Below are 72,089 nucleotides of genomic sequence, written 5' to 3'. Positions count from 1 at the left end.
TGATGGGTCTCACACACCTGGCAGGAATCCAGATAGGACCTGTAGGGGTAACAACAGCAGCATATGCTCTCCCCCATATAATTAAAGGTGCAGCTTCCCCCCATATCGGATCTTTACATAACTCGTACTTTACATAAATCTTTGGTAGTGGTTCCTTAGGGGTAAAATGTCTGTCCAAGGCACAGGACCAGCGACATGTATCATCTTCATATTGTACATTAAATTCACTAACTGAACAAGGCAATATTGAGAGCATTACTAACATGAGCAAGTCTAGGTTCCCTTTTCTGCTTTTGTTTTAAAAGCACACTTAAGCATGCAATGTGCACATTCAACTTAGGCCTGTCTAGTTCGATTATGAGGAATTCCTTGGGTTAGAATTATATTCCATTGATTATGAAACTGAGTAAGAGCACTATAACTGTAAGCAGGGACACTGTCATTTTTTAAACAATGAGCTTTACCCATGGTGATGATGCAAAGGAGCACATGAGAGATACAGGCTGAGACCTTCTCTGAATTATGTGCACTGGCCCATATAAAGCCTGAGGATGTATCTATGGTAACATGTAAAAAAGAACAGAGGTGGAAGGGAGAAAAATGAATTACATCCATCTGCCAATGGGCATTAGAAGGTAAACCTAGAGGGTTTAGAGTTTCCCAAGTAGGGGAATGAAAGGGAGATGAGAGCAATTATTAACAATGGAAGGACCTGTTGAGAAATTAAAGAGCAAGAATTTTGATGAAAACATTGTGTGATTCCACAGCATCTGAAAAGAGGATAAAGTGATTTTGCAGCAACTTCAGCATAAGCATTTACTTCAGTGAGTGGTGCAGGAATTTTAGTGTGGCTACATGTGTAAGCAAAAAATTCAGGAGCTATATGATTGAAGAGTGATAAACAAGGATATCAAATTAGAGTCCAAAGGAGGTGACAAAATTGCAGAGGAAATATGAGGCACCTTTTGGACTATACACTGGGAATCTGTTGTGATGTTTAAGGCAGTGGGAAATATACAAAGAGTCAAAATAATTATAGCTAATTCTGCTCACTGAGGACAAGCTTGAGGTGATGTCTAATAATCAGTTCACTTTTCTTTCAGGGCATATAGATGCCATAATCCATTGTTTCCCTTCATCAGTTTAGACATTAATGCCATTGGAAAATGAAATGGAGGATATAATAGAAGAATAGACATTGAGAGACTAGACACGTAAGGAAAGGCATTCATCCACAGTTGCATGGAAAGAATTAGGAGCTGAAAAATCAGTTAAGACAGCATGAAAATATGAAGAAAATTCTAAATACTTTCAATGTGAGGTATTTTCATAACTAAGAAAAGGTACAAAATATCTATTCCTATTATAAATAAAATACGATTACATCCATCAAAGATCAATTAAGTATACAATTCAGCATAAAGGAAAACATTTGTTCCTGAAAACTGAATAGAATATGACCACTCTATTATATACAAGTTTTGATTATAAATGGCAACAACTCCAGCAAAAACATAAGGCTTTCCTATAAAGATTACTAGAGATAAAGAAGTATTGAGTGTTGGGAGTCCATAATAACTGTAGATAATTTCTCATTAACATGCTAAAGAACAGCAGTTGGTGCAGGACTTAACTGGGAAAAAATCTGGTGGAATTATTGTTTCTTCAAGTTGAAGAAATATATGGAGGGGCCCAATTTAAATGTTCTAAAAATTGTTGCAAAAGGACTAATGAAAATTTGGAAGGAAGAGTCAATTTTGGAGAACATAAGGAATGGAATAATGATGTAGTATTTTCTATTCTAAATACTTAATAGGGAGTTGTTGAATGCTTTTTGTGGCCACATGGAGGCCAGATTGAAATAGAATTTGTTCCAATTTATTTAAAGTATCTTCTCTAAGTATTGGCCCAGCAATCAAAATATCACCCATATAATGATAAACAAGAATATGTAGGAATAATTATGTGAAAAGAGAAAGAACTTTTTCAACAAAATGTCGACATAATGTGTGGCTATTTAACATACTTTGGGAAAGAACATTCCACTGATATCTATCAGCAGGATTATAATAATTAAAAACAGCAAATGTGAAGGCAATTTTTTCTTGATCATCAGGAAAGAGAGGAATAGTAAATAAATACAGTCTTTTAGGTCTATTGCACATAAGAAAAAAAAAAAAAACCCAAAGGATTAGATTAGTTTTACACAATCTACATTGAAGTGGACCCAGGGGTTGTATACATTTCTTCATTTCCCTAAAATCCTTAATAATCTCCATTTCCCTCCACCTATTCTTTATGATAAAAATGGGTATACTTCATGGACTAGTAGAATGTTCAATATGTCCCAATTGTAACTGTTCCTGAATGAGGGCCTCTGCAGCTGCGACCTTCTTCTTAGACAACGGTCATTGTTCTACCCAGACAGGAGTGGTGACCTTCCATTTTAATGACAAGGTGGTCAAATCCACAGAGGCCCCTATAAGAAAGGTGATTCCATAGACATTTGTAACTTGTGTAAGATGTCCCTGCCCCATAGAGGAAAGGGAACTGCCATAACATATGGTTGAATATGAGTAGCAACTTTCTTTGGGTTGGAAGGGGTGGAGCATCACAACCATAGAGAGTTTTTAAACACTTTTTTTTTTTTTTTAATATCTCATCCTATGCCTCAAACCACAGTGGCTCTCTGTAAGGACCATGGATGAGGCAACAATGATAGGGGTATAACTGTAACATCACCACCAGTGTCTAATAATCTTGTGATTAACTGCTCACTTAAACAAAGGGTTAATTTTGTCTATTTTCAGTAATAGCTAAACATGCTTTAATAATAATAATAATAATAATAATAAAATTCTGCATTCCCTCTATCATTTAGGGTTTGTTTGTGAAGTAATATAAGAAAACAAGGGTATATGAGACCAAACTTGAATGTACATCACACTAGTAAAATCCGAATCAGTCACTCCAGGAATTATACATTTTCCTTCTTTAGCCCTGTGGGCATGGGGCAAAATTACACCAACGGTACCTTTTGGTAAAGGTTCTTGAATTTGTTTAGCATTTTTATAGACTTCCCAGGGAGACAAATGAGTTTCCTCATGGTATCAAATCTATACCTGTGCTCCCTCTAGTGGCATGAAAGGATTTGTGGAAGGAGCTTCTGCTTGAATTGTAAAAATTTGTTAAAGGAGACATCTGCATCTGCAGGTGAAAAGGGTTCCTCCTCCTTTGGCCCTGGGTTTCCCAACATGTCTGCTTTATATCTGCATTGGGCCCAATGAAATCCTTTATGACAGATTAAACATTTTGGATTGAGCTGTATTTGTAACCCTTTTTTAAATCTTTCAATCCTTATGAAGATGGTCAGGTTTTTACAATTATAACAAAATTTGTCAGGGGGACTGAAAGCAGCTGCCAGGAAAGCTGCTTTAGGAATTTCTGTTCCAACATTCTGACATGGCTTTATTAAATCAGAAAGGGTTGTATCCACTTTATGGTAAATAAATTTTATTACTTCCTTACAAACTTGTTGGCATTTTTTAAGTCAGTTGTTTGGTCAGAATATTGACAGCCTCAAAGTTGTCTACTTGTCTTCCAATAGCTTTAGTCAATTGGTTAACAAAATTAATAAAAGGATCCTACAAGGTTTGTTGAATTACAGCAAAGAACTTGGAAGGATCCTGTCTTGGATCCTTCTTCATACTTTATAAACTAAAGTTCTAATCTGGGCAATGGCAGCTGCAGACAAATGAGCTTGTTGTTGTAATATCCCTCTTTGCTCCGCACTAAATAAATCATCATAATCATTATTGACATTTCCTTGAGCATTATCCTCAGCTTATACACAGGCTAAACTAGGGTAGTCTTGTAAAAACACTGCATTTGGGGCAGGAGAAATAAACACTTTTACTGATATTTACACTGATATTTTCCAATCATTATGAACAAAGGCAAAACTCATTCCCTGACCCTCTATCATATTAAGAGTAAAATTACTATTAATTCTGCTCTCTAACACCATCCTTTTTGATTCTTTAAACAGAGCAAAAGGCAACTATCCAAATTCTATCTGATTAGCATTATTTAATCTAATGGGTCAGATAGCCAAGGAATGAGTTTCTCCCTCTTCAGCTGCCTGCCCAAGACATTCAGATAAACCAGAATGAACTGAGGGAGTAATAAAAGAAGGGGAAGAACTAAGAATATAAGGATGGTACTGAGATAAAAATGTCAGTCTTACAGACTACCCGAGTTATACATACCCATATACCCATATACAGAAATTTCAAAGATCTCCAATCAGTCTAAATCTAAATATACGTATGGTATATATGTAATCAAAGTACCAAAAATGAAAATAATGATAATATCCTGAAAGCGGCAACAAAATAGAAAAACCATATTTAAAAAATTAAGTGTAGCAGTATGTCTTATACTTAGAAGATCTTAAAATCTGCACAGGAGGACAACTAGAGTTGACAAATCTAGGATACAATGCTACATAGAACTCAAATAACTTTTCTAAAACACAGTAATCAACCTCTAAGAAAAAAAATCAGGAAAACAAGTTCATTCACAAAAACCTTCAATAACAAAACAAAATAAAATAACTGGGGAAAAAAATTTAACAAAGGAGATGAAAGACCTCTACAATGAAAATCATAGAATACTGAAGAAAAAATTAAAGAAAATCTTAGAACATGGAAATACCCCATAGTTTTTGTATAGCAAAATTAAGCTTGTCAGAATGTCCAAGAAATACACTTTACTGCCAAAAGTAATATACAAAATCTATACAATTGCCATCAGAAAACCAATGACATTTTTCACAGATCCAGAAAAGACCATCTTAAAATTGTTATGAAAGAAAAAAAGACCCAGAATAACCAAAGCCATGCTAAAACAAGAAGATGCTGGAAATCTCACAATACTGGATTTCACATCACAAATTTATAGTAACAAAATCAGCATGGTATTGACACAAAAACAGACATGAAGATCAATGGAATAGAACAGAAGAACACAGGGACAAATCCACATAGATACATTCATCTGATCCTTGACAAAGGCACCAAAAACATAGACCAGAAACTCCATGACTACTGAAAAAAAAAAAAAAAAAAAAAAAAACAAAAACAGGATCAACGTGCCAATGTGTTCATTCAGGAACCAACTCACTTTACTTAATAAGACTTCTAAAGCTCAAGAAGTAAAATTAAGAGTTCAGTGGGATGGCCTCAATTTAAAGAGCTTCTGCATAACAAAGGAAACAACTAAGAGCATAAAGTGACTACAGAATGGGAGATCTTTGCCAGCTCTTCTTCAAAAAAGGATTAATATATAAAGATCTCAGAAAACTTAACACTAAACAAAAAGAAATAATCCAACCAAAATGGTTTAATGATCGAACAGATATTTCTCAAAAGAAGGAATACAAAATGACCAACAAATACGTGAAAAAAGTACAACCTTCTCAGCAATTACAGAAATGCTAACAAAAGCTAAGTGATATTTTATCTCACTCCAGTTAGAATGGCAATCATGAGAATACTAATGGTAATAATTGCTGGAAAGAATTTGGAGGAAATGGTACATTTATACGATTTCTAGTAGAATTGCAAATTTAAACAACTTCTTTGGAAAATAGTATGGAAATTCCTGAAAAGACAATGAATGGAACCATTATATGACCCAGTTGTCCCACACCTGGTATTTATCCAAGAGAACTAAAATCAGTATACTATAGTGACATGGGATACCCAGATATATAACTGCAGAATTAGCAATGGCCAAATTGGAGAGAACATTCTCTCTATAAAGAAAATGTTATATACACATAATGGAATTTTACTCATCTGTATAGAGAAGCAAAACTGTGTAATTTGATAATAAATGGGTGGAAGTGGAGAATATCATGCTTAGTGAAATAAGCTAGACTCAGAAAATCAAGGGTCAAAAGTTTTCCCTCATCTGTGGAAATTAGAAAAAAATTTCCTAGATCTTACAAAGATACCCATAAATATGGGGAGGGAGGGAGTAAGGGAAAACATGAGCAGATAACAGGGAAACCAAATTCTATCAAATATGCAGTATACCACAATGAATTTAACTTTCATGCATAATTGTAATGTACTGGTTAAGACAATAATAAAATAGTAAAAGTTCAGTAGACTACAGAAAATATATGGGATGGGGGAAGAAAAGAAAATGAAACAGGGAAAAAGATTTATCAAATTTTGTTTATGTGCATATACAGATATGACAATCCAACTCCTGTATATAATTATAATAAACCAATAAAAATAAGACTAAAATCAATATTTAATTCTGGTTGGATTAGGAACTCTTTTTTTAACAAATGTCATGGATATTTTGGTTTTTTTAATTTTTTAATTTTATTTTCTCTAATTAGTTTTACATGACATTAGAATGCATTTATACATTTTGATAGATTGTACATAAACAGTGTTATCTCTCATGTTTCTGATTATACATATCACAGGGGATCACACTGGTTATACATGTACATGAGGTAATAATATCTGTTCCACTCTACTAACATTCCTTCCCCCATATCCTTCCTTCCCCTCCATTCACCCCCCTTACCTAATATAAAGTAACTCTATTCTTCCCTATCCCCTGCCCCACTTATTGTGAATTAGGTTCTGCAAATGAGAGAAAATATTCAGCCTTTGGTTTTCTGGGTTTGGCATATTGCGCTTATAATGATATTGTCTTTTAACAAAGATATTTTTGTTATTCTTTCTAATTATACAACACAGTAGAATGTCAAGTTTAACATTGGCGAATTGAACATAGAGTAAAACTTATTCTATTTAGTATCCCATTCTTGTCATTGTACATGATGTAGAGTTACCCCGATTATATATTAAATTATAAGAGTAGGAAAGTTATGTCAATTAATCTACTGTCTTTCCTATTCCCCTCCCCCTTCCTTCCCTTCCCTTCCCTTCATTTCCTATTGTCTAATCCAAAAGATTTTTATTATTTTCCTCCCCAACTTCTTTCGTTTTGGATTTGCTTCAAAAAATCAGAGAGAATATACAGTGTTTGTTTTGGGAGGGGATTGGCTTATTTTACTGAGTGATATTCTCCACTTCCATCCCTTTACCAGCAGATGTCATTATTTTATTTTTATTCTTAATGACTGAGTAATATTCATGTGTGTGTGCCTGTGGGTGTGTGTGTGTGTGTGTGTGCCTGTGGGGGTGTGTGTGTGTGTATCACATTTTCTTTATCCATTCATTTGTTAAAGGATATCTAGGTTGTCTCCACATCTTTCCTATTGTGAGTTGAGCTACTGAAAGCAATGATGTGGTAGCATGACTGTTGTATGTTGTTTTTAAGTCCTTTGAGTATAGACTGAGAAGTGGGATAGCTGGGTCAAATTCTAGTTCCATTCCAAGTTTTCTAATGAATCTCCATAGTGTTTTCCAGAGTGGTTGCACCAACATGCAGTCCTATCAGCAACATATGAAAGTACCTTTGTCCTGCATCCTTACCAACTTGTTACTTGTATTCTTGATAATCATCATTCTAAATGAGTGGAGTGAGATGGAATCTCAGTGTAGTTTTAATTTGCATTTTTGTAATTGCTATATATGTTGAACTTTACTTCATGTATTTTTGACCATTCATAGTTTTTTTTTTTTTCCTTATGGGAAGAGTTTGTTCAGTTCTTTTGACCATTTTTCCATTGAGTTATTATTCAGGTGTTAAGATTTTGAGTTCTTTATATACCCTGGAAATCTGAGTTACTGGTGGTAAAGATTTTCTCACATTCTGTAAGATCTCTATTCATATACTTTATTTTTTCCTTTGCTGTGAAGAAAATTTCAGTCTGATGCCATCCCATTTATTATTTATTGATTTACTTCCTGTGTTTTAGGTGTCTTATTGAGAAATTTGATTCCTAAGCCAACACATGTTGAAGAGTTGAGTCTACTTTTTCTCCTAGTAAATGCAGAATCTCTAGTCTAATGCCTAGAAACTTGATCCACTTAAAGTTGAGTTTTGTTCAGAGATCAATTTAATTCTATTATATATGGATTTTCAGTTTCCCCAGTGCCATTTGTTGAAGAAGCTGTCTTCATTCAATGTATGCTTATGGTGCCTTTGTCTAGGATGAGATGATTATATTTTTGTGAGTGTGTTTCTGTGTCTTCTATTCTGTTCCACTGGTCTTCATGTCTGTATTTGTGACAATACCATGCTGTTTTTGTTATTCTAACTCTGTAGTATAATTTAATATTCTGGAATTGTGATGCCTTCTGCATCAGTTTTTTACTAAGAATGCTTTGGCTATTCTGGGTCTCATTTTTCCAAATGAATTATATGATTGCTTTTTTCTATTTCCATGAAGATCATGAAGATTTATTGGGATCTTAATAGAAATTACATTAAATTTCTTTTGGTTCTATAGCTATTTTGATAATATTAATATCTGATAGTATTAATTCTGCCTATCCCGGAACATGGGAGATCTTTCCATTTTCTGAGGTCTTCAATTTCTTTCTTTAGTGTTCTGTAGTTTTCATTATAAAAGTCTTTCATCTCTTTTGTTAGGTTGATTCCCAAATATTTTTTGAGGCTATTGTAAAGGGAATAGTATTTCTGATCTCTAGTTCAGCTGATATATCCTTGGTATATAGAAATGCAATTGATTTATTGGTGATTATTTTATACCATGCTAATTTGTTGTATTCATTTTTGAATTCTAGAAGCTTTCCAGAAGAGGGTATTTTTTTTCTTCTAATTATAGAGTCATGTCATATGCAAATAGGGATAGTTTGAGCTCTTCTTTTACTAACTTATCCCTTTAATTTTTTTCTTCTGTCTAATTGCTCTGATTAGTATTCTGAGAACAATGTTGAATAGGAGTGGTGAAAGAGGGCATCCCTGTCTTGTTCTCGTATTTATAGGGAATGTTTTTAGTTTTTCTCCAATTAGAATGGTGTTGACCTTGGGCTTAGCATAGGTAGCTTTTAAAATGTTGAGGTATGTTCCTATTATTCCTCATTTTTCTAGTGTTTTGAGCATGAATAAATGCTGAATTTTTTCAAATGCTTTTTCTGCATCTATTGAAATAATCATGTGATTCTTATCTTTAAACCTATTGATGTGAGGGATTATATTTTTTAATTTTCATATGTTGAACCAACCTAAAATCCCTAGAATGAATCCCACTTGATCATGGTGCACTATCTTTTTTTTAATATGTTTTTATATGTGATTTGCCAGTATTTTATTGAGAATTTTTCCATCAATATTCATCGGGAATGTCTGAAGTTTTCTTCCCTTGATGAGTCTTGTCTGATTTTGGTATCAGAGTGATATTAATTCTGTAAAATGAATTTGGAAAAGTTCCCTTCCTTTGTATATCAAGGAAAAATTTGAGGAGTATTGGTGTAATTTCCTCTTTGAAGGTCTTATAGAACTCAGTTGACAATATATTTATCTGGTCCTGGGCTTTTTTGTTGTTGTTGTTGGTAGGCTTCTGATAGTGTCTTCAATTTCATTGCTTGAAATTGATCTGCTTAAATTTTCTATCTCCACTTCATTCAATTTGGGTAGGTCTTACGTCTCTAGAAATTTATTGATATCTTTAAGATCTTCTATAGATTTTTTATAGTATAGATTTTCAAAGTAGCTTCTGATTATAATATGTATTTCTGTGTTGTCCATGGTGATATTTCCTTTTTCATCATGTATGTTAGTAATTTGGGTTTTCTCTCTCTCTTTCTTTGTTAGCTTGGCTAAGTGTAGGAACTTGGTTTATTTTGTCAAAGGATGAATTTTTGTTTCACCCATTTTTTAAGAGTTTTGTCATTGTTTTAATTTCATTAATTTCAGCTGTGATTTTGATCATTTCTTGTCTTCTACAGCTTTTGGTGCTGGTTTGTTCTTTACATAGGGCTTTGGGCTTTAAAGTTGGGTTATTTGTTTGGTTATTTTATGTTCTTTAAATGAATGAGATTAATGCAGTGAACTTTCCTCTTAGAACTACCTTCATACTATCCCAGAGATTTTGATATGTTGTATCAGTGTTCTCATTAAAATCTAAGTATTTTTATTTCTTCCCTGATTTCTTCAGTTTTATTTTGATCATTCAATAGTATATTATTTAGTCTCCAAGTGTCAGAGTGGTTTTTGATTTTTCTTTTATCTTTACTTTCTAATTTCATTTCACTATGATCTCATGGAATGCAAAGTAATATCTATTTTTTGTATTTGCTAAGAGTTGCTTTGTGGACAAAGATGTGATCTACTTCAGGGAATGTTCCATGTGCTGCTGAAAAGAAAGTGTGTTCATTCATTACTGGATTAAATATTCTATATATGTCTGCTAAGGCTAAAATATTAATCATATTTTTTAGTTTTACACCTTCTTTATTTTGTTTTTGTTTGGAAGGTCTATTCAGTGGTAAGGGAGGTGTTGTGAAGTCACCCAGTATTATTATGTTGTGATATATTTGAGTTAAAGGAAGAGTGAAAATGAGATCAGTAGAGTTTGGCTGTGTGCAAGAAAAAAGTGAGAAGTATAAACAAAAGAAAACAGTTGTAAAAGAGTCAGAAGTCATTCCAATGTATACTAATCAAAGACCTAACCTTCCAAGATGTAAAATAATTAAAATTTTAAAATTAAAAAAAAGATCATGAAAGAGAAAAGAAAAAATAAGCTACATTAAAGAAATGCTAAAAGTTAAAAGACACAATACATATGTGTACAAATGAGTAAATGTCCATCAATTTTTTCAATCAGTACACATTCAAAAATAAATCAAAACATAGCAAAAGCAAAAACAAAAGACTAATGAAATGTTTTTGTGCCTACTATGCAAAATTGCCTTTCCATTTCTTAGCAAGTCTTAGTGGAATGGTATGAGGAGCTGTGGAAGATTTTGGCAACTTTACTCCCTTTGTATTGTCTTTGGGATTTATGCAATGAGTTGCTGCAAGTGAAACTGGGGGATGGAGGTGGGGTAAGTATTTGATCTGTAATTTCCTCAGGGACTTTTTATGAAGAGAGTTTTGGTGCATTAATGAATCATAGTTCTTCTAGGACTTTTCTCACTCCTCTTTACAGGGAACCTCCAATGGAAAGAGAGAGAGTTGGTCCTTCACAATTTATGTGAATTCAGGAATACTGAGTTTTTGGTGTGTGTGTGTGTGTGTGTGTGTGTGTGTGTGTGTGTGTGTGTGTGTGATTTATTATTTGTTTGTTGACTTCTCAAGGGAGATGGGTCAAGCACTGAACTCATACATTCTCTTCACTCAGTTTCTCCCTGCCACTGATTCTGTGCACTGTTGACTGCAGGTATAATGGAGTGGGAAGGGGTTATTTATCTGCACAGATACTGGTCAAAGGTTGAAGCATCAGCCCCAGGACAAATTCTGGAAACCACTAGCATTAGGACCACTGTAAAAATGACCACCGTAACTAAGGAATCAATATGTTTTACAATGAAACTTTGGGGTATTTCCCAGACCAGTGCAGCATCAACAAAGAATTCTTGAGTAAGGGCAAAAGGAGGTGAAGAAAAGCATAGAGACAAAGGAGAAACAGCTATTTTCAGAAAAGGTGGGGCCATGTGGAACACTGCACTCTGATGGAGGTGGAGTGAGAACTATCTCCACACATAGGGTCTCATAATCAGGAAGTTAAACTGTAAGGGCATTATAAATTGTTCAAGGCTGATAAGTTATCAGAGGTTTCTTTGTGCACTAAAAAGTTACAGAACTAGAAACATTTTTTGCAGCTATCTTACTGTTGCAGTACTAAGAACATTCTGCAATTATCCTACTGTACCAAGGACACTCATTGTTTGGGACATATGATTACTGTTAGTTCTAGAACCCAGAGTCAAAGCAAATACCATCCTTACCTTTGGCAAGGAATATTTTCTAGGCTTGGCTTTTTTGTCCTCCTGGCAGTAACAGTCCCAAGTTAGGGGTTCATCTGCTTTCCACAGGAGTTAAAATAGAAATCACTTAGATCAAACTTAGATTGACTATAAATAAAGAAGCAAGTGAAGTCCTAGGACCAGAAGTTTGTCCTTAAAGAGTAATTTTTGCCATTTCTTGGTTGATGCATTCTAAAAGCAGAAGACAATACATTCACAGCTGGCCTGGCACTCACAGGATTCTCCTGTATCCCCCAGGATTGAAACTCCATAGTAAGCTCACCAGCAGGCAGGAGAGCAACAGAGGATTCCCCACCACCAGGGGATCAATTTGCAGTAGGAAAGCCTGGAGAAGCATCCTCCCTAGATGGCGCTCAGCCCGGCAAGCTCACCTGAAACTGAAGATTTGTTGGACCCTCTCCAGCCTACAGGGCATTCCTGGAGCTGCATGTGCTGAAAGGATGGCCATTTCTGGGAGACTTGACCATCCTGGCTGGGAGGGCCAGGCCGATTGACAGTGTGTTCCCGAGCAAAGTGTGGGAGCTACTCCCTAGAGGGCTGCCAACTGTGTGTCAGGAGAAGTAGATCAAGTTTACAGCTTAAGAAATGGAGCTGTGATGGCCCCTCCATTTTCTGCCTACACCTCTGCTAGTGCTGCCCTCCTCTGGAAATTGATAGGTAGCCAGGTGGTACATCAGAGTGAGACATAAAATTTTTGGCAGCCACGTGGTTCAGCTTCCACACAGTGTGCCCCAATGCTGTGGGCTCTAGTGATATACAAGTAGGGTTCCATAGGAGAAACGGCAACCTCCAGAGGCCCTTTGACTAGTCCATGATTAATTACGAATAGTAATTATTAGTTCTGTCAGAGAATGCTTCAAGAAGGCAAATCCTATCAGGAACTAACCTCATATCTGATGAAGGTGTCCCAAACCCTACAGCATGTGGACAGCGGCTCCCATACAAGTAGGCAGAGAGTGATTTCTAAGGAGACAGACATCTAAGAGACAGAGAAAATCCCCGGGGGGCCAGAACTCTGACACTATTGTAAGCCCTCTGAAGACTTATTGGTGCCCAGCATAATGCCTTGTGGGGAGAACACTTGACCGTGGCTTCCCACCCAAACACCCTTGACTGCTTCATCTGTTTCTGATCGTCAGGGTCAGAGACAACTACTGCCTCCCCTGACTGGACCATCAAGACTTCTGATGGATCAGCATCCAGTGCCCAGAAGGCTTCACTGAGGAGAGCAGTGAAGCACTCAACAATTAAAATTTAATTAAAGACATGCTTCTGTAGCAGCTGTTGTTGGCACTACTGCTGCTTCAGCTTGCCTACATGTCTGGACTAGGGCAGCTGCTACACTACTGCCATCAGGGAACTGCCGAAACTGACAGGAGAAGTACCCCAAAGACTGGTAGTTCCTATCTATATGCTGTTCCTCATCATTGACTCCTTGTCTGTCTGCCTTATCATCTTGGGGATGCCTCATCATGGAGGCAATTGATGTAGGTGTCTTAGGCGAAGCAGGAATCCCAGCAGAGAAGAGCCCCTAAAAGGAAATCATCCCCTGCCATGACCTTTTTAAATTTATCGATTTAAGAAAACATATTTATGAAATTAATCCCATTTATACTAAATCTAATTTACTCATTTTAATTGTATTAACCATCTGTTTCCTGAAGAAAAATCCTAGAAGCAATGGCTATTACGTTACACTTCAGACATTTTACAGAAATCAACACTTCATTAATTGTCTGATCACCTACAACAAATTTGTGAGTTAAAACTGTAAAGACATCTTTATTTTTAACTGATTACTTAATTTGAATTAAATTACTTAGATCCATCTCTTTAATTAAATTTTAATTGTTGAGTGCTCATTTGTCTAAATGCCAATTTTGATATAATGCACATAAAATATAGACCCAGCAACATAATACACAAGTGTGCATAAATACACAAAACAGATAAAAAAATAAAAATTTTGTGACTTTTTGTAAGTGGAGCGCCACAGGTAGGAGGTAAACTCATTGATGTATATTAAAGCCTCTATTAGATTTAATCTATTAGAAATTAAAATAGAACCCATAAGACTTTTATATTATGACTTAAAAATATTATAGTCCTGTCCAATTGGAAATGCTAGGTATAAAATTCAACAGCCATGATGCACACTGAAATCAAAAATTTCAGGTAGCCTGCTATTTGTCCTTGATGCTATCAGACTGTTCCCAACATCACCATGTTTATATGGCCTCCTTAGGATTTATTAAAAACAATTGTGTAATGTATTTAAGATCTAACCCTGGAGAAATTGCCTTCTGAACAAAGACAGAGTGTAAAAACCTTATTAGATAGATAAAATAATACTGATCAGAAAAACACATTAATTTATGCAGAATTTTAAAAACAGGAGTTTTTCTAAAGAAAAAAATTACATGGTCACAATACTAACATCTTCATCACGTCAGAGTGTACTTCTAGGTCAGATAAGAGTCAATTCAGATATCTAAACAATGTGGAAGTCTGTGAAGCACTCAGGAAAAAATAAAAAATAAGTCAGCAAAAGAAAGTTTGTACATTCAGAATCTTCCACTTTTCTCTTTCTGTGCAGTAGCATTAGGGAGGAACTGGTTCAGAAAGTCAACTGAAAACAAAGAAGATGGCCAGCCAAGCAGTTTGAATTTAAAAAGGGACACTCTTTTCCTTTTGTCCTAACAGGTTTTTCATAAGCCTTGTAACTGCAGCAGGCTCTATAATTTGCATTTTTAAATATAAACCTAGGAGAGATGGAGATCCAGCAGAGAAACTAAGAGGTAAGGAAAACTGTTGTTATAATTTTTTCTTTTGTTTATTTTCTTTCTGGAGAGCTCCTTTTTTTTTCTTTTTTATTTCTCAAGCTGTAAGATTAACTTTAAGCAGCATGCCAGTTGCCCATGTCATTACATTCACCACTCCTTCTGTAAAAAATTGGGGAAAAGTTTTAGTAATGAAATTTATAAATTCTAACAGCTGGGCTCTTCTAACAGAACTCTCTCTGTCTTGCTAAGCATATCATGATTATTCCCTCTCTCTGGATCCTGTATATCCCATATTTTACACCTGACTCTGACTTACTCCCCTGACCTCCCTACCTTTGAGGATTTTTTTAGCTTACATGCCTCTGGGAGTGTCCAGTTTTCTAATGACTGAAGAAAGTTCCCCTGTGTCCCAATCTGTACAGGCCACCAATTGCCACGACCAGCTCTACCAAATTCTCAGGCCCAGCAAGAGGCGCAGAGGGATTGGAAAATAAAGATTCACAGACACAGATTTTGAGGATTAAGCTGGAATCAGGTGGATCTCTGCTCTCTGATGATGATGCAGATCTAAAGAGTTGTGCCAGCAATCTTTATTTATATATGTCTCACTATCAGGTAAAACACTATACAACTATTATTCTTTGTATTCAGGAAAGTTACAGAAAATAGAACATCTATGTAACTTTTCTGTAGTTGCAATCCACAATTGCAAAGTGCAATGTTAGGATCTATGTGTAGTGATTGTTTAAAATTACTGTAAAGAGGGAAGAAGAAGAAAGGGAGCTGGAGAAACGTTGTTGTCTAGCATAAGAGTTCCTTCCTTCCCGGGAGCTGTGTGCCTGAGATCAAGGTAAGAGTGATAGGACTCTTGCACAGCCTTCTCATGCAGGGCATTGCCACAGCAGCTAGGCATCCTGTGCCTTGTACAGAAACATTCCCAGGACCAGGCATGCCACAGCCAAGGAGTCATCAGAGACTCCCCATTTCAGTCACTGCTCTCCCATCCTCTGTCACCACTCTCCACAATCCCCAGATTCCTAGCAACACTTTGCAGGCTGGCATGATCCTGCCAGTCTAGCAAAGCTCCAGTGCCTGGGAGCCCCCAACAGCATCAAAAATCAATTCTTGGTTTGATGGGCACATCTGTGAAAAATACGTAAGTCAACATATCCAAAAGTATCTCTGTGTTGAAATGTCTGCAGGCCACCCAAATTGTGGTATATCAAAGACAGTACCTACATTCCTGCGTCAGGCATACGATGCAATATGACCTTGTGCCTATGACTAGGATGACACTTTTTATGGACAACCAGCAACCTGGTTACAGGCAGATTCAATCCTCTTTTTCCCACACTACAGGTGAAGTGCTGTACCCCATTACAACCTGTCACCTACTGGATTCTTTTACAAGACTGAAAAAACTGGCATAAATTCTTGAGGTGGATATCTATTCAACTTGGTCATGTTTATGACATCATTTTGGGGGGAAGAGGTGGCTCCTTTCCCCCAAAATTGTATGGAAATTTCTCCAAATGATTGGATGTTTTAATTCATGATGAAAAACAACATTCACTGGAGTTGCTGCCTATAGTGTTGATGTGACAAATGCTTGAACCATAAGTTTTCTTGAGATATGGTGGTCAGAATTTTAGAAACTGGTCCATTAAGATATTTTTATGTCATCATTATTATTGCAATCATTATTATTATTTCTTTGCTTTCAAATACTAGAATATTTTTCTTTTTGCCCTTTTACCTGGGCTATTTTTATGATCATGGTTACTTGAAGGGAAGATATAAATAACAACTATTATAAAAAGAAACATTTTGAGCACTTTCAGATTAGAATAGAGCTTGTTAAGGAACTCAGCTTCTAAGCAGACATGGTGAAGATTTGGGCCTAGTTTTTCTTTTTTTAGGTTTAGGGTCTCTGTTCTAGTGACTAAGTCTTTGATACACTTTCAGTTGAGTTTTGTTCAGAGTAAGAAATAGAGGTTTACTTTCACTTTGCTACATATAGATTTCCAGTTTTCCCAGCACCATTTGTTGAAGGGGCTGTCTTTTCTCCAGTGAATGCTTTTGGATTCTTTGTCTAATATGAGATAACTGTATTTATGCAGGTTTATTTCTGTGTGTTGTATTCTGTACTACTGATATACATGTTGGTATGAATACCATGCTGTTTTTGTTACTATGACTCTGTAGTATAGTTTAAGTTCTGATATTGTGATGATTCCTGCTTTATTTTTCTCAAAAAGGACTGCCTTGGTTATTCTGGGTCTCTCAATTTCCAAATGAATTTTATAATGTCTTTTTTGTTTCTATGAAGAATTTCATTGGGATTTTAATAAAAATTGCGTTAAATCTGTTTAACACTTTTGGTGTGTTATAGACAAAGACACCAAATACGTTCGTTGAAGAAAAGATCTCTTACAGTTTCAAATAGCCTGCCTTCAAGCTTAATAGCACTTTCTTTTGTTTGAAAGTACCTCTTATGTTACTGATGCCTTCTATCATGTTGTAAATTTTATTTAATGTACTTTTAAGCTAAATAATTTGGATTTTTAACTGTTCATGCTCTGTAAAATTTCTTGGAATATTGAATCATTGCCTTATGTTTTCTTGAAGGTCACTCAATTTCCTTAAAACAACTATTTTTATTTCTTCATCCAAGAGTTTATAGTTGCGTTTTGGCATGTTTGAAATAAATCACTGGGTCAGTCTTAAAGCAGGACATGGAAATATATTTGCCTGCAGGTCAAAAGTGCAGTAAGCAAGTTTCCTCTGTAACCTTTGACCCTTTGTAGAAGGTAAGGTATATTTTTAAAGCAAAAAATGAAAGCTACCAGTAAGTCAAAACCATAGCAAAGTAGAACAAGGGTCAGAATAACTCAAGTTAGGGTACACCGCACAAGAATACATTGCACAAGAATAAAAGAAACGTTATTCAGCCACTATGCCTTGCCAAACAGCATGTACTAAGAAAGATGTGGGTTGCAGAGGTGGGGTTTTCTCGTGGGAGAAGCATTCCTTTTTGAAAAGGAGTCTCAGGATAAAATGGAGTTTGTCTGGTGAGGGCCCATATATCCTGCGAAAGCACCCAGAAGTCACTCCAGATGCAGGAACTCTCACAAGAGATTTTATTAAGTGAACAGGCAGTGTGTCTGCAGGCAGCATGTGTGTGTGTGTGTGTGTGTGTGTGTGTGTGAGAGAGAGAGAGAGAGAGAGAGAGAGAGAGAGAGAGAGAGAGAGAGAACGACAGAAAGAATGGTGGTGGAGCTGTTCTTAAGTAGTCTGATTTTGCAGGCTAATAATAACAGACCAATGACTGCTGAGAATGTTCACAGGCTGAAGAATGGACCAATAGCTGGCTAGGATGTTCACAGACTGACAATCTGGGTTGTAAAATGTTGTGCGGTAGAGACAGAATACTGGCAGCAAGCTGAGCCAATATCCTGGACCATAACAGTTGACATCAATTTTTCATTTATTGAGGTAATACTTCCTAGAAATTTCCTGAACTTCGTTGGCATAAAGATATATGCCATCTGCACATTGAAGAATTGGGTGTTAATTTTAATCTTCATAATTCAGATTTGTTTTTCCTTGTCCTTCCAGAAATTCCAAGCTAATTACTCATTTTCTCTGAAACTGTGAACATTTCAACTATTACAATGCTGCAGGTTTGCCCCGGGACTGTGGTTAGTGCCATGTCACTATTTCAGCACTAGAGGGCAACCGGGACCCAAGTTTGTCCCAGATCCACATGTAATGTGTTGTTCAGAATAAAACAAAACGGAAAAACAAGTTTTTTTTTTTTTTTTTTTTCAACATATTTAGACATCTGGGAAATTAAAAGAAAAACTTCATTGGTATTTTATCCCACCATGTAGAGTTGAATATTTTCTTCACAATGCATACACAAATTAACTCAAAATGTATGAAAGGCTTTAATGTAAATATTAAACCTATAAGATTCCTGGAAGAGTTCTTTATATATTGTGAATATTAATCTTCTATTGGAGGAGTAGCGGAGGATATGGACAATAGGCCTCATCCAACTTCCCTTACTTTTCCCATACCTGCCCTCCTGCCCTGCCCTAAATGAGTCCTCCCACTAAAACTCCTCCCCTGACCTGGCCCTGGCTCCTCCCTATAAAACCCAGCCCCTCTTGGTGACTCATCTTCATTTTCCCCTCAAAAATGTGCCCATTCACTACTGAATTGCTGGTTCATTGAGGTCTGCCTCTATTTTCTTTTCCTTTTTATATTCTGTTTCATGTGCTTTCAGTAGCTGGCGAAGATTATCTACAATTCTGCAGGCTCTCTCTTCACATTGTTGATTTTTTTACTGTGCAGCCTGTTTAAAATCTAATGACATTCTATTTACCAATTCTTGGTTTTATTTGTTGAGCAGTAAAAGGTCAAGAAGTTTTTACCTACACCTATATGTTGGAGTTTTACCACTGTGTTTTCTTCTAGCAGTTGCACAGTTTCGGGACTATGTAAGTCTTTGATCCACTTTGATTTCTGTGAAGATGACTCATAAGCCTCTAGCTTCAATGTTCTGCACATGACTCTCATTTTTTCCAGCATCATTTGTTAAAATAATGAGTCATTTCTCCAATGTGTGCTTTTGATACTTTTGTCAGGGATCAAATAACGTATCTGCAAGGATTATCTGTATGTCTTCTATTTGGTTCCACAGGTCTTCATGACTGATCTTTTTTAAGTGCCAAGCTATTTTTGTTATTGTTGTTCTGTAGTATAATTTGAAATGTAGTATTTTGATGTCTCTAACATTACTCCTTTTGCTCAGAAATGCTTTGGTTATTCTGCTTGTTTTCTGATATGATTTTGAGGACTACTCTTCCTAGTACTTTTAAGAATATGCCATTGGTATTGGCGTTTTCACGACAACAGCATTAAATCTGCTAATAAGTTTTTATGATGTGGTCATTTTAACAGTATTAGTTCTATCTATACCTGAACATAGTTCTTCTTGTTTCTTCTACTTCTTTGTTCACTGTTCTATTATTTTTATTGTAAAGTCCCCTAGATATTCTATTGTATTTATTTGTTTATTGAAATGTGGTGGATGGAGCTGTTTTTTTGATTTATTTAATTTGTTACTGGTAAATGGAAAAGTTATTAGTTTATGTTAATTTTAAAAATGTTTATTTTTATCTTTACAGACTGCATTTCGATTCATTGTACACAAATGGAATACAACTTTTCATTTCTATGGTTCTACACAAAGTAGATTCATACCACTCCTTTAATCAGACATGTACATAGGGTAAAGATGTCTGTCTCATTCCACCATCTTTTCTTCCCCTGAGTTCCCCCCACCTCATTTCCCTCTACCCAACCCAAAGTTCCTCCATTATGTTAATTTTTTTGTTGATAATTCTCTGAATTTGTTCACCACCAAAATAAAACAAAAAAAAAACAGATTACCCAGTTAATAAATGGGCAAATGAACTAAATTTACATTTCTCAAAATAAGAAATTCAAATACAATTCAAATTTAAAAAAAAAAAAAAAAACAGAAATGTTCAATACCTTTAGCCATCAGGGAAATGCAAACCAAAACTACAATGAACTTTCATCTTACTCCCACATCAGTAACAAACATCAAGAATACAAGAAATGATAAATGCTGGCAAGGAAGGATGAAAAGAAACACTTGTACAATTAGTAAAACTAATAGTACAACACTGTGGAAGTTCCCCCAAAAGACTTGAAATGGAAACATCACATGACTACACTATACCATTCCATAGTATTTTCCCCAAAGAATTTAACTGAGTATACTACAGTGATACATATTTTTTTGATAGTAAGAAAATTCACAATAGCCAAGCAATAGAACCAGTCTGTGTCTCTCAACAGATGAGAGGATTTTAAAAAATGTGGTATACAAACCCAGTACCATTTTACTTAAACATAAAATAAAACAAAATTATGTCATTTGCCAGTAAATGTATGGAACTGCAGAGCATCATAAGCAAAATAAGTATGATTCAAAAAGTCAAAAATTGTATGTTCTCCCTCAAATATAAAAGCCAGAGAGAAAAAAATGTTTAAAGAAAGACATTACGAAAATAGAAATAACAATAGAATTGAGGAATGGAAGAAGAGGAGATCCTGAGAGGTACTAGGATATGATCATATTATATTATATGTATATATGAATATATTGCTTGAATTCCACTATTACCTATAATCATATCAATAGAAATAAGAATCCTAGAAGACACTACAGGAATAAATCTTTGTGAAGTTAGGATAGAAAAATTCTTTTTAGACATATCACTAAAATAAGAATTGACAAAAGGAAAATAAATTGAATATTATCAAAATAAAAACTATTAAATTTCAAAGGTCTTATTCAGAAAGGGAAAACACAACATGCTGAGTTGGAGTGAGTTGTTTTCAAATCATATATATGATTAGAGATTTAAGTTAAGAATATTTTTAAAAACAGCTGGGACTAGACAACAATCAAAACATTAAAGAATGGGCCAAGAACTTCAAAAGACATTTTTATAAAGAAGATGAATAGAGGGCCAATGCGCACATGCCATGATGTTCAATATCATTGGTAACTCAGGAAATGCAAAGTAAAATTCATAATGAGATACCACAGACTATTATGATGGCCATTATGGCAAATTAGATGCCAGTGTAAGGAAGATGTGAAGAAACTGGAACTATTGTCTACTCTTAAGTTTTAAAGTGATGTAGTTACTTTGGAGAACTCTGAGAGTTTTTCAAATGTTTATCTCTATGACTCAGCAATTCTACTTGGAGTCCTGTAACCACAAAAATATTGCAAATATGTATACATGATCATAAAAACCTGAATACAAATACTAGTTGGAACAATTTTCTCAACAGCTAAAAGTAGAAACAATGAACATATCCATCAATTGGTGTATGACTAAGCAAAAATTGATATATCTTTATAATGAAATTTTATTTGAAAAAATAATCAAAATTCTGATTTGTGCACCTCAATTGCACAAATGTCAATGTCTAAAAACTGGTTAATGATGAATTATATTATATATTATATTATATATTTCACAATGATAACAAAAAAATTAAGTTCTTATAAATGCAACATGGATAATCTGAAGCACTAAACTAAAGAAGACAGAAAGAAAAGGAACCAGGTACAGATTGTATGATTCCATTTTAGCTTAATATCCAAAATATTCAGTTCCAAAGTGACAAAAAAGTAGATAGCGATTCAGGGATGGAGAATATCTATTAACCAGTTCAGATTTTGTTATAGTTGTTTGTTTTACTTATTTATTTTTTATTTTTGCAGGGGATATTAGTATCCTAGCCCATGGTAATTGATTTTATGAAAAAGACAAAAAAAAAAAAAAAAAAAAAAAAAAAGATAAAACTGGTAAAAAAAGAGAAAGCTGAGAAATGTAAGCTTTAAAACAATTTATGTTGAGCATGGTGGCACACACGTAAAATCCCAGCAACTCAGTAGGCTGAGACAGAAGGTTGCAAGTTCAAGACCAGCTTCAGTATCTTAACAATACTCTGTTTCAAAAAGAAAAAAGAAAAAAGAAAAAAAAAAAAAAAAACTGGGAACGTTAATTCAGTGGCTAAGTGCCTAAGGGTCCAGTTTCCAGCACCACAAGGAAAGAAATGTCAAGAGTAGTGTAAAACGAAATTCTATTAAAGTTAAATCAAACCAGCAAATCTAAAAGCAAAGATTTTCCCTGTATTATCTTCAAAATGAGACCCACAAGTTCATTTTCAAACTATTTTAAAAGAAACAGATTCTTCATAATGTTTCCACCTTATTCAAAAATATATAAGATAGGAAAACAATGCAAAATGTGTAGAAAAGTAAAATAACCTTTGAATGTGTCACTTAGGTCCTGGGGTCCATCTCCAGCACAACAGCAACAACAACAACAAAAAGAAGAGGAACAAGAAAGGAAGATATAAAACTGATTCTAATAAATATCAGCAAGCCACTGTATTTCACCTACCTCTTTTAAAAGAAATTTAAAATATTCTTAAAAAAAAATTCCAGGCAGCAAAGTGTAATACCTTTTTTCAACACATTTTATACAAGTTTAAGCACTTTTTTCCTCTAAGTACAATGATAATATGTACAAGGCAGGTGTAAAGTGAAACAAAGTACATGAAAATAAATCATTACACCAGGATTGTAAAATCTTTAAAAAAAAGAAAAAAATACGGATCATTGTGATTCCGTACATTAAACACCCAATGAAGAAAAAAACAAAGGACAAGGTGTAGTTTAAGTACACTTCTAAAAAGAAATGTTTCATTTCCCATTCTCATCAAGCAGTTCTCTGTTTTCCTCTTAAGTGTAATACGTCTGTGAGGAATGAAATCAGAGAGTTTATTTTATTCCATCGTTTGGCATTTCGTACCCTATATTTGCTATCTGTTCAAGCTCTGTGGATGAACTGTTCGCTCTTGGGGTGGGGAAAGGCAACCAGTGTTTGGGCTTGTTTGTTATTAACACACAAACTGGATTTTTGGAATGTTGTCTAGTCCCAACTGGTTTTAAAAATATTCTTAAGGTAAATCTCTTGATCATATATATGATTTGAAAACAACTCACTCCAATTCAGCATGTTGTGTTTTCCCTTTCTGAATAAGGCCTTTGAAATTTAATATTTTTTATTTTGATATCCAGTTTATTTTCCTTCTGTCAATTGTTATTTTAGTGATATGTCTAAGAAGAATTTTTTTATCCTACTTGTGTGGTACTTTAAAATGATACCTTAAAAAGGGCTGTTATTGCCTGTTCTCATACAGCCTTCTTTTTAAAGCATGTTCTTCTGTAGATTTTACACGTTTCAGTAACACATTTTATACAAGTTTAAGCACTTTTTTCCTGTAAATACAATGATAATATGTACAAGGCAGTTGTAAAGTGAAACAAAGTATATGAAAATAAATCATTACACCAGGATTGTAAAATGGTAGTAACGCGTTTTCTTCACAAAAGCCAATTTTAAGGAGCCTGAAATACAGTCTTAAGAGACAGTTAGTAAGGACTTTCGTAAACACATTAAGTTCCTTGGAGCGTGCATCCGCAAAAGAACAGAAACAATATCACTGTATCTTTTCATCGTTCGGCAAAACTGGAGTAGTGTGTGACAAATTCTCTGCCCAACTGCGCTTGCTCGTGATTCTCTTTCTACTGCGCAGGCGTGACGTGCGCAGTACTTCCATTTAAAAAAAAAAAAAAGATCCGTCGATTGTATTTAAAGTCTCTTAGGTTCTGCAGGGAAAATATTTAATTTGGTCGTTCGAACCGAGGGTATGACTGTCTTTCCGTGGTGAACTCGGTCCTTCGTTTTCATCTTTTACTTATCATGCAAAACAACTGTCAGGTTTAGGGATAACGCGTAAAGAATAGATCCGCGGAGTGACACTACACTAGCAAACGAAAAGCTCAGGGTCAAGATGGTGGCTGCAAAACAGAGCCATGAGGTTTAGTAAACAACTACAGAGATTAAACTAATTCTGGAATTTGGAAGCAAGTAAAGTTCCTCCGAGCCGCGGTGTTAGCTGGAAGTTCCATGCATCGCTGAAAAGACTGAATTTAATTTTACATCTTAGCATTCAGGTTGGAGATGGAGCCGATGTCGGAGGACTTCCTACCGCCGCCAGAGTGCCCGGTCTTCGAACCCAGCTGGGCAGAATTTCGAGACCCTCTTGGCTACATAGCTAAAATCAGGCCCATCGCGGAGAAGTCAGGCATTTGCAAGATACGCCCACCTGCGGTAAGTCGCCAGACCATAACTTGGAATGGAGTAAACGCTTTGATTTGCCTGAGGCTTCCTTTAACCTAACAAGGCCTTAGCTTTGGGAACACAGAGTCCTGATAGTTTGACTCCTTCTGGCTTATTTCTCATCATACTATCAAGTCATGGGCGTCAGGAAACTTATCCGAATAACATGGCCACATTCTTTGTGGTTATTAAGATTTGACTCGGAATGTTTCTGCACTAAGCCATTGATATATTCACCCATTTATGAGCCGGAAATATTAGCTATGTTTGTGCTTACAGTGAAGAAGTTTAACGTACTCAGAAGGACTTCATTTATAACAGAAACAGCCAATAAGATAGAAATTTGTATTGTTATTGGCCACTTGGCCTGGAATATATTTTTACTTTTCCTTAAATTTGGAGTGTGTGAAAACCACAACAACAACAAAAAGGCAGAGGGCCTCGGGAGAGGTCTCCCCTGTTAATTTCATATGCGAAACTATTAATTGAAACTGGCAGGAATTTGGTTTAATTAAAAATATAAAATGCAAACAGATGAATCAGGGTTATGATACTAAACAACGTAATAACTACAATAATTGTCAGCCTTATGAACAGCACACTGCTCTTAAGGTTTCAGTCTGTCCACACATTTGTTTTTTTCTGTTTAGATGTTTATGTATTTCTTAGTATTGGTGATTGTAACAGTTACATACAAATTTTCCACAGTACTGGGGATAGAAAGAAATAATGGATTAGGTTTGAAACTAAAACAGTTTTTACAACTTAGGTTCATTTTAATTCTTAAGGCGTTATGTTTATTCATCAGTGCCCTCCACACACCCCTTTAAAGTTGGCTTCTAGGTCCAGGTTGTGGAGAGTTTTTTTGTTTTTTTATTCTGTTGATTCTTTTTGAGTGTTGAGAAGGAGACACATCAAGAAGAGCATGGGATTAATAGGGTTTTTTTTGTGTGTGTGTGTGTGGTTGCTTTTTTTTTTTTTTAACTTCGTTTCTAAGAAGCAATCATTGAAGGCCTTTGAAAATACACCACCAGGAAGGTGAAAACAAATAATTATAGTTCTTACACTCTTCCTTCTCTATTGTGCTGTCATTGTCTATTTTTATTACTCCTTCCAGGACTGGCAACCTCCTTTTGCAGTAGAAGTTGATAACTTTAGATTTACTCCTCGAATCCAGAGGCTGAATGAACTGGAGGTAAGATTGTGAAGTTCACTTTTATAGAGAACCTAAGTTCTAATCTTGGCTAATAGTTTTATAATAATATAGTTAAAAAGCTGGCATTGAAATCGTATACCTTTAATTTTAACTACAGCTTCGTTCTCAGAATATTTATCTTTGAGGAATCTTTTCAGAATGTATTTTTATTCTTTGTAAATGGTAGGAATATGAGGAAGGCCTTAAATTTCTGGAAATGATTCATGTATTCTGGAATAGAATGGTCTTAGAGCTATCATTTCTTTTCCCCATAACAACCTTTCATATCATTTTGAATTTCCTTAAGGCAGAAAAAGGGTCTTTAAGAGGTCTTGAATAAAATAGGCTGTCAGAAGCAAGGATTGCGTCTTCAAGTAGTCAAGCAAGTGTTTATATTCAGATTAGTATTAAATATAGAAAGCAAATAGTTTGACATTTTATTTTACCGCTATTATTTTCAGTAGCATCAATGACTAGAAGCTCATTTCACTTAAAAGAAAGTAATAATTCAGAAAATGAATTTTGACAAACAAATTTGACATAGAATAGAAAAATATTTTAGTCTTTCTGATTGCTTTATATGTAGACTTTAGTTGACTAACTGAAGGAAAACATTAAGTAGAGCCTAAAAAGTCTTGATCTAGCCATCTTGAAGCCCAAGAATAATTCTTATTTCCTCTTGAAGACCCAGCTTATTTGAGCTTTTTGTGGATGCTCATGGGAAGGTAGGTAGTAAAGAACTATAGGTACTATAAGGATACTGCTTCTTCATCTGGTTTACACTGGACCGAAAGTCAGGCTAAAGAATATGACCTCACAGGGCCTTCTCTTCCTCAGGCTCAGACAAGAGTGAAACTGAACTATTTGGATCAAATTGCAAAGTTCTGGGAAATCCAAGGCTCTTCATTAAAGATTCCCAATGTTGAGCGGAAGATCTTGGATCTCTACAGTCTTAGTAAGGTAAGAGTAGTTGATAGGCAAAGAAGATAGCTAAGTGGCCTTCCATAGAGGGTGCTTGGTGGTAGAAAATTGTATCATTGTGGTAGGAAAGAACCTGATAACATTCTTAATTTATTTGGGTCCTAAAATGGTTGGCATTGGCGCATTCCCCAGATTTCAGGCCTTAGGACTGTATTTCTTTTTAAAGGTCTCTCCAGTGTGTTTACAGCTTTTCATGGCCCTTTTTATTTTTTCAGATTGTGATGGAGGAGGGTGGCTATGAAGCCATTTGCAAGGACCGGCGGTGGGCCCGAGTTGCCCAGCGTCTTAACTACCCACCAGGAAAAAATATTGGCTCTCTACTACGATCTCACTATGAACGAATTATTTACCCCTATGAAATGTTTCAGTCTGGAGCCAACCTTGTGGTGAGGACCTTAGATGGTTTGGGGCCTAATATAATTTTATTCTTTTTGTTGTTTGGGCTTTTCTCCTGCATTGTGAAATTTGAAGTCTGTAGGTAGAGTCAGAAGGTACAAGAATTGGCCCTGGGCAATCTATTTACAGTAGAGAGTACTTACACTTACCCTATTACCACAGCAGGTCCCTGGTTTTTAAGACCTTTAATGAATCAGACTGGTGCATAAGACTTAAGATCAGAACTGCATAGTCCAAGGACCATGTTTCTTTTCATTCTGCTTTTCAGTTTTTTCATAAAGTCCCTAGGAGAATTATCAGAATATGCACTGTATTTAAAGAGCATGAGGAGTAGAGTTATTTGAATTATAATATTTTTTAGGCTTGCGGTTATTGGCTATTTGTAAGTGTGACTCAATTCCTGACCCAGGCTTTTTCTTGTCCATCAGTGTAATACATGCCCATTTGACAGTGAGGAAAAAGACAAGGAATACAAACCCCACAGCATCCCCCTTAGACAGTCTGTCCAGCCTTCAAAGTTCAGCAGCTATAGTCGGCGGGCAAAAAGACTACAACCTGAAGTGAGTGTCTGTTTTCCTTCTTATAAGTAGACAAAAGTGGATCTGAAACTTGATCTTGGTAAAGATTCATTTTTTATTATATTTTTTCCTCCTGTTTTTAATATGAAACTGGTTCAGTATGAAGTTGGTTGGAAGTGAATTGCATTTATTTTGGTCATGATTATTACTTAGTTATTTTTTTCAGTTATACTATTTCACATTTTAAAAGCAAAAATAAACTCAATACACTTAATTTTTTGAAACAGCAGGACTTGTAAAGTATATTGTACAATTTGTTTTTTAAAACGATTGTTTTTTTCTGTGATCTTTTATATGATGGCTAGGAAACTTATGCAAGGAAGGACACAGGAGAGGTTCAAGGAAAGTTTATTATACTGATAGGTTCTTAAGAATGAGTCACTACCTACTATAACAATCGAAAATATGAACAGTATAGTCTTGTAACTTTTCATCTAGTTAAGCCAGTTTTGAATATTCTACATAAAATGTTTTTCTAAATATTTTTTTATTTCTCTAATGTAAGTTACAATGAAATAAATTAGATTGAAATTGTATATTTTTAGTTTTGTGGTTTTATTTTGTATGTCTGGTACTAGTGCTTGAACTCTGGGCCTTGTGCATTCTAGGCAAGGACTCCACAAATTGAGGTTTTTGTTTTGTTTTGTTTTGTTTTGTTCTGTTTGGTTCTTTGTACCAGGGACTGAATCCAGGGGCACTTGATCACTGGGCCACATCCCCAACCCTTTTTTATATTTATTTTAGAGATAGGGCTGAGTTGCTTAGGTCCTCACTAAATTGCTGAGGCTGGATTTGAACTCATAGTTCTCCTTCCTCAGCCGCCTCAGCCTTTGAGATTTTAGGCATGCATGACTGCATCTAGCTTCAGACTTTTTAAAATTTATCTTAAAGTGGGTCTTGCAAAGTTTCCCTTGCTAGCTTGGCATTTGTGATTTTCCTGCTTTGTTCTGTGTAACTGGAATTACAGACTTGTATCTAAATAATATTAAATTTTGCAATTTTTAAATATAAGTATATAGTACAAAAAAATGAGAATTTTTAATTGAAATTCAACTGGATTCTATATTAATGCTTTATTTCTTTACAAAATAAATTGGGAAAAAGAAAAGAAAGACTAGTAGTGTGTGATAACTTGAAAACAAGTAAAGTCTGAAATTTCCAGTCTAGTATACAAAATTTTTCAAGATCAGTCAGATTTAGACGTCTTTTCTCTTGGAATACATTGTCCATTTTATTGGAAATTGTAATTAAAATTCTTGATCTAATACTATTCCATGGTATCAGTCACATTTTCTTTATCCATTTATCTGTTAATAAGCCTTTGACTCCTTAAAAGCATCAGGTATCTTAGCTAGTGTGAATAGTGCTGCAGTAAACATGGGCTTACAAATATCTTTGGTATATTGATGTATTTCCCTTGGATATGTACGTCATAGTGATGAAGCTGGATAATGTGATAGTTTATTTTTAGCTTTTGAGGAAACTCCAGACTTTTCTTCATGATGATTATACCAGTATACACTCCCTTTAAACAAATGAGTTTCTTTTCCTCCACATGCTTGCCGGCATTTATTCTTTTATTTATTTATTTTTTGTTTGTTTGTTTGCTTGGTAATAAACATTCTAATTGGATCCAACAGTATCTCATAGTTTTGATTTGATTTCTGTGATGGATAATGATACGGCATACTTTTTCATTTATTGGCAGTTTATATTTCTTATTTCAAGAAGTGTCCTGATTATTTGCCCATTTTAAAATTAGATTACTTGTTATTTTGTTAAGTATTTTTAATTCCTTATTTTAACCTTCTTTGAAATGAGTAGCTGGCAAATAAAATATTTTGTCTCTTGGTGCTTGATTATTCACTATTCAGAGATTTTTAATTTGTTGAAATAGTGTCAGTTTTTGCTTTTGTTTCCTGTACTTTGGATTCCTATCCAGAATGTCATTTTCTATACCAATGTCTTCAAGTGTTTCCCTTAAGATTTCCTATAGCAGCTTCAGTTCTTACATTGAGGCATTTGATCTATTTTAAATTAATATTTGAACAGAGTAAGGAATTGGGTTGAATTTTCAGTCTTCTGCATGTGGATTGCCATTTACCTAGCACCATTATGAAAAGACCATTTCCGTTAGTATTTTTGGTGAGTTTGAGAATCAGTAGGCTATAGACACATGGTGGTTGTTGTTGATGGAATCAATCTTCTATTCTAGAGTATAAGTGTCTATTTTTACGCTAATAATATCTTGGTCTTTTATTTGTTTTCTGTTGTTTTGACTTGTTTTCTGTAGTTAGGTCTTAAAATCAAGTATTGTGATGTCTGTCATTACTCTTTCTGCTCAAAATGGTTTGTGTTTTGGGAATATTTTGTGTTTATGTATTTTATGTTGGTTATTTTTCTAGTTTTGTGAAAAATGCTGCAAGTATTTTGATTGGGATTATATCAATCTTTAGATTACTTTGGGTAGTACATAGGCATTTAATTAGAATTAGTAGTATGGACTCTTAATTCTTCCAACCCATGAACATAGGAGTTCTTTCCACTTTTTTTTGTAATCTTCAGTTGCTTTTTTCTTGCAATTTTCATTAAGTCTTTCATGTCCTTGGTTAAATTTATCACTAGCATTTTGTGTGTGTGTGTGTGTATGTGTGTGTATGTATGTGTCTATCATGAATGCGTTTGTTTTTATCATTTGTTTCTCAGCAAATTCATTATTGGAGCAAAAAAAGTTACTAATTTTATATGTTGTCTTTATAACCTACTACTTTGCTGAATTTGTTAATTAGTTGTAATAATCTTTTGATGGAATCCTTTTCTTTGTAAATAGAGAATCATATCTCCAAATTTGTAATTCAACTTCGTTCCTTCCTGATTGTTTGCCGTTTTTATTTCATTCTTTTGCCTAACTGGTCTGCCTAAAATGTCTAGAACTATTTTGAATAAGAGCCATGAGAGAGGGTATTGTCTTGTTCCTGATTTTAGAGGAAGTGTTTTTCAGTGTTCCTCCATTCACTCTGATGTTAGCTATAAGTTTTTGATGACTTTATTAAGTTGAGATATCGCCTCCTGTACCTAATTTGTTTAAGGCTTTTATGAAAGCCTAATGAATTTCATGAAATGTTTTTCTGTATCTCCTGGTGTAATAATGTGGTTCATTCTATTTATGTGATGTATTATGTTTGTTGATTTTTTACATGTTGAAGCCTACTTATGTCCCTGCATGAAAAACAACATGGTCATGGTGAATGATGCTTTTCATGTGTTATATTCAATTTGCTAGTGCTCTATTGAGAATTCTTGCACTCATCAGGGTAATTGGTTTCTAGTTTTCTTTTTTTGTTATGTCCTTGTCTAGTTTTGGTAACAGGATAATGCTGGCTTCATAGAATGAGTTTGGAAGGATTCCCTCCCTTGATTCTTTGGAATAGTTTGAGAAGAATTATTTGCCAATCTTAATTTATAGAAGTGACTGATGACATGGAGAGATCAATGACTTTGAAAGAAAAGTTTAATGTTGTTCATAGTTCTCAAAATGAGTGACACAGCATACTGCCCAGGATTACAGGGGTAAGTACCATTGTCAGTCAAGAGGCAGAAAACACAAATGGACCAACCTTAACCTTTATTGTAGTTTTTGCAGAAAGAGTAAGGCAGAGCAATTGTAACATTTTAGAATGGGCTAACTTAAACAATTCGAGGGTTTTGGAGCATAGGGACTGCCCTTAGTTTTCACATATCTGGCTCTAGGTTGATTTTCAGAGGAGAAATAATGACTTTGTAGGTTAGACCAAGGAATTGATTGTGGTTATAACTCAAGATAGGTTCATTTATATATGAGAAGATGAATTTATCAACAAGTTGTTAATTTTTTCTGGTAATTAGCTCTGCACGGGATAGCTCCTAAGACCGCAAGCACCCTCAGCTTCTGAACATTACAAAATATTAAAAACAAAAGATATATTTGATAGAATAAATTACATCAGTTTATAATGCCAAAATGTAGGAAATAATTTGATTGTTGTATAATGAAAGAATAGGTTCTCTTAATTTTAGAATACCTTTGTAAAACACAGTTGGATAGATAAATACACATAGAGTTTTCATACAGAGTACGTAGTTGCACAAATTAATATGGGAAAAAAGTGTTATTTGTGTTTATATATGTGAGTTTTTATATAAAGAAAGTTTATATGATTTAAGTATATTTAAATTTATAGAAGAAAATAAACAAGAAGAGAAGTTAAGTGGGAAGGAGAAATGTAACATTATTAACTTAAAAGTAGAATAGATTGTTTAAAGTATAAATAAAATATATCTCACAGTATCCACTAAAAACAGTTATGTGCTAAAAATGATCAAGATTTATTTACATACACACATAAATACATATAAGAATATATATTTTGACACTTTAAGGATTTACATTTTCCTAAGTTTCTGAATATACGGTGGAGAGGAGACTCATTTCTGATTATTTGCATTTAAAGAGAAGAGGAATCTTCTTTCAACTTTGCATCTTTTATACCATTGCAGAAAGGAATTTGTTTATATTTGCTGAATTCTCTGTAATGTAGCTTATAAAATTTGAACATCCCTTTCCTTGCCAACATGGTTATTTCATTATCTCTTTTGTAACATGAAAATACTGAGAAATAAGAAAAACCTTCCAAATATTTGTTTTTTGTTTTTGTTTTTTGTTTTTAACCTGGCTATACCTTGTCCACAGGTAAACATTCACAAATGGATGAAGACTGATGGAAGCTTTTAATCTGTGTGACCTGTTTTACCTTTATAACATCTAAGATGTTTTCCAAATCTGAAAGTCTGTATATTACCTACAAAGTATAATATCTGTACATGTAAATCTCATGTCTTTGAACTTTTTTTTTTTTTTCCAATAGCCAGAGCCCACAGAAGAGGACATTGAGAAAAATCCAGAGTTAAAGAAGCTACAAATATATGGGGCAGGCCCTAAGATGATGGGCTTGGGGCTCATGGCTAAGGATAAAACTCTACGGAAGAAAGGTAAACATTAATAGGCTAGGTCAGTGTGAAAGGTAGAATATGAAATACCATGAGAGGGATGGTTTATAAATCCTGATGCCAGGAAAGGATGTTTTCAGAGTTCTTTCTGACTCTACAGATAAAGAAAGGATCACATGTCCTCCCACTCTTACGGTGAAAGAAGAACCCAGTGGGGATGGGAAAATGATATCAACATTATCTAAAGAGGACTTGAGTCATAGCCTAGAACCCTGCACCAAGATGACTATGCGGTTGAGGAAGAATCACCACAGTACCCAGTTTGTAAGAATTCACCTGTATTTTTTTAACATGTTTAAAACTCTTCAAAGTAGATTATATTATTATTATAAACATAATAATGATGATACATTACTTTCCTTTTATCCCTGAGCCCTTTATATAAGAAAAGATGTGACCAAGAGAAGGAAGAAAATTTTCAAGGTATTAGAGGCAGGAGCACAATTCCTCTTTATTTCTATATTAGAATTTTCCACCCAACTATATTCTCTCTTTTCAACTCTTTGTAAGCATCTTCTGAATTTTCATAACAATTTTATAGAAGATAATTTTGTCACATAGAAATTGTGTGAAAGAACCAATTTGTTTCTAGTAAATGCTTTAGGACTCTGCCACTTTAATGTAGTAGTTTCTCTCTTTTGTAATTTTATTTACTTATGTACCTTGTGCAATTCATTTTCTGTCTCTCTTCTTTTGTAACCTTTCTTCCTCCTTCTACCTGAAAGATTTTTATAATCTCCTACACTCTGCCCTTTTTTTTTTTTTTTTTTAGTTTTTTTTTATTTGTCATCTTTCTCTTCAGCTAATTTCACTGTTTTGATCATTTACGCCTCCCTATTGTGCAACTTTTAATGTTAAGAGAAAGCTTATCTTTGAACAGACATTTTATATTGTATTTAGACTCATATTTCTCCTGATAATCTTCATCCAATAACTGAGAAGTTATCTTTATTACCACTATCCTGTCCTCATTTGTCCTGTTTTGCATAGATTGTCATAGTTAGTTCTTATCCAAATCTGAGAATCATTACTTTTCTCTCAGCCCTACTATAGTTGTTTACTAGTTGTATTTTTATTTTTAATTAAAGTATAACTTGGATACCAGAAAATAGATAGATTAGTTTTACTTATTTGCTCTTTCTGTATTGGACAGTATATTCTCTTTCATGTTGTTATATTTGAAGAAGGTATATTGTATAATGATTTCTTCTGTTTTTTTTTTTTATTGTCTTCAACTTTCATACAATTGATCTATTTTACTGCTCAATGGATTTTTTTTTTTTTTTTTTTTTTGGTAAATTCCAATTCTTGACTACTATGAACATTAAATATTAAAATATTTGCCTGAAAGGCACTTGTGTTACTTAAAGTAACATATATAGATATTTCTGTTGTGTAAAAATAATGTATAGATAAGGTTAAAATTGTTGTGACAATATTAGGTTATTGTCAGGACTTTTCAAGAATGGTTGACCTGTTTACATTCCTAATTAAATAAATTACAGTTCCAGTTTCTGCATGTCTTCACTGATACTTAAAATTGACAATTTTTGTTTTCACTTTTTATTAGTATATTGTAATTATACATAAAATTGGGGTTTGTTGTGACATTCGTACATACACATAATAATTTGTTCCCCCCTCCTCCTCTTTAATTCTCTTCCTCTGTTCTACTCTTCTTTATTCTGTTTTGTTAGTTATTGGATTATACTCATATATAGAAGTAGGACACTTAGTCTTGACATTTTATCCATTCTACAAGATATATGCAGTGATTTTATTGTAGTTTTAGTTAGCATTATCTTGGTTTTTTAATGTTAAGCATTTTTTATGTTGTGATTTTTCATCTTACAGAGTTTTTACTTATAATTCTATTGAATTTTGTTGTTTCTCTATTGTCAATTTTCTGATTTTTTTTTTGGCACGGTTGTACAAATGCATTGTGTGTGTGTGTGTGTGTGTGTTATGTGTGTGTGTGTGTGTAATCTGTGTATTATTTATTTACATGTAGTCCTTCACTCATTCAGCAAATTTTTTCTCCCATTCTATGCATTATTTTCCATTCATTGATCATGAATTGTGATTTTTATTTCTGTATTCTAGTATAGTCAATCTTATTCACTACAGATAATCTTTTAAAAATGTGAATCTACCCTAATAAAAATTTATTATGTTTTCTTTTTTTGTCCTTAGTACTTGTTTTTCAATAGTATCGTAAGAATCCAGGTTCTTCAACCTTTTCTTAATGTTTATGCTTACCATTGTGTCTCTGACTGGAACACTGTTTAAACCAGACATTTTTAGAGTGAGAACGATTATCTATTAAGCTGTTGACTAGGAGAATAGGTATACTTGCTGATTCAGTCTTCTAACCTTTTTTATTTATTTTGCCTTCTATACCAGTTATTTTCAACAATGTGCAGCACTATAAATGATTCATGCTAGTTATATCTTTGTAATTTTGGTTGCATTTCTGAAACATAAAAAGTCTTCATTGCTTCCAGAGCACCCTAAAAATGATTCATTTATTAATATATCTTATTATTTTGTTACTTATTTATATACTGTTGTATTTTCTATTTGGATAGTAAACTCATGAGCAAACATGGCATGATAGTCAATGTTAAGAGTGTATGAACTTGAAACCTGAAATTGGTTATCATGGAGCAAATAGCTTTTATTTTTACTTTTTCCTAGATCGATTCATATGTTTGCCGAATATGCTCCCGGGGGGATGAAGATGATAAGCTGCTTCTCTGTGATGGCTGTGAAGATAATTATCACATCTTCTGCCTATTGCCACCCCTTCCTGACATTCCTCGAGGGGTGTGGAGGTGCCCAAAGTGCATCTTGGCAGTAAGTCTTATCATATATGTTTTAATTTTAGTGCTTGTTAATTTTCTTTCATTTCTCTTCCTGAACTAAGGGAAACTAAAAGTATGTAATAATTTCTATCCTTTTTTGAGTATATTTCAAGAATGTGTGAGTATACTAGCCATGAGATGGTAGACCTTAAACCAGAGAGAAAGGACAGTAATTAGATGACTTCAACTATGGAAGGAAAGACAAAGATATTTACTAGATACTATAGAAATTTCCCTAACTGGAAACATAAAACTTGAAGTTATAGAGTAAGATATAGAATACAACCTAATGAAACTTCTTTACTCCTAGTCATAGTAACTCTTTATCTGCTGCCTTTGTTTTGCTAAAATACTTTCTTATTTCAGGAGTGTAAGCGGCCCCCTGAAGCTTTTGGTTTTGAACAGGCTACCCAGGAATACACTTTGCAGAGTTTTGGTGAGATGGCTGATTCCTTCAAGGCTGACTACTTCAACATGCCTGTGCATGTATGTAGGGGACTGGGATGATATAGATTAGTGTCTGGTGATTTTATTTCTTGTGAAGAAATGGGCCAAAGTATAATGGGCTATGATCATCTTTTCACTTGATATCATAGATGGTGCCTACAGAGGTCGTGGAGAAGGAATTCTGGAGGTTGGTAAGCAGCATTGAGGAAGATGTGACAGTTGAATATGGAGCAGACATTCATTCCAGAGAATTTGGTAGTGGCTTTCCTGTCAGCAATAGCAAGCGGAACCTATCCCCTGAGGAAGAGGTAATATAATTGATGTGTATTAATATTATGATAAAACAAAGTAAAATTTGTTGTCCTCGTGTTCTCTCACATAGGTTTATTTTCAGGAACAAGGGATAAGGATGAGATTTAATACTGTTGGATGATCTGTTAGTTACCCAGCATTTGAACAGCCATCATTACTACCACTTTTTTTCTGATATGATAACAGAGGTAACTTGATATGATCATTTAGGAGCTGTATTACTTCTTCATCTTTCTCTAAATGTAAATATTAGAAGGTATCACTTCTTGGTTATACATAGAGAAAAAAAAATACTGTGATGAATTTATTACAGTTTAAAAGAACTATAAAAGGGTCTTCAAGAAGCACCCTAGCATAGTCATGCATTCCTGTAGACTCAGAAGGCTGAGGAGAATTTTAAGTCCAAGGCCTACATTAGCAACCTAATGAGACACTTGCTCAGAGGATTGTAAAAGGATTATGATTATGGCTCAATGGCAAAAGGTCTCTGGATTCAGTCTCCAGTACTGAAAAAAAAAAGAAAAAGAAAAAATCAGTGCCTTCATTAAATTTGCCGTTTGTTTACATGAAGAATAATACAGAAATCACTCATTTTATTCTTCAATAGAAGATGATATCTTGTATTAGAGACCTTATAGATGTCCTAAATTCTGATTATATTAAAATTTTCCTTCAGTATAAAAACAAGATAGGGTGACATATTTGGGAAGAGGAAGCTAAAAAGTTTTCTTCCTTACATATTATAGGGATTATAATAATTACATCATATATAATTGTAATATATAACATAAAATAATATAATATGGAATCCAACTATAATTATTGTCATGTTGACCAGATGACCAGAGTCCAGAGAATGAATATTGGCTTTGTTTATAGATTGACCTTTAGACAGAAGATCCAGATAGCAAAAACAGTGGTAGCTATAAAATTTTTAGGAAAGCTCATCAGTGTTTATGTATATGTACTGTTTAGCTATTTATAGATTGTAGATGTAGATATCTGTGTAATTTCTACTGTATATGTAATATCACTTTATTTTGCCATGTATCTTTTTAAATAGAAGTATGTTATGGAAAACATAAAATTCTGATTTATATTTATATGAAAATGGTGGCAAATTACCATAAGTCTCCATTGGTAATACTTGGGTGTGTATCCAGTTGTATTTTGAAATTAAATAAAAATTACATGATGTTTGAAATCACACAGAAAAGTAGCCTTTTTGTTAACTATAAAACAATAGTAATTAAATTCTTAAAACCACATTTCAGTGTGAAGACTGAAGATTTCAAACATGATTACATTAAACAGCATGCTTTTCTACAAATCATATATTCTCACTATCCAAAATGAGCCATTATCATATACTTTGAAATTTCATCTGCATTGTCCTTAGCTTTATTTCATCAGCTTTTCACTGTTGTATAGTATTCCATCCCAAATTCATACCATCAGCATCATTTATATCTTCCTTTGGGTTTCCTCCATGGCTTGGTTGATAACTGGCAGTGTAAGAACATTCTTTATTTCTACTTTGTATTTGGAAGTGCATTGCAATATAATCAGAATTGTTTAATAAAGGGATATGCAAACTTTGCTCTAACTAGTGAGAAGAGTTCGTTCTTATCTTGATCAATAATGTTGGACTGCTAATTTAGAAGCTGTAAAATTTACTCAAAGCTGCATACTTTCATTAATTAATGAAGCCAAATACTTTTCATTAGGGTTAGTTGTACAGTTGTACAACTGATTTATGTTGCTCGATAAATTGTTAGAAGTCCTCAGGCATGTACATATATATAATATATATCTATATGGATCTGAATATGTGCAGTATAATTTGTATATAGTAAACCCTTCCAGAAAGACTATACGATAATTAATTTGACAGATTTTATGAAACACATAAATACCAGGTTCTCTTCTGTCCCTGAATTCTAGATCTAGGGTTTTGTTTTGATTTTTGATTTTTTGTTTTTACTTATTGTCCTGTGTACTTAGAATTTAGGTGTATAATTTTGTAACTAACATAGAGCTGTTTGAAAAAAAATTAGTTGATGCCTTCTTTTAACTGAAGAATTGCTCAGTTTTCGTTTATTGTGATTACTAGTGATTTTCTTCCATTTTCACTATGAACTTAATTTCTAATGCTTCTTTTATTGTTTTGTTTCTAATTGGTTTCTCATTCCATCATTAATTGCTTTTAATTCAGCAAATATGAAAGTCTATAAGTAGACTTTTCTTCACACTTTGAGTAACTAACATTTCTTTTGTTTTTCTTACTCCTGAGCTAGACTGTCACTATTCTGTTCATTCCCTCTAACATGTAAAATTTTGGAGTGTCCTCTTTTAGTTTTTCAACAAAATTTTACTTATATTTCTAGGTTTCTTGTGTATGGCTTTGTCCCATTTACTTTTTGCCCCCTCCCCACCCCCTTTATTTTTTTGGTTTTTCTTGATTTGTTTTTTTGCTCATCATCTCATCTTTTTTACAACTTAGATCTTTTTACCATGGCCTGTCTATATTTAAAGTAAATTATTGGAGCATTTATTAAAAAGAAATTTTAGTTAATTATTTTCTTTTTATTTGTTAAAACAAATTGTCTTTATTCTTGAAGTTGTTTCTCTTGTTTTCTGTCAAATACATTTAAAAAAAAATCTTATCTTGGTGTCTTTTTGAAGTCTTCTCTAAAGTACTGCAATTTTTTTACATAGGCTGTTGTTAAGATCTCTTTATTTTTATTTGACCTGCTGGGGATTTGGAGGATTTCTCATTGGAAAATTCAGCTTTCACAAATTCTGTGAAATCTGTGGCAATTAGACCCTCTTTCAGACTTTGTCTCTTCTAAAAATCGATTAGCTAGATTTTCTGGTAAATTTCTCATACATGTTATTTAGTCATTTTTCTGTGTTACTATTGTGTTTTAGATTTTTAAAATATATGTTTTCTTAATCTATTAAATGATCCTTTTAATTTCTAAAATACATTTTATAATTTTAGAATTGCTGGTTGATTGTTTTAGATTTTTCTAGTAAATATTGAGAAAATTTCTTCTTTGTGTTTACTGTGCTTTTGTCTTCACTAACTTATAATTACCGTATAGTATTAACTACCTATAGTGCTCTTTGATATTTTTCCCCAACAAATTTTCACTAATTTCACAACCCCATTCATATATTGTGACCTTGTTTTGATTAGTTTGTTATGAATTCTTTGAGCCATATACAATCATAGAACAAGCTTTTTAAATGTTCTACTTAAGGATACTTACACGATTTCTGTTAAATATCTAAGTACACTATAATCCAAATATTTTATAAAAACGTGTTTATCTTGATATTTTCATGTATGAATTCTAGCCATACATAATATATTTTGATAGACCATGAATGCATCTGGATAAAACTTCTCACCAGCATTTTTCTTTCTGTTCTCTTCACAGAAACTAAGATAGGCAAATATGTTCAGTATGTTGTTCCTCCATTTTCCTGCCAGAAGGGTAGTGTTTGTCACAGCTATCATTATGTTACATTGCCATCTCTAGTATCCTCTCCTTTGGAAGTACCAAGCCTTTTTTTTTTCTATCTTACAAACCTTGATATCCAAAACTTAATGGACTCAAGGGAAACATCAGTTCCAGAACTTCTATTCATACATGCTTTTTCTTGGTTTTGTCTTCTAAACATTTTCCTTATTTTCTGTATATCTAAGCCATACTTAAAGTTTATATGCAGCAGCACCTAAGGTGCTTTGTGATTTCTTTGACTATCTATCTAATCACCTTAAAATTGAAGCTGTGTATATTAAATGGCAATCCAGAAGTTTTTCACTGTATTTTTCAGCAATAAAGCAGGTAAGTGTAATTCTGTTGTTGTTGTTTTTTAAATCTTTTTTTTCTGTTCATGATTGATTTCTCTTTCTCTGATTCTTTTTGATAGTATCAAAGAAAATCAGAGCCTGACAGAAGTTCAAATATTGATGGCAGATTTTATTCAGGATTATTGCAATTCAGAAAATGAAAATTTCATATAGAACTAAACTTTGTTTCCATATACAACAGAAGTTGGAGTTTACACTTAAGTAGGAAAGTGGGTGTTAGATGGAAAATTACATTGACTCTGGGAAGAATGGCTGAAGTTGTGCCAAAAGTCAAATGTTTTGACCAAATGTTCAAATGTCAGAAGTAAAATCCTTAACTGTGCTGACTTGAGAGTTCTTTGTGAAAACTGGATTTTACAAGAAAGTGCAGAGATGGCCCTAAGATGAGTTTTACAAAACTGATTAAAATTTAGCCAACCTAAAAATCCTTTATCAGTAATGCTTCTTTTTTCTCTCTTTTTTTTTTTTCCCTAGTGCATTACAGTTATATATGATTTTGGATTTCATTTTTGCATAATTATACAAGCTTGGAATATACTTTGCTCCAATTTAATGCCCAGTATTTCCTCTCTTCCTCCTCCTCCTCCCACTTCCTATTCCCTCTCCTCCATTCTACTGATCTTTATTTATTTATATACTTATTTTTATAAGTAGTGCTTTATAGATATACATCAAAGTGAAATTCACTATTGTGTGTATATATATGTAAAAATATTTATATACACATACATACATTTTTGTGTGTATGTATATACACACATATACATACGTAGGGTTACTGTGGTCAGTTTTAGTCCACAGTTTGTCCTGTTTTCTATACCTCCTTCTCCAAGTCTCCTTCCTTTACTCCACTGATCACTCTTCTGTTTTCATGGGATTACTTTCCCCATCCCAGACACACTTTTTTTCTTATTTTGTCTAGCTTCTCCACATGAGAGAAATCATTTGACTCTTCAACTTTGTGTTTGCTTATTTCAGTTAGCATGATGGCATCAGTTAACATCCATTTACTAGCAAATGTCATAATTTTATCCTTCTTTATGACTGAATAAAACTCCCTTGTGTGTGTATACCATATTTTCTTTATCCACTCATATGTTGATGGACCTCTAGATTGGTATCATAACTTGCCTATGTGAATTACATTATCGTAAACCTTGTTATGGCTGTATCCCTTTAATATGTTGATTTTACTTCTTTTGGATAAATACAAGGAATGGGATAGCTGGGTTCCATTCCTAGTTTTTTGAGGAATTTCAATACTGCTTTCAGAGTGTTTTTTGTAATCTGCAATACTACCAACATTGTATTGACTGTTACCTTTTTCCCCACATCCTCACCCACACTTATTATTTGTATTCTTGGTATTTGCCTTTCTTACTGGAGTGAGAAGTCTCAGTGTAGTTTTGATTTGCATTTCTCTGATTACAGTGGATGTTCAACATTTTTTCATATATTTGTTGGCTATTTGTATTTCTTCTTTTGAGAAGCATCTCGTTATTTCTATTGCCCATTAGTTAATTGGACTGTTTGGTTTTTTTGGTAATAAGTCTTTTGAGATCTTTATTCTTAATAGTAATTCCATATTTTAAGAACAGGTGGCAAAGACATTCTCCCATTGCGCAGGCTCTCTCTTTATGCCCTTGTTTCCTTTGCTGTACAGGATATTTTAATTTATGCTATTCCACTTACTGATTCTTGGCTTTATTTCTTGAGCTTTAGAAGTCTTGTTAAGAAAGTTGATGTTTGTGCTGATATGTTGGAGTGTTGACCCTAAGTTTTCTTGTAGCACTTGCAGAGCTAAGGAGACTATTTTTAATTAGTCTTCATTAAGCCTTGAATATCTTGACCGCACTTTGTTATTTTAAACATTCATCTAAGCTAATTTAAAAATAACCTAAACTTACTAATTCATAAAAAGGTATTTGTTTTGAACATTTTTTTTACAAGTAAGAATCTTAGTCTCTCAGTGCAGGTAAAATAGAAACAAAGACTTGGAAGATTTTATAAAAACCGTTGTTCTCAAAGACATTGCAATATAATATTGACTAAGATTTATTTTTTATTACTAATTTTAGTGACTATGGAAAATTAATAGTAGCTAAGAATATGAAATACATTAATCTGTTTCTATTAGTTATTTGTTGTATGCTTCCTTACTCCAAGCATACAAGTTTTCTCAAATGGTGTCAAGGATTTTATCAGGTAAAAATGGAATATGAGTGGTTTTCCTTTTAAGTTTAAGAGAGGTATAGTCATTAATTATCTCTTTATATATGGCAGTGTGATCCCAGAATAATGCTGAACCCAAAATAATGGTGGAATCAGATGTGAAAATAGATAAACTTTATAATGTCTGTAAGGATTTGAGAGAGAGTAGCATCACAGGGACCAGATGGGAAGTTGAAGGGGAGAATATAGTTTTTGTCTTTGCTTTGATAACTTTGAAATGTGTCTGTAAGGGTGTAAGTTAGATAAACATCAAATAAACAAATTTTCAAGGAAAATTCCATGGTAAAGGTAAATATTGGAAAGTCATCAGGTACAAATTGCATTATGAAGATTAGATGGAATCATGGATCATTTGAGTATATTTAGCAAAATTAAAAGAGAATTATAATTTAAGAAGAAAGTTTTCTAAATGCAAGATCAAAAGTTTTTCGAGATACTGGTGATTGCTCAGATGGGGGAAAATATATTTATTTCCTCATTGAAAGAGTAGTATTTTGTCATTTGGTGTGCTGCATTTTATCTATTGGCTCATCAGATGACCTTTGGATTTTTATTTCTTGACAAATTTGAGTAGAGCTACTTACTTATTCATTTGGTGATATTCTATGAATATGCATTTTCATTTCCATTAAATAAATGACAGTGAATATTTAACTTGATAGAAATTACCAAACCCTTTTTTAAAGTGACTATTGCATCCTGCATTCCTGTTAGCAGTGTATGAATTATAGCCATGTGCTACAACATTGACTAAAATAATAGGTATTTCCTATGGTTTTAACTTGCATTTGAATAACTTTTCATGTTTTATGTCTTTTTCTTTCAAAGGTCTGTTCTTTTTTTTTTTTTTTTTTTTTTTTTTTTTTTTTTTAATAGGGTTAGTATTTGGTTTAGAGAGTTATTTATATTCCGGATAATATTTTGTGTTTTCCAGTTGTTATTGTTCTGTGGCGTGTTGTTTCTAAGTGTCACAGGGATTTTCACTAAATTGTGTCTTGATATTGATCAGTTTCACTATGTATGCACTCTTCTTTCATGAAGTAGACTTTTTCTGTTCTTTGTAAGAACACATGTAAACCAAGATCATATATTTTCTCATTTTATTCTTTCCTAAAAGTTTTATAGTTTTATATTTGTATCTGTGATCTCCTGTGAGTTAATGTTTGTATGTGGTAGAGAGTTAATGTTTTAATTTATTTTCTTACAAACTTAAAAATGTTGACTGTTACTTTTAGTGAAATCCATGCATAGAATGTTACCATTTTTCTCAGAGATGTTTAAACTTAAATGTTTTTTGCTGTTAAGAACTTGGTTTTCGGTAGCTCCTGGGTCACATAAAAGCATACTGGAGAAAAAATAATGATTTTTTTTTTTTTTCAGTTTGTTTGTTTGTTTTAGCAAAATATGCAAAGAATTCTTTTACTCTTATTTTTGTTTTTTAACCAGTAAAAAAATAGACACAATAATTAACAACTCCTAAGTATACTTTCATTACCACCCACATGTCTAAAACATTTCTTCTTCCCAAACAGAAGTTTGACCCATTAAATAGCAACTCCCATTTTTCCCTTCACCATCCCCTGTCAAGCACTTAACTGTGTTTTTTTGTTTTCTTTGTAATCATCTGTATTTCACTTAGCAAAATTTTTTCAGGTTTTATCCATGTTGTCATATATCAACTTTTCCTTCCTTTTTAAAGATGCATGATATTCCTTTATATATATTTTATATTTTTTATATTCCCTTATATATATTTTATTTATGCATCTGTTGATTTACACTTGAGCTGCTTTCCTTTTCACTGTTGTGATTAATGCTACTATAAATATAGATGTACAAATGTGTGTGTGTGACCCTTCTTACATTCCTTTTCAGTATATACTAAAAAGTGGAATTGTTGAATCAATTTTTTAATAAACATCTTACTCTCTTTCACAGCATCAGCAACATTTTATGTTCCCACCAGAAAGACACAAAGATTTCAATTTCTGTGCATCTTTAATAACACTTATCTGTTTTCTTGATAGTTATCTTTCAGCTGGATTAAAGTTTTATTTCATTAAGATTTTGATTTTGTAGACCTCTTTGGAATTATATGTATTCCAGTCTTTTGCGATTTTTAAATCATGCTGCTTTATTCTTGTTGAATTGTTGAAGTTCTTTTTATGTTCTGCATATTAATTCTTTACCATATAGATTAACTAAAATATTTTTCCCCATTTTGTGGGTGTTTTCTTTTCACTCTCTTCAAAGTATTCTTGCTTACAGGTTTTTAATTTAAGTCCTTCTGTTTCTTCTTTTTGTTGCGTCTGCTTTTAATGTTAGAGTTTAACAGTTGTAGCCATACATACTTTGATCCATTTTAAGTTAATTTTTGTACATAGTATAAGAATGTGTCTTCATTCTTTTTGAGGATACACAGTTGTCACAACTCTTTTGGATAGATTATTATTTTCTCATTGCATGGTCTTGACTTCATATAATTTTACATTTTTCTGTAAAAAACAATTGAAAATTTTACAAGAAATGCATTAAGCCTGTAGAATGCTTTGTTAATATTGACATCTTAATTTTAAATCTTCCAGTTTGTGAACATGAACATGTCTTTCCTTTTTTCAAATGTCTTCAAGTTTCCTTCAGCAGCATTTTATAGTTCTTGGTGTATAAGTCTTTGACTTCCTTGGTTAAATTTATTCCTAAGTATTTTAATCCTTTTAATGTTGTTCTGAAGGAAATGATTGTCATAATTTCTTTTGCAGATTGTTAATTATTAACATGGAGAAATGCAAATTTGTGTGTTTACAATTTGCCAAATTTGTTATAAACTATGGTAGGGGTATATGTGTATGTGTGTGTGTTTTTATTTTGGTGTAGGATATTTAAGAATCTGCAATTACAGTATAATCAGTGAATAGCAATAATTGTACGCTTTTCTCTTCTACTTTGACGTCTGATTTTTCTTGCCAGATTGTTTGACCTGGAATTTGCAATTTTGTATTGAATAGAATGGCAAAAGTGGGTATCCTTATCTTAACCTTGATCCTTAGGGAAAAGCTTTGAGTCTTTTACCATACAGTATAATGACAGCATTTGAATTTTCTGTATAATCTAAAGAAATTTCCTACGATGTTATTTATTGAGTACTTTTATCCAGAAAGATTGTTAAAGTGATCACAAGTTTTTCTCCCTTTGTTTTATAACTGAAATGTTTACTTGATTAATTTTCACATGTTGAACCATTCTTGCATTCTGAGGATAAATTTCAGTCAATCGTGTTGTATAATCCTTGTAATATGATGCCGAATTATGTTTGCTAATATTTTGCCAAGGATTGGTATTGATTTTAAAAGTTCACATGTATTTTGAGTGCTGAATTACTGAATACGAGAATACTAATCATCAGACAGTTGATTCACAACAAATTTACCACTTTACAAGTCTGTATTTTCATATTCTTTTTCACAAGTTGTTTTTAAAAATGTGCCATGATTTTTTCTTCCATTCATTATCATTTTTGTCATATTTAAGAATCCTTATTAAATTAAAAACAATAGGGAATAACATGTTTCTTCTAAGGGTTTGGGTTTTTCTTTGTTTTGGTTTTTGTTTTTTTGCAGCGCTGGGGTTCAACCTAATAATTTAAGTATTTAAAATATTTAATGACCTCCATGCTTTGTTTTAAATCCTAAAATAAAGTCCTTTTATTTTTAAGTACTTACAGCTTTTTTGATAAATTTGAATAATAAAGTCTGAAATAGTAAGTCCAGCCTCATTTTTTACACATAGATATGGAGAAATTTCAGCATCATTTGTTGAAGAGGGTATTCTTCATTCAATCTTTTAGGCATTCTTTTTGAAATTAATTAGTCATACAGATGTATGAGTTTATTTCTGGACCACATTTGTTTACTTAATCTGTGTGTATATTCTTATTTCCACCTTATCTGGTTATTGTAGCTTTGAAATTTGGAAATGTGAATCCTTCATATTTTTCTAGATTTGACTATTCAGACTGTCATGAAGGTCTATATAAATTTTAAAATCGACTCTAAATTACTACTAAAGAGGTCTTTGGGATTATGAAAGGGATTACATTTAACTATAGTTTGCTTTGCATAGTGTTGCTATCATAATAATATTAAATTTTCCAATCTCTGAACACACGTCTGTTAATTTTTTTTTTCTTTTACTTCTTTAACTTTTTCAGCAGTGTTTTGTGATTTTTCTGGTATCAATTCTTTCATTTCCTTGAATAAATTTTTTCCAGGTGTTTTGCTCATTATGATGATGTAAGTGGTGTTTGCTCTTTAGATTTCTTCTTTATTTCTGGTGTATAGAAACACAGTATTTTTGGTTTTAAAGTTTTTTCTTGACTCAGTATTGTGTATATTTATGGTGTATTGTACAATTCAGGACATGTAAACATTGAGAACAGAATTTTGTCTAACTGTATATTCTTGATAACTTCATATTATTAGTTCAATGTCTGTATGCATGTGCATTTCTTAGGATTTCTATATATTAAATCACATGGTCTGCAAATAAAAGATATAAATAATTCTCACTTTCTAATGTTTTGACTGTTTTTTCCCCCCTCAGAAGAACTGAACCCAGGTCCTTGCACATGCCAAATAAGCACATGCTTTACTCCTAAACTGTACCCATCAGACCTGCCTTTCCTGTTTAAAAAAAAAAAAAAAGAAAGAAAGAAAGAAAAAGAGAATTAATTCTAATGATTCTAGCTGGAACCTACAGAACTGTGTTAAATGGAAGTAGTGAAAGTAGCAAGGGTGGAAGAAGAATGGATGGATATGATCTGTGCATGCTATATGCATTTATGAAAATATTGCAGTACCACCATAAATATGGACAATTAATGTTAATAAAAAATGGAAATTTTATTTTAAAAAGTCTTGAAAGCGCAACTTAAATTTACAGGGAAAACTTTCAGTCTATCGTTGACAGTGATATTAATTGAGGCTCCTCCATAACTACCCTTTATCAGGTTGAGGAAGTCCCTTTCCCTCTCAGTCAGCTTGGGCTACTAAATGAGAATCTCAAAGATTGGGTGACTTAAAAAACAGACATTTTATTTCTCACAGTTCTGGACAAAGGAAGTTGAAGATCGTGTGCCTAATAGAGACAGCTTCATAGTAAAGACCCTTTTCCTGTTTTACAGTGAGCTGTCTTCTCTCTGTACTATATGGCAAAGAGCAAAGAGAGCACTGTTGAGTTCTAAAATCTATTCTTTGAGAAGCAGTGATATTATTTATGAAGATTCTAAATGGTCTCATCTTCAAGGATTTCAACATTTGTTTTCTGAGGGCTTAAAAACTTTCTATCCATAACTCTTAATTCTAGTTTGTTGAGGGTATCTGTCATGGAAGGATGTTGATTATCAATGATTTTATGTTAATAGATTGGGATAATCCTGTTTCCCACCCATCTCATTTTACTGTGATTTATTAAGTCTAGCTTTTTTTTTTTCTCTTTGCTTTTTCTTTTCTTCCCTAAACACCTCTCATTACAACTATTAATGCCTATTAACTCTACAAATTTTGGGTTAATTGTGACATTTCTGTATATCATTCTTTTATGATTCCCCTCTTTATTACCCACACTGGTCTTCACATCTCTCCCTCTTCCTCAGTCCCCTTTCCTTTCCTAATAGTTCTCCTACTCTCAGAACATTTTCTTCTTTTTTTTTTTTTTTTTTTTTTTTAAGGAGGGTAGTAGTTTGGGAGTCCACATTTAATTGAAAATCTGGAGTTTGACTTTTGGTGTCTGATTCACTTCACTTAATATAATGTCCTCCAATTCTAACTATATTTCTTCAGATAACAAGATATCCTTCTTCTGCATGGCTTAATAATATTGCATTTGATATACATACCATTTTTTTAGATGTTTTGTCTTTTTTATAGGTACCTAGACTGATTCCCTATCTTGGCTTCTTGTATTTTTAAGAGTACATTGTTTAATTTTTAACGTTTGTAAATTTTCCACTTTTTCTTGCTAGTTGTAATGCTGGGAGACTTCATGTTTTCAGATGTTTAAACTTCTTGTTACTTTTCTGTGAACATTATTCAGAAGAATGTTCCACATATACTTGTGTTTCACATATACTTGAAAATTAATTTTGCTGTTACTACATGGAACAGTTGGTGTCTTCTGAATCTGATTTATGTATTGTGTACAAATTCCTTATTTTCCTAACTGACCTTGGCTTTAGTTGAAAGTAAACAGTTATTAGTCTCCATCTACTATTATATACGTTTCTCCCTTTAATTTTGTGAAGTTTTATTTCACTTACATGGGACTTGTGGGGATTTTTTTGTATAAATGTTAACATCTTCATGAATAATAATAATCAGTGTACAATGTCTTTTCTCTTTGGTAATAATTTTTTAATAGTCTGTTGTCTGATACTAATGTAATCTATTTAGTTGTTCTATTAGTTATTTACATGAGGTTTTTCTATCCCCTTCTATATAGTTTTAATCTGTTATACCTGTCATAACTTTTAATTAGAAATTTTTTAATCATCTACATCTAAAAAGCTTAATGTAGAATTTAATTCTCCTTTGTGGTTTTTTCCACTTATATTTTTTTCTTCTCATTATCTCCATTATTCTTGTGTTTGATTTTTTATTAGTTGATTTTGGTTGTATATAATACCAGTACATTTTGACATAATTATGAAAGCATGAAACATAATTTGCTTTAATTCAGTAACTAGTACTTTTCCTTCTCTCCCTTTGCCCATCATGTTTCCTTTCCTCTGCTGGTCTTTCCTGTGTTCTTAGGTTTTTGAAGTGCATCATGGCTAGATATACATGAATTTACTGCAGTATATTTGTATACATACATAGGAAAGTTTGATCATATTTTTTTATTCATGTTTATTGTAAACAAATTGGACACATCTTGTTTCTTTGTACATGAAGTTAGGCATACCATTTGTGTAATCATACATTTACCTAGGGTATAGTTTTTGATTCATTCTGTTATTTTTTTTTTTCTCCCCCCACCCCTCCCACCCCTCTTTTCCCTCTATAGAGTCCCTCCTTCCTCCATTCCTGCCCCCCTCCCACCCCCTATATGTGTCCTCATCCGCTTATCAGCGAGATCATTCATCCTTTGGTTTTTTGAGATTGACTTATCTCACTTGGCATGATATTCTCCAGTTTCATCCATTTGCATGCAAATGCCGTGATTTCATTATTATTATGGCTGAGTAATATTCCATGGTATATATTATATATGCCACAGTTTTTTTATGCATTCATCAATTGAAGGGCATCTAGGTTGGTTCCATGGTCTGGCTATTGTGAATTGAGCAGCTATGAACACTGATGTGGCTGTATCTCTGTGGTATGCTGATTTTAAGTCCTTTGGGTATAGGCCAAGGAGTGGGATAGCTGGATCAAATGGTGGGTCCATTCCAAGTTTTCTAAGGAATCTCCACACTGCTTTCCAGATTGGCTGCACTAGTTTGCAGCCCCACCAGCAATGTATGAGTGTACTTTTTTCCCCACATCCTCTCCAACACCTATTGTTGCTTGTATTCTTGATAATCGCCATCTAATTGGGGTGAGATGGAATCTTAGTGTAGTTTTGATTTCATTTCTCTTATTACTAAAGATGGTAAACATTTTTTCATATGTCTGTTGATTGCTTGTAGATCTTCTGTGAAGTGTCTGTTCATTTCCTTAGCCCGTTTGTTGATTGGGTTATTTGTATTCTTGGTGTAGAGTTTTTTGAGTTCTTTATAGATTCTGGAAATTAGGGCTCTATCTGAAGTGTGAATGGCAAAGATTTTCTCCCACTCGGTAGGCTCTCTCCTTGCATTACTGATAGTTTCCTTTGCTGAGAGAAAGCTTTTTAGTTTGAATATATCCCAGTTATTGATACTTGCTTTTATTTCTTGTGCTATGGGAGTCCTGTTAAAGAAGTCTGATCCTAAGCCAACAAGTTGAAGATTTGGGCCTACTTTTTCTTCTATAAGATGCAGAGTCTCTGGTCTGATTTTGAGGTCCTTGATTTCATTGTGAGTTGAGTGTTGTGCAGGGTGAGAGGGATTTAGTTTCCTTCTGTTGCATATGGATTTCCAGTTTTCTCAGCACCATTTGTTGAAGAGGCTATCTTTTCTCCATTGCATATTTTTGGTACCTTTGTCTAGCATGAGAAAATTGTATTTATTTGGATTTGTGTCCGTGTCCTCTATTCTGTACCATTGATCTACCTGTCTATTTTGGTGCCAATACCATGCTGTTTTTGTTACTATTGCTTTGTAGTATAGTTGAAGTTGTGGTATTGCAATACCCCGTTTCACTCTTCCTGCTAAGGATTGCTTTAGCTATTCTGGGTTTCTTACTCTTCCAGATGAATTTCATAATTGCTTGCTCTATTTCTGTAAGGTACGTCATTGGGATTTTAATTGTAATTGCATTGAATCTGTATAGCACTTTAGGTAGTATGGCCATTTTGACAATATTAATTCTGCCTATCCAAGAACATGGGAGATCTTTCCATCTTCTGAGGTCTTCATTTCGGTTCTTCAGTGTTCTGTAGTTCTCATTCACCTCCCTCACCTTCTTCCTTGGATTAATTTTCAATTTTTTTGAGGTTATTAATGGAACAGTATTGCGCATTTTAATTTTCAACAGGTTCATTATTGCAGTATAGAAAAGCATTTGATTTATGTATTTTGATCTTTTACCCTGCTGCTTTGTTAAATTTGTTTATCAGCTTTAGAAATCTTATAGTGGAGTATTTTTGGTTCTTCTAAATATGGGGTTGTTATTGTGTTGTTAAATATGTAATGTTGTTAGAAAACGAGATAATTTGACTCTTCTATACAGTTGTTTCCCTTTAATTTTCATCTTATGTCTGATTAGACATAAATACAAGTGAGAGTGGACATCCTCATCTTGTTCCTGTAGGAAATGCTTTCAAATTTTTCTCCTTTAGTACGATGTTGGCCTAGGACTTGCATATGTAGGCTTTACAGTGGTAAGTTCCTTCTATAGGTTATCTGTTATTTTAGAAATGAACAGTGCCAGACTTTATAAAATGCACCTATTTTTTCAGCATCTGTTGAGATAGTCATGTTGTTCTTATCCTTATTCATGTTCTGATTTGCTCTTTTCTTTCCAACAGCTGTTTTGAAAGTAAGCTTTTGTGGTTTTCTTCTACCTTTCTTTCTGTTGCCCCTTTCCTCTGGCTCACACCTGGTCTATTTTGAGGGTTAAGGAACTCAGTCCTTTTTTCATTCTGGTAACTGAACTTCATGTTTTTCCAGATTTCATAGTATATAATGTGTGTTAGAGCATTTATTTGTTAACAAATAAGCTATTGATTATTTTGAGAGTAACTTGTAGAAGTATGTCACTTTTGTATTACTGTTCGTAATATTCTTTTTTTATAGAACTTCTGCAATTTGGCTATTCTGTCTCAGTGTGGAACTCTTTATAATTGTTTGAAGTACATTGAGCTTATTGTGGATGTACATGTGTTTTTTATCTAATTTGAGTTTTCAACCATCATTTCTTTGAATAGTCTTCCTCCTCTTCCCAGTCTCTGCTTCTAGGTTTTTAATATGCATATGTTGGTTGTCTTCAGGGTGTCCAACAACTGTCTTAAACTTTTTGTTCTTTTTGTTCTTCAGAGTGAATAATCCCATTTGATCTCATATTTTTTTCTGCCTGCTCAAATCAACTATCAAGTATTAGTAATAAATTTTCCACTGTAGTTAACACTGCTTTACGGGTCTAGAATTTCTGTTTTATACATTTTGTTCATTGAGTCCTGGTTTGAAGAGATTTGGTTCTCTCGGCCTTCTTTAAGTTTTAGATGGTTCTGTATACCTTTATAAGTATAGCTTAGCCTTTAAAAAACTTGAATATCTTTATTTTCTCAGTAACAGTTTCTATTTCCTTTCTGTTTGCTTTTTGGTCTTTTTATTTATTTATTTTTTAATTAATTTATTTTTAGTCGGTTGGTTTTTCAGTGAATAGGCCATACTTTTGGTTTTTAATGTGATGACCCTGAAAATCAAATGGGACTTTCACATCTGAATTTAATGTTTCTGCCTCTTGTGGCTTTAAATTGTTTATGGTGACTTTTCTAACCTATTTATGTAAGACTATTCTTTGTCATATTTTGACATTGAATACTCTTTCATTATTTGCAGGTTGGCTCTACTGTGTCCTTACTTAGGCTGGCCTTTGACCTGCCCTTTACCACTTTTCCTTACCCTTTGCTGTCTGCTTGCCAGTGCTTGAAGACCAACTGCAGATGAGCCCTTACAAATTCTAGATTCTTTTTTGAACCTGTTCTCTGTCCTGGGCTTATGTGGTTTTCAGGTTCCTTGTGATAAGTAAATGTATTTCAGAGCTCTTAATCCCCAAAGACTTCCATTTTCAGACTTTTTATCTCATCTACTGTTTGCCTCAGCTGCTATTCTTCCCCTCAGAATGATGGGTAGGCCATTTTCATGACTGTATTTTGCCCTTCAAATACCTGCTCTTTGACTATAAGATAATGAAGTCACACAGAATAAAAAATAAGCCTATTTGCATTAGTTTTAAAACACCTTACCAAGTAGTTCCAAACACAACTCTTTGAGAAGAAAGGTCTACTCTGTTTCATGGTGCCTACACCAGAAATGTAGGCTGATATCTTCACTACCAGAATCCAGGGAGTAAGAGTTGGGGAAGAATAAGTTAAAATGTCATGAAGCTTTTCTGCTGTGCTTGATTCTCTATTCTCTTGATGCAAGACAACTTTTAGTATTATACAAAATTGTGATAAATTTAAATCTGAGAATTTTTCCAGTTTTATTTCACTGTTTCTGTGGAGAGATGACCCTTGAAGTTTCAGATTTAAATTTTAATTTTAAATTTCAATTTAAATTTTAAATTAATAATTCTTCATCTTGGGAATGGGAAAACCTGATATAACCCACAGAAAGTAGCAAGTATAATACTGATATTCTGTAATGCATGAAAGCCCAGTAGCATAATGGAAAAGGGAATTGAGGGAGAAAAATAAAAAAGGATAGTATCAGAGGCTGAATTGGAGCAAATTATATTCTATCCTCCTATAATTATGTCAAAATGAACTCCAGTATTACACGTTCCAATAAGAATTTACAAATAAATTTTAAAGTAAGATAGAACCATGATTAAAATTAAAAAAGATGAAGAGCATAATTTTTTAAAAATACTTGGAATTGAACCCAGAGCACTTTACTACTGAATTATATCTCCAGTCTTTTGTTTGTTTGTTTGTTTTGAGACAGGTCTCATTAAGTTGGTTAGTGCCTCACTAATTTGTTGAGGCTGGCCTTGAGCTTGTGATCCTCCTGCCTCAGCCTCCCACGCAACTGGATTATATACTTGAACCACCACCCTCAGTTAAGAACACGATATATTTTTGACCAATAATACAGTAGAACATAAAAGGAAAATATGATATTGATAGAGGATGTAAAGAGAGGTTAAATAACACTATTATGCTGGCTATAAATTTTAATTAGTGGCCTAACAGAATGTCTAGAGTTTAACATATAACAGACATATGGGTTAAAGTGATTTTACTATTTATGAAAAGTGCTTTTTCATTTCTGGAGCCAGGCGGATCTTAATCTAGAAAATGGATAACTAATATTTTAGGCTACAGTGCTCTTTGTTCCTAGATGAAAGGATTTATTTCATACATGTACCTTTGAAGGGACCTGGAATGCTAACCAAAAGCAAGCCCTGAGACCACAATTGTCCTCCTCTGTAGGTCTGTTTCAGTCCTGCTCTGTAGCCCCACTGACCGATCTCTGATCCAACAGGAGTATGCGACCTGTGGTTGGAACCTGAATGTGATGCCTGTGCTCGATCAGTCTGTTCTCTGCCACATCAATGCAGACATCTCCGGTATGAAAGTGCCCTGGCTCTATGTGGGCATGGTTTTTTCAGCATTTTGTTGGCATATTGAGGATCATTGGAGTTACTCCATTAACTACCTGCACTGGTGAGCAGGACCAACGGTGGCTGGGAGATATATATATCAAGACTCCATTCTGCACAATTTATCCAGACTTTAATATATGTCCTATCTGTCTGAGCAGGGGTGAGCCAAAGACCTGGTATGGAGTACCCTCACTGGCAGCAGAGCATTTGGAGGAAGTGATGAAGAGTCTGACACCTGAGCTGTTTGATAGCCAGCCTGACCTCCTACACCAACTTGTCACCCTCATGAATCCCAACACCCTCATGTCACATGGTGTGCCAGTGAGTACCTGGAAGTAAGGGGCAAGGGGGCAAACTAATGTAATACCCTCCTAGGAAGAGGTAGAAACAATAAGAGCTTGGTTTTGGAGGAGGCAGTTACAAGCACTTTGCTGTGTAGACTAGATTCATCGTCACATTTCTGTCCCCTTCCATGCTGCCATCAAGTTGCACTCCTGTGTAAGTCCACTGGTATAGCAAAGTAGAAGAAAGAGACATGAGAGGATTACTTAGAAACTTAAAAGTATAAATCAAGACTTGGCATCCTTCACCTTAGCCTAGCTTATGATCAGTTTTCTCTTAGCATTACTAGGCATTAATTCAAACTTAAGAATACTCAGTGGGAATAAGGGAGTGGTTGCAGACTTTTGGGATTCTCTAGAATTGATTTTTATCAGCTTGCTCTGCAAATGAGTAAGTCTGTCAGATATAAATGAAGGTGGGTACTCTATCTTGTGGCACACTATGACTTTGTACACTATACTTTTTCTCATTTCATCATTTCTAAGCTCTGATTTAACTGCTACAAAAATTTCTAACATTTTCTGAGTTTTTCCATCTGAACAAAATGTCCTTGCATCTCCAAACTCCCTTCCTTTTCTAATGTTTTGTGAATACTACCTTGCATAGTTTTCCTCTTTTCATATTATTTTTTCTCTTATGGAAAAGATAATCCTGAATATTGATGGTAATGGAATCTTCCAGCTCTCTGTAGTTGCACCTTTTTCCTTTTCCTCATGACTAGTTCTGTTTTAGTCAGCTTTTTCACCCATGTGAAGAAAAGCCCAGATAAAAACAATTTTAGAGGAGGAAAATACATTTTAAACTCAGTTTCAGAGATCTCTGGGCCTGAAGTGAGGCAAAACAACAAGGCACAGAGGGCATGGCAGAGGAAAGCATAAGAAGTTTCATTGTGTGTGTTTCTGGTTTTGTTTTTGTTTTTGTTACCCATGTGCTCTACATAATGCTTTGCACAAACTCCATGTACATTTTAGGTTGGAAATGTCTTTTTACTTGCTAGTGTATAGTTGCTCATAGTATTCTCTATTGTTTACATTTCTATAAATATGATATTAATATCCTTACATTCATTTCTTTTTTATTGGTTCTTTTTAGTTGTACATAGCAGTAGAGTTTATTTTTATCAAGTTATACTGGGATGGAATATATTTTATTCACTGAAGGCCCCAGTCTTGTGGATGTACACGATTGTGGAATTCTCTGTGACACCATAGTGATGTACATAGTAGGCAAGTCAAGTTACATCAGATTCTTTGCAGTTTCTTTCCTATTCCTTACCCCAGTTCCTTCCCTTTTTGCCCCTGTCTAATCCTCTGAACTACTATCACCTCCCTGCTCCCTTCCCACCCTCCATTGTTGATTAGCTTTCACATGTCAGAGAGAATAGTCAGCCTTTGGCTTTTGAATACTGGCTTATTTCACATAGCATACTACTATCCAAATAAATCTGTTTACCAGCAAATGTCATAATTTTATTCTTTTTTGTGACTAAGGAATATTCCATTGTGTTTATATACCACAATTTCTATTTCCATTCTTCTGTTAATAGAACTTAGCTATTTTGAGTTGAGCTGGCTATAAATATCAATGGCTACATTACTATGCTGATGTTAAATCCTTTGGGTTATATACTCTGGTGTGGGATAAATGGTTCAAATGATGGTTCCATTCCAAGTTTTTCTGAGGCATCTTCATACTGCTCTCCAGACTGTTTACACTGATTCAAAAATGTTTGCGTGTTCCCTTTTCTCTACCATTTCACCAGTATTTATTAACTTGTATTCTTGATTGTTGCCATTCTTACTGGAGTGAGATGAAATCTCAGTGTAGTTTTAATTAGCATTTCTCTAATTGTTAGAAATGTTGAACTTTTTTTATATATATTTGTTCATCATATTTCTTCTTTTGAGAAGTGTCTATTTAGTTCCTTTGTCTATTTGTTGATTAGGTTATCTGTTTTTTCCATGTTAAGTTTTTTTGAGTTCTTTTTGTGTATTGGAGATTAATGAACTCCCTGAGGTATAAATGGCAAACATTTTCTCCCATTTCGAAGGCTCTCTCCTCATGTTCTTAACTGTTTCCTTTGCTGTGAAGAAGCTTTTTAGTTGGATATCAACCATTTATTGATTTTTATATTTTACTTCTCACACTTTAGGAGTCTTATTAAGGAAGTTGATTTACATTCATTTCTTATTCAGATTATTTGCATCCTCTATCATGCTCAAACTAAAAGCTCCCTAATTTTCTTAGTTGTCTCAAGGGGTAAATTTCTTTTTATTCAGTTTGCTGTTCTGTTATTTCATTTATCTTCTTGCTAAATCAGCTCTTCATCAGTATGTAATGGCTTGTCTTTTGTTTTATACTTTGTCTCCTACCTCTATAGTCACCCCAGTTCTATTTGTTCTGTGTGTATATGGAATATCTTTTTCCATTCTTTTGTTTTCACCTGTATGCACCCTTTCATCTAAGGGTAATCTGTTGTAAACAAGGTAGTTGGATCAGGTTTTTTATTCATTGTACCAAACTTTGCTTTCTTGAGAGTATGATTTTAATATGAACATTATCACTGCTTAAAATGGACTTTACTACTTTTGTTATTTGCTTTATACATATTGTGTGTTTTTATTCCTCAGATCTTCCATTGCTTTATTATTTGTGATTAATTGATTTGTTCTACAGTACTAGTGTTGTCCATCTCATTTCTTTTTTATTAGATACTAGAGTTATTTTATTAGAATTAACTACTTTAAAATGAGCAGTTTTCTGGCACTTACCATTAACTTAGTATTTGATGCTAATAATTTATATCAGATTAATTACATTTTCAGGAGCAGATGTTAAAACATTTGCTTCCTTTGTAGTCTATCCTTTTTTTTTTTCATATTTTTCTTGTTAGTATAAAATGACAAGAGGATTTTTAAGTATAGATATATACTGGTACTGTTTTATATTTGTTGCTATAGCTACTTTTAACAGTGTCGTTACATTGTTTGTATAACCCAGGTTACACTCAAATGACCTTTCACTTCAGCCTGAAAGAATTTCTTTTGTGCATTTTGTAAGCCTGTCTATCAGAGACAAACTACCTCATTTTTGACTTTGGGTTGAATTCAGTATTTTTCTTTATCTTTCTCTTCCTTTTTTTTCCTTCAAGTACTTGGAATTGAATCCTGGGGTGCTTTACCACAGAGCTACACCCTCAGTCCTTTTTTATTTTGAGACAGGGTCTTACTACATTGGTGAGGCTGGTCTTGAACCATCCTCCTGAGTTGCTGGAATTATAAAAGCATGCCACTGTGCCTGCTCCACATCTTCACTGGATGCGTTGATCCCAGTTCTTTCCAGTATTTGTGGTTTCCTTTTCTTTTTTTTGGCTGAGAGGTGTTGAGAATTTAACTTAGGACCCTGCATGCAAGGCAAGCACTCTAGCAACTGAGCTATATCCCCAGCCCAGTATTTGTGATTTCTAATAACAGTTTTACTGAGAATCCAGAACTGTGACAAATCACTTCCTTTTTTGCATCAAAGATTCTCTTCATGCCTTTTCTTTTGGCAAAAGATGTCTCTTTCAGTTTTTCTAATTTAGAGTACACTAGGTGTTTCACGTCTTCCTTCACATTTGGAAGTTATTCAGCCATCATTTCTTCAGCTATTCTTTCTGCATGTTCTGGAATGTTCAGTTCTGCATGTGTTCATGCACTTGATGGTTTCATAGACTTTTTTTTCAGCCTTTATTTCCCTCTGCTTCTCAAGTTAGATTACCTAAATAAATCTGTCTTAAAGTTCACTAATTTTTTCTGCCTGTTCGTATCTACTGTTGAATGTAATGAATATTTTACTCGTTTATGCAGCTTTGAGGACCAGATTTTTTTACTTTTGTATCTTTGATTGGGATTTTGGGAAAAACATCATTCTCTTGCTTTTCTTTAGTTCTTTATGCATTATTTCTTTAGTGTTTGAGCCTACTTAAGAGGGTTTATCTGGTTCTGGTGTCCTAAGTACAGTGCACCAGTTATTTCAGTTTTTGTTGTTTTGTTTTGTTTTGTTTAACAGTCACACTAACTAGGTTTGTATATGTGCTGCCAATTTTTTTGCATGTATTTATCAGCGGTAGAAACTGCATTATTCCCCCTACCCTCTTCTTTATTGTTGTTTTCTATTTTAGTTGTATAATTAATGACTTTCCTGAACTTATTTTTTTTGTGGTTTATTAAGTAAAATTTACATAATGCAAAATTAATTTACTAAAAACAAATTATGTGACACTAAGCAGTTTTAAGTATTTGTGCAACCACCATTTCTCTAGTTATAGGACATTTCATAACCGCTTCTCCACTCCAAAGAAATCTCAAACCCATGAAGTTATTCCCCTTACCTCCTCAGCTAGGTCTGGGATCACAGGTTTACTTTTTAATCTTGATAAACTTGGATTTATTTTATAAACATAATCTGTGGACTTGGCTGTTGTTACTTTTCACTTGGTGTGACTTCCCCAGGGTTCATCTGTGGTGTAGAGGCATGTGACAGTAGTTCTTGCTTTTATGGTTGAGTAATGTTCTGCTGTATTTACAAACTGCATTGTGTTTATCCATTCATCACTTGATGAGCAGTGGATTTCTGTCCACCTTTTGACAGTTGTAAATGATGAAGTTGTGACGTTCATGCCTTTTCTTTTGGCAAAAGATGTCTCATCTTTTGCCAAAAGATGTCTCATCTTTTGCCAAAAGAAAAGGGGAATAACTTCATGGGTAAGGGGAATAACTTCATGGGTTTGAGATTTCTTTGGAGTGGAGAAGCGGTTATGAAATGTCCTATAACTAGAGAAATGGTGGTTGCACAAATACTTAAAACTGCTTAGTGTCACATAATTTGTTTTTAGTAAATTAATGTGAAGTTTTCCTTAGATCCATAAAATTCTCTCCTGGTCTTCTTAAATTGCATCTGTTTTGGAATCAGTTTTAGTACTCTTTAAAATTGCTTCAGACTTCACCTCCTACTTGGGCAATACATGAAAAGTCAAAAGCAACAGTTTTCTAAGGTCTTTTCTAAGTATATGTAGCCTGGTCAGGTCTCAGAAGTGGAAGTAAGCTTTTCGGAGTCCTTATTCCCAAAGTATTTGTCTCCCATTTTATCCCTCTGATATATTAGAGAGTCTGTTGTTTGTCCAGTCTCTTTTAAACCAGGAGCAGCTAATTCATTTGCTTTTATGTATTTTCCTCAAACACAGCTAGGGAATTCTTTCCTGTTCTGAGGAAGCCATCAGGCAAGTAAGATTAAAGTCAGGCCTTTGAGCTGCTCCTACAAGTCACCAACTAGAGCAAAATATCCTCTTTTCTTTTTTTTTTTTGTTTTTGTTTTTGTTTTGTTTTGTTTTGTTTTTTTCCTTTTGTAAGTATTCTGGAGTTGATAAGAAATTCAATACAGAATTTTGTGAATTTATCACAGAATTTTTTAAATGATTAATACTTCACCAGCTTAGCTAGTAGAGGGACAAAATTTTGTACCTTCTAATTCCATCATTTTTGATGACTTCTGAAATATACATTTCTTTGTATCGCCAAGAATCTTCTTCACTTGTTTGTGAACATTTTGTATTTCTTAAATTGTGTATTGTTTTTCTTTGTGCTCTTCTCTGAATATTACTTTTAACATTCACAGTCTGGTTCCTCTTAGAGCCTATACTTAAGTCTTTCCACTCTTTTCCTACATCAAAAACAGTACTTGTAAGTCAACATTCCACTGTTAGTTCTCATCCACACTATTTCTTTCTGTTTTCTTCCCTTTTTCAGGTTGTTCGTACAAATCAGTGTGCAGGGGAGTTTGTCATCACTTTCCCCCGTGCTTACCACAGTGGCTTTAACCAAGGCTACAACTTTGCTGAGGCTGTCAACTTTTGCACTGCTGACTGGGTAAGTTTAAAATCCAGTGAGCTTGCAGGTAGAAAGATAAATATAGTTTCAGTAAATGTGGCTTTGGTAAGCATTGGTTTCCAGCTAGCCATATGCAATCTTAAACATACTTGCAGCTACCTGCTGGACGCCAGTGTATTGAACACTACCGCCGGCTTAGGCGATATTGTGTCTTCTCCCATGAAGAGCTTATCTGCAAGATGGCTGCCTTCCCGGAGAAGTTGGATCTAAATCTAGCAGTGGCTGTGCACAAGGAGATGTTCATTATGGTGCAGGAGGAACGGCGTCTACGAAAAGCCTTGTTGGAGAAGGTGGGTGGTAGAGACCAGGGCTTCAGAATTCAATGGATATCCTATTGTAGGGAGTCAAAGACCAGCTTTGAGTAAGCACTCTACACCATATCTTTTAAGTCATACATTTTGAAATGAAAGGGCAGACTGTATGTGTTCATATTTTCTTCTTCCAATTTCTCTGCAGCTATCCTTACAAGGTTGAGCCCACAACAGGGCTCATTGTTGGCTGAGGTGGGGTGTCCACAACCCTGCTCCTAGTCTTTACAGTATATGTGGGTTGAACACCCCCAGGGCATCACGGAGGCTGAACGAGAGGCTTTTGAGCTGCTTCCAGATGATGAGCGTCAGTGCATGAAGTGCAAGACGACGTGTTTCCTATCAGCCCTAGCATGCTACAACTGCCCAGATGGCCTTGTCTGTCTGTCCCACATCAATGATCTTTGCAAGTGTTCAAGTAGCCAACAGTATCTACGGTAAGTATAAAGTCTACCTGAAAGAAATGAAAGATCACAGAGCTGGGCCAGATATGTTTTTCTTTGCCTTCTTTCTGCAGATATCGGTACACCTTGGATGAGCTGCCAACCATGCTGCATAAGCTCAAGGTTCGGGCTGAGTCTTTTGACAATTGGGCCAACAAAGTGCGAGTGGCCCTGGAAGTGGAGGATGGTCGGAAGCGCAGTGAGTAATGAGAAATGGAAAGATGTCTTCAGCACGCTCTTTCATCAGTATTCCTTACCACCCTTTTCTGCCTTTCATAACACTGCCCTCCTCCTGCAAATTTGAATTCTCTCTGTAGGTTTTGAAGAGCTAAGGGCACTGGAGTCTGAGGCCCGTGAGAGGAGGTTTCCTAATAGTGAGCTGCTTCAACAGTTAAAGAACTGCCTGACTGAAGCAGAGGCTTGTGTTTCCCAAGTCCTGGGGCTGGTCAGTGTTCAAGGAACAAGGTAAGTTAGAAGAGAGAACAAAAACCAGTGGTAATGTATAACAGTGAATAACAAAAATGGATAGGCTACAATATGGAGTTCATTTAACTAAAATTAATATTTTACATATGGCCATATTGCTAAATGAAGCTTATGTAGCTCTGTTTAAGAAATATGGACCCAATATTGGGCAAATAATAGAAAGAATGTACATAATACATGAGCAGAAAATAGTATAGTATGAACTAGAAATCATGTAAGTAGAAATTTCAAAAAATACAATTTGAAATTACACTATGAATAGCAGTGAAAATAAAGGTGAGAGCAGAATTACTCTTGTCTGACTTGTTAGGAAATCTCAAAAAAGAATCAGGAATCAGAATTCCTAGGAAATCTGCTCCTGGCTGTGTACATGGGTAAATTTTAGTGATTAAATCCACAGATCTTATTTAATTTTGGTTGTCAGTATAGATGATAAGAGATACATGTATCAGCAAATTGAAAAACCAAGTGATTATATTTTGTATGTTTTAGTAAAAAGTAGCAAAACTAATAATTGATTACAGTATTAAGTCAAATAATTTTAAAAATTGAAATAAATTTTACAAAAATAAAAGATATGGCAGTCGCACAGACTTTTAAATACATCAGGAATGATCATTTGCTTAAGTGCCAGAATCAGATATCAAGAAGGTGAAGCAAGTGTATCATTACTTTGAAGCCACTTCAATTTGATTAAGTTTTATAGGTTTGAGGAAACAGTAAAAAATGCTGAAGTGGAGAGAAGTACATGGTAAAATAAATAATAGAAAGTTCGTTGTTTCACACTAGTATGAAGGGTTGTTCTGATGAGAGAGCTTCTTTCAAAAATTATTAACATGATCTATAATGGAGAATCAAGATGTTAAGATAAGAGATTTTCATTTTTCACCTTTCTGTGCCACTTTAATATTCAGTAACATTAATTTCAAACATATTTCTTACACGTTGCAATTTTTATATCTGCCATACTTTAGAAGTACATTATTTCATATACTTCTGCTTCTTGTTTCAGACCTGCATTCTGAATATTAAATTTCTTCAATAGATGAAAAATTTAAATTTTAGAATAAATAAATTCCCTTTTTTTAGTTCCTCTCTCTACTCCATGTTTCAAAAGAAATGAAGTTTTCTCACCTTAATATTCATGACACTTTTTATCAGAAGGCCTTTGGGTTTTAAGAATTACAACTTTTTGAAAATATTTATTTTTAATTGACATACAACACTTGCAAATATGTATGTAATAACATGTTTCAGTGTATGTATATGTTGTCTAATGATCAGATAAAGGTAAGCATACCTACCTCCACAAATGCTGTATCATTTTGTTTGCTGTGAAAATGGCAAATTTCTGTTATTTTTGAAGTATACCATAAATTATCTCTATGGTTTTGATTTTAGTCTGTCTTAAGTTTCCAGTCTTCTAACTTTGTGGCTTTCAGTTATTTTTCACTTATAGACAATGAGACTATATCTTAGAAATTATCCTCCCTTGAAACTATTCCATTTCTGTCAAAATTCACCCTTTCCTAGAACACATCTGCCCTTTTTGAACATTTGCATCATTACTCAAAACTCTTTTTATACTAATTCTTACATTTCATTTTGTTTAAAAATTATTCTAATCTTCCAACATTTCTGTAATTAGACTTATTATCTTTAGTCTGAGTTTGATAGGTTATATTCCTGTTGTCTGTTTATTTTTACATACTTTTCTCTTTCTTCATTTCTACTTTTCACTGACTTGCTATGAAAAGAATAACCTACTTGTGTTAATGTGTTGTTCTATACATCTAATGGTAACAGCTTCCAAACTGTATTTCCTCAGAGACTTGGACTCTGAGACATTGCTATTTTCGGACTCTTTTTTTATATTTGTTTCTGTTAGGAATAAAATGTTTTCAAGTCTATTTATATCTTAACTTTTTGTTTCAGTAGCAGAATTAGAAGGTAGATCTTTACAGGTATATTGCAGGAGAGCAAAATAAGAATGGTCTTGGTTGGTTCATTGACTAAGTCTTTTCTCCTTGGCTCTTAAAGGATGGAAACTCCACTACTTACCCTGCCTGAGCTTCAGATCCTCTTTGAACAGATGGGCAGCCTGCCATGTGCTATTAATCAGATTGGGGATGTTAAGGTGAGGAGGGACCTTTCCAGATGGAAGTTTTGTTAACAGGAGATAATGGGGGAGAATTCCAAGAACAAAGAGAACTTCAAAACCTGGTTGTTCTAAACAACTCCTGTAACACCAGATTCTTTCCTAGAAGATAGGGAATTGGGTAGTTCCCTATTGTCCTTGTCCTTAAAGGTTATAGTTTCCAGAGATTTTATTTGGGGAGATCCCATATAAAACTTAAGATGGTAAACAGATATTAAAGATACTGACACATACATCTAAATCTTGTTCATGGGATTAGAGAACGTGATCAGTTTTTGTATTGTCCGGAGGCTTTCAAGGATAAAATTGTATTATAATGGAACTGGAAAAGTAATTTTGGGATAATTCAAGAGGACATTTAGGATTCTGTGATAAACAACCTTCAACAGTTTACAAAGCTAAAGATCTTGTCTTAGGACATGGTTAATAACAAGTATAAATCAAAAGAAAACACCTGTGAGAGAAGATGGGTAATGCGTTAAGACTAAGTGGTTTGAGTGTCTGGTTGGCTGAAAATCTGTATTCTGATTTCCTATACAGGATGTCCTGGAACAGGTGGAGGCCTATCAAGTTGAGGCCCGTGAGGCTCTGACCTCTCTGCCTCCTAATCTAGGGCGGCTGCAGTCTTTATTGGAGAAGGGACAGAAGCTGGGTGTGGAAGTACCTGAAGCCCATCAGCTTCAGCAACAGGTGCAGCAGGCACAATGGCTAGATGAAGTGAAGCAGGCATTGGCACCCTCAGCCCAAAGGGAGTCTCTAGTCATCATGCAAAGACTGTTGGTAATGGGTGCCAAGATAGCCTCCAGCCCTTCTGTGGACAAGGCCCTGGCTGAGCTTCAAGAACTGCTGACCATTGCAGAATGCTGGGAAGAAAAAGCCCATTTCTGTCTGGAGGCCAGGTGGGTTCCAAACTCTACCCATCCAAATGCTTCCAATAATCTTTGCCTTAGTTTATGGATAATCCAAAGAATGAATTCTAAGGGTGACCTTGGACACCAGACTCCAATTAGGCATTTGCTAAGCTCCTCACAAATTGTCATCCAGTCCCATATCTTTTGCTGTTTTGGCAGTCCCTTACCTTATTACAGGTATTAACCAAGGAGATACGCCTTGGCTCAGGTTTTTCTCTGACCCTAGATACTCTTAGATAGCTTGCAAGTTTCCCATATGTCCCTATTAGTACTTAGAACATTCCTCACATGTGGGCCATTGCTGTTCCCTTTGTCTGACCTTTTCTTGGTGATGCTTTTAGCAAGCCCAAAGTGCACACAGATATCATCTGTAATATTTAATAGTGGATTTGTTTCCCAAACATGTCTAGGCAAAAACATTCACCAGCCACATTGGAAGCTATAATCCGTGAGGCGGAAAACATCCCTGTTCACCTGCCTAACATCCAGGCCCTCAAAGAAGCTCTAACTAAGGCACACGCTTGGACAGCTGATGTGAATGAAATTCAGGTGAGGACTGGTTATTTTTCTGATGGCAGGCCTCCAAATGGACAAAAGAAAAATCTACTTCAACATTTTTACTCAGTTGGGTCATTCTAGAAACAACATGGGACATTGAGGGCTAGATGCCACTAGAACAGGGACAATTCTACTTCAGTTTTCTTACTCCATTGGGTTGTGAATGTGAAGAAGGAGGTTGAAGGGCTCAGTTGAGGAGCTGAATATTTCAGGATAACTGCAATAGGGAAGAAGCATGTGACTGAGAGCTGAGCAGAGGCCCCCTATATAAGGGAGGACAAAGAAAGGGAACCATAAGGGGGAGGTACTGGCCCAAGGGAAATTTTGGGCTCTGAGTGAATGGAAGTACGACCACCAGAAGAAAAGTGCCTAATTTTGCCTTTTGCCCTGTTCTGTGATTATACAGCATAATACCAGCCTTGTTCACTCAAATATAGACATAATCATTGACAAAACTGAGCTCTCTCTTGCCAGAATGGTGACCACTACCCCTGCTTGGACGATTTGGAGGGTCTGGTAGCAGTGGGCCGGGACCTGCCTGTAGGATTGGAGGAGTTGAAACATCTGGAGCTTCAGGTACTAACAGCACATTCTTGGAAGGAAAGAGCTTCCAAGACCTTCCTCAAGAAGAATTCTTGCTACACCCTGCTGGAGGTGAGACCTGGCACCTTAACAAACAAGCACTTTCTGTGCCTGACCCTAGCTTTTGAGACAGCTCCTAAGAGAATGGAAGCTTTGGGCACATTGGAGAGAGAAAGGTCAATTATCTCCCCTGTCTGTCTGCTATAGGTCCTTTGCCCATGTGCAGATGCTGGCTCAGACCGAATTAAGCGCAGCCGGTGGCTGGAGAAAGAGCTAGGGCTCTACAAATCTGACACAGAGCTACTCGGACTGTCTGCACAGGATCTCAGGGACCCAGGATCTGTGGTAAGCAACTTGACACAGATGGGGAGAGTTGAGTTCTGGGTATCTCCCTAAAAAACCAGCAGCGTCAGGACATCTGAACAAAACAGAATGACCACTGGCATTGTTTGAGCCCCGCACCTCTTTCCTGGTTAGAAGTATTCAGGGAGCCCGAGAACAAAGGGGGATGGGCCGCTGACCTGCTTTTCCCCTTCTCCTGGACCCAATAGGTCATAGCCTTCAAGGAGGGGGAACAGAAGGAAAAGGAAGGTATCTTGCAGCTTCGTCGCATCAACTCAGCCAAGCGAAATCCACTGGCATCATCAACTACAGTCTCCTCTGCAACCTCCATCTGTGTGTGTGGGCAGGTGCCAGCCAGGGTGGGAGCACTACAGTGTGACCTGTGTCAGGATTGGTTCCATGGCCAGTGTGTGACAGTGCCCCGCCTCCTCAGCTCCCTGCAGCCTAGTCTTACCTCATCCCCACTGCTGGCCTGGTGGGAATGGAACACCAAATTCCTGTGCCCACTGTGCATGCGCTCACGGCGACCACGCCTGGAAACCATCCTGGCACTGCTGGTAGCCCTGCAAAGACTACCTGTTCGTCTACCTGAGGGTGAAGCTCTGCAGTGCCTCACAGAGAGGGCCATTGGCTGGCAGGGCCGTGCCAGACAGGCTCTCGCCTCGAAGGATGTGACTGCTCTGTTGGGGCAACTAGCTGAGCTTCGCCAACAGCTGCAGACTGAACCCAGGTCCAGGAATTCCCATACCTATTCTTCAGCCCCTGCCTCTGACCCCCTCAGAGAAGACAGTGGCAACACTGTGCCTAAGGTGAGCTGCCCAGCCCGATCCTTGTTGTCAAATTCTTGTCTTCAGTGCTATTTCTGTGTGTACTCCAATGTTCCTGCACGATTCTGCATCCAACTGAGTCCCTAAGCACTGCCCCTTGCCAGCAGGCTGAGGCTTCCTTTTCCTTCCTCCAGGAGGGACAGATCCCAGGTTTAGAATTAGGAGAGGGAAAATAGGGTCCAGTTCTTCAGTTTAATTATTGCTGCCCATTTTTGCTCCTTTTGGCAGGTCAAGGGATTTCTGAAGACTGAAGAAAGCATGACCAGGCCTGAGAAGTTAGCTTCAGGGGAGGTCTCAGGTAAAAGCGGTAGGTATAGACGTGTATCAATGGGCAACTAACTGGTTATGGTCAGAGTGACTTCTGTGGGTTTCAGTCTGCTGTGATTAAAATGTATTAAGACTTAGGACATCTTCCTTTTTTCCCTCTTGTTCTAATTAGTTGTACATAACAGAATGCATTTACACGTTTTTATACACCTTTAATGGAGCTTGTCCCACTACTTCCTAGATCTGGAACTGCTATCCTCGTTGTTGCCACAGTTGACTGGTCCTGTGTTGGAACTGCCAGAGGCAACCCGGATCCCCCTGGAGGAGCTCATGATGGAGGGGGATCTGCTTGAGGTGTCCCTGGATGAGAATCACAGCATCTGGCAGCTGCTACAGGCTGGACAGCCTCCAGACGTAGAGCGGATCCGCACACTTCTGGAGGTAAGTGAGAGATCAAGCCAAGTAGCAAGAAGCTGAGTCCTGACCATTCACCACAACCTCATTCTGCTTGTGTGTTGTAGCTCGAGAAACCTGAGCATCAAAGCAGTCGAACAAGGGGCCAGGCACTGGGGAGGCGACAGCAGAGACGGAAGCAGAAAGTGGATCAGGGAAGGAAGAGTGAGGATCTTATTCAAGAAGAGGTGGAGTCAAAAAAGGCCCGGAGCTCAGGGGAACAATCATTCGAAGAAGAAACAGACCATGAAAATCTCTTGCTGTCATGCCCTAGTGAACACAGCCCCATCTTGGAAGGGAATCAGAACAGCTGACAATGGAAGGATCCAGGGCCTTCACCTTCTCCTTTAATGCCTTTGCTCCATCTGTCCTCCCTACATCAGCAAGAGTTGTGACAGTAGCATGCATGGGTTTTACTTTCTTTTTAAGCCCTGCCTCCTGTTCAGGACTTCAGTAGGGGCTTATTTCCCATGCAGAATCTGACACCAGATTTTAATATCCTAATGATACTGTAATACCATATTAATGGTCCTCAGTTCCCAAGGACCATGTCCTGTTTGTCTCCTGCCAGCAACATCCATGGGACTAGCATAGAGAAAGTGATTTCCTAACCCAGCTTAATTTCCAGTAAGGATGGGAGCAAATAAGATTTGAGAGAGGCCAAGCATATATCCTTCTCCCAACTACTTTGTCTTAAATCCTGTTTTTTTCTTCATCTTGTACCTCTAAAATATTTGGTGCTTCAAGGCTTCATCCTCTCCCCTTGGCTTCTCCCCTTGGTTCACACTGTAAAAAGGACATTTTATGTTGTAACTACTTGTTAAGGGCAACAAGATTAGAGTGAGACTCAAAAGTCCTGGTTCTAGCACATTTTTAATGTGCTTCTTTTTGTTAAAAATAAAACAATGATTGTGTTTTAATCTCTGGATCTGATTTATACTTTTGGGAACAGTGGAGTGACCATATCCCAAACAAATGAATCCAAAAAAATTTTTACTCTGTTGGGGCAGTGGGAAGGCATGAGAGTAAGTATAATTGTTGCATAAGATGTAAGGAGTTCAGAGGTTATTTTATAATCTGTCCTTCACAATTGTCCATTTGCACCTGGATCATTAAATTGAAAGGCTATCCTTTCTCCAATTTCTTTATGCTGCTTGGACAAGACCAGTTAAATCCTGTGAGCAAACCAGGCTTTTTCCTTTGCATTTCTTACTGATCCAGTCAGGCAAACTCTTGGGCTTCCCCTAATTCCTTGTAGTAGCCACATGTCCTCTTCCTTTTGAATCTGTTGAATGTTTTCCTGTTCTTTTTCTTTGCACTGGTCAGTGTAGACTGTATGTTTCTCTCTAACATATGTGTATCACTACATACACTACTTGTCCTTTTCTTTCCTGTTCTTATCAGTCTTCACTAAAAACTAAGCAGAGCTTCATTAACTGGAAATCTAATCTTGGTACTTTCCTCCAGTTACAGTTCCCTTATATTTCAACAAACAATGATTCTGCCATACCATATCAAGCAATCAGTCAGTTTAGATATATAGGAAATTTTATGATGTTTTACCTAAATGTAAGAAATGTCATTTGGTTCGTGGGTTTGTTTGTTTGTTTGTTTTTCCTTCTTCTGTCCATAAATGGAGAGGAAGGCTATGATCCTCAAACCAGGTCCTCAATAAGTTTATAATGGAAAATGAACTGAGAGCACTTTGGAAAATATACTTAGGAAGATGCACAATTGCTTACCTACTTAACACTAAGGTGGAACCAAAAGGCAGAAGAGTTGTATGTTTTTCATAAAACAACTCTGCTACTTGTTCCTGTATTAATTTCACTGGGGAAGTAACTTCTGACACAATAGAAACCGTGCACAAACTTGCAGCATTTATTTTTGTATGCAAATGTTGGTTTACTTTGTGATTATAGGGTAGCATTCTATACTGAGTATGTTCTTTAGGAAACATGATCAGATCTCCAGCCACAGAAATAACAACCACCAGTGCCACGATGCACACCTGCAATCCCAGCTTTTTGTGATCTAGGCAGGAGGTTTTGATATTCCAGACAATCCTGGGCAGCTTAGCAAGATGCTGTCTCCAAGCTTAAAACTGAACTGGGGATGGGAATATAGCTCAGTGGTTGAGTATGCCCTGGGGTTCAATCCTCAAGCAAAAAAAAAAAATTAAAAAGTGCAATAACTACTACTAAGAAAAACCATTTGTTTAGTCCATTCATGCTATTTAAAAATATATTGGACTAATTTATAAGCAGTGTAAATTTATTGCTTTAACAAAGTGTATGCAGCCTGTACCTTCCAGCAGTAGCCTGAGGCACACCTCTTTACTTTAGGCAACACTGGAATGGCTCCAAGGCTCCAGGGTGCCTTAGATCCTCTTTTGATGCCTTCTGTGTTCAAGGCCCTGGCACTGTGGCAGTCCTGCAGACTCCTAAAAGTGCACTGCAGTTCATTTTGCATTGTCTCCCTAGCCCCCTTGTATACTCATTGATCTCTTTATCAAACACTCATTTGACCCACCCTTGGTATTCTTCTCTGAACATGCTGGTTCAATGTTAACATGACCAGGCTATGGATTTTCTAAAATCTGCTTCTCTTAAATAAGCATTCTGTTTTTAGCGGTCAAGAGAAGCCAAGTCACACACTGTTTACATGTTTCCTATTCCAAGTAACTTTTTAGTGCTCCAAAATTCTACCTTCCATGAAGTATTTTGAGTACAAGTCAACAAAGTTCTTTGCCACTCTATAATCATTGTACTTTAGTTCCAAAATGCACATGCTGGTTCATTGTTACATTCCTATTTCATCTAAGATACCATTAGAGAGACTTCTGTGTAATCTCCAAGATTGAGGTGCTCCTCTTCTCAGCCCTCACTAAATTCACCCATTACAATTCCTTCAAGGTAGTAAAGGCTTGTCTAGTATGCTCCTTCAAATTCTTCCTGCCTCCATGTATTATCAATTCTAAACACCCATCCATAGTTTCAAATAGTTGCTCCAGTAGTAGCACTTATATCTGGGTACTAATTTCTGTCTTTGTCCATTCCTGCCACAATAACTAACTTATCATGAGTAATCTACAAATAACCTACATTTATTTCACATGTGATGGCTGGGATAGCCTAGATCAAGGCCCAGTTCACTATCCACTCAGGCAAAAGCCTCTGCTTCCAGCATGATACCTTGAATGTGATGTCCTAATATGACAGAAGGTAGAAAGGTAAAAGGGTCTAACCAGTTTCCACATGGCCTCTCAGAAGGTAAGTGTTCCAGTTATGGGCTGTGCTTTTGTGACCTAATCACTGCCTAAAGGCCCCCACCTCTTTTTATGATCACATAGGCTTTCATAGTCCAACATGAACCTGCAGGGAACACAGTTAGATCATAGCACCATCAATCAGTAGTGTGGTAGGGAGAGAAAGTAGGATATTCTTCAGCTTGCATCTGACTAGAAAATGAGAAAAAAAATTATGGAAATGATGAAGTACAAAACATATCAAGTTTCAAATAGTATCAGCATGGTAAGTAATATGAATAACTAAATGCTTTAGTTATGCCTGCAGATAAGTAATAGGAATAAATGCTTTAAACATATTTTCATATAATTTCTAAGTTAGCTGTGTGTTTTACACATATTTAAGCACCCACCAGTTTTGGCTTAGTAGACTATTCATGTTGTACCAAGTTTGTTTTTTGTTAGTTTCTTTAAAAAATATTCTTGCCTAGTGTAGCCTACATGCTTATGCTCTGGCACCACAAATTTTCCTAATTTCATGGACTCTGAAGATGGGAAGTTGGGATGAATTGTCTCATGAAGATTCATTTTCCATTGAATTGATAAACCTTCTAATGAAACCAAAGGTTCTTTGAATAGCCTACTCCATGTGGAGACCCAGCAAGGTCCACTATTTATGAATCAGGAAGCATCTTGATCATGACTCGTAATTCAGCCACACCATTAGCCTTGGACCTCTCCAGATCCAAGAGTAAGAAATTCCTGTTGTTTATTTGTGGACAACCTCATCTGTGA

General features: G+C 34.9%; 1 protein-coding gene across 3 annotated transcripts; it reads left to right on the top strand.

Moving 5' to 3' along the window:
* Nucleotides 1-24,010: 24,010 nt before the first annotated feature.
* LOC306652046 (lysine-specific demethylase 5D) lies at nucleotides 24,011-68,979 on the top strand. 3 transcript variants are annotated; one of them, XM_079125109.1, is made up of 26 exons: nucleotides 24,011-24,534; nucleotides 25,661-25,738; nucleotides 26,576-26,698; nucleotides 26,935-27,105; nucleotides 27,544-27,675; nucleotides 32,598-32,721; nucleotides 32,840-33,003; nucleotides 35,437-35,595; nucleotides 35,970-36,089; nucleotides 36,200-36,358; nucleotides 54,323-54,504; nucleotides 54,602-54,764; nucleotides 60,572-60,691; nucleotides 60,808-61,002; nucleotides 61,276-61,457; nucleotides 61,538-61,662; nucleotides 61,781-61,928; nucleotides 63,990-64,086; nucleotides 64,648-65,006; nucleotides 65,429-65,567; nucleotides 66,051-66,230; nucleotides 66,366-66,503; nucleotides 66,710-67,309; nucleotides 67,556-67,625; nucleotides 67,836-68,035; nucleotides 68,116-68,977. In XM_079125109.1, exons 1-26 carry the CDS (start codon nucleotides 24,385-24,387, stop codon nucleotides 68,359-68,361), a joined length of 4,524 nt encoding a protein of 1,507 aa, XP_078981235.1. In that variant the 5' UTR covers nucleotides 24,011-24,384; the 3' UTR covers nucleotides 68,362-68,977. The 3 variants fall into 3 exon arrangements, with proteins under 3 accessions (XP_078981235.1, XP_078981234.1, XP_078981236.1); XM_079125108.1 differs by having other exon boundaries at nucleotides 67,556-67,634; XM_079125110.1 differs by lacking the exons at nucleotides 24,011-24,534; nucleotides 25,661-25,738; nucleotides 26,576-26,698; nucleotides 26,935-27,105; nucleotides 27,544-27,675 and adding an exon at nucleotides 31,064-31,263 and having other exon boundaries at nucleotides 67,556-67,634; nucleotides 68,116-68,979.
* Nucleotides 68,980-72,089: the final 3,110 nt, after the last annotated feature.

This window comes from Sciurus vulgaris (genome assembly GCF_902686455.1).
Source record: "Sciurus vulgaris genome assembly, chromosome: Y".
Lineage (NCBI taxonomy): Eukaryota > Metazoa > Chordata > Mammalia > Rodentia > Sciuridae > Sciurus > Sciurus vulgaris.
Note: the sequence above shows the minus strand (reverse complement) of the source record. Positions and strands in the feature narration are given on the sequence as shown.

Excerpts from the sequence above, each read along its gene's own strand:
- LOC306652046 (XM_079125108.1), top strand. The coding sequence starts at position 24,385 with ATGGAGCCGATGTCGGAGGACTTCCTACCGCCGCCAGAGTGCCCGGTC. Across the intron at positions 27,106-27,543 it reads AGTCTGGAGCCAACCTTGTG|TGTAATACATGCCCATTTGA; the intron begins GTGAGGACCTTA and ends CTTGTCCATCAG. Across the intron at positions 65,007-65,428 it reads CATTTCTGTCTGGAGGCCAG|GCAAAAACATTCACCAGCCA; the intron begins GTGGGTTCCAAA and ends AAACATGTCTAG.